Raw genomic sequence first — 72,089 nt, 5'->3', positions numbered from 1 at the left:
GCTCAAATTTTTCTCAACACCCTCTAACTTAATATTTCTTCCGCTGCAGTTCAGAAGCTATTTTCCAGAATCTTCCAGTCGCCACACAGACAGTCTTTTGGGGAAAATGGGGTTACCCTGCTGCATTACAGATTATTTGCCTTTGTATCAAGAGATATGATCCCACCCATTATAGACAGTACTGTTTGTTAAGACCCAGGATCTTCCCGTCACAATATTTTTCTGCAGATCCAACCCTCTCTTCATTATTATGTGATACAAGCGAGATACAAACAGCAGCAAATGGGACCCTGGGTCTGAGTCTTCTTTCAAACCATGTTGACATGTGTGTAACTCAATTGACTTCAATGAGGGTACTGCTGACTTGCACCAGTGTGAGCGATAGAGGCCATTCAGGCCCTGTACTTGTGATTATTGTCACGCAGGCGACTTTAGACTAAGCTGAATAACAGCAATTATAAACTAGACACAGAAATTGTTCCACTTCTCCAAAACAAAATGAGAAATTAGATAAGGAAGTGTATGTGCAAATAAGAGCTGGCAAGACAAAGTCAGGAACATTGTTCACAGGGATTTGCAGTAATTTGCTCTGACGCTGACTAGTAAAGGAAGACAAAAAGACGTAGGATGGAAGGTTAGATATTTTTTGCTTGCCTGTGTTTAAAAGCAATCAAATCAAATCAGAACCTGTTCTCCACTGTGATCTGGGAGATAAACCCGAATAGATGGACAGTGCCGATACAGTACAGGACCGACTCAGATAAGAGTGCCATTTATTGGAGGCTATGAGGGCAGTAGTCCCCCTCCCGAGTTTGGACCCCCTGGATTTCAGACTTCAGGTCTGCTTAAAGCTGCATGCTGTGACTTACCTTCACTTCTTACATGGAACAGAGTTTGAGCTGTTCCCAGCTTTGCCTTTGGGGCAGGGAGTTTTTATAAAAAGTGGGAGGCAGGGTAATTAAGAATAACAAAAGGCTGGGAATTCAAGTCATTGAAGGATCGTTAGCTCATCATTAAAACATTGCCAGATACTCCTCTTAAAAGATAGGAGGGGAAAAAAAAGTAGGAATGAATGTTGTGCTGTGGGGATTTGCATTTGGATCACTTCTGTTACCACTCAAGAAAGAGCTCTTGGAATCATTGTGGTTAGTTTTTAAACTAAGAGATGGGGGAAAGCCGATTGGTGCGGAGATGCACATAAATCAGATGGAGACTTCTCTTAGAGGAGAATCCATTGATAGAGATTCTCTAAGCTGTAGTCAGAAAGCGTATGTCTACGCTAGCCCTCTAGTTCAAACTAGGGCGGCTAATGTAGGCATTCGAAGTAGCAAATGAAGCCCAGGATTTAAATATCCCAGGCTTTATTTGCATCTTCCCGTCTGGGCGCCATTTCTAAATCCCCCTAGTCTGAACTAACTGCCCGCGGCTACACGGGGCAGTCAAATATTAACTCGAACTAGGTCTTTAGTTCGAGTTAACTGTTACACCTCGTGGAATGAGGTGTGACAGTTAACTCGAACTAAGGACTTTGGTTAGTTCGGACTAGGGGGATTTAAAAATGGTGCCCAGACGGGAAGATGTAAATAAAGCCCGGGATATTTAAATCCTGGGCTTCATTTGCAACTTCGAATGCCTACATTAGCCTCCTTAGTTCGAACTAGGGGGCGAGTATAGACATACCCAAAGACAAGAGGGGAGAGGACAAACCATGGGCCAGAGCAGACAAACAACCGCATATAAAGGAATCCAATGCATCAGGGAAGGGCAGACAAATAAGCAGTGGCAAATTTTTAAAGTGCTTCTACACAAATGCTAGGAGTCTGACTAATAAGATGGGTAAAGTAGAGTACCTCGAATTAAAGGAGGAGATTGACATAATAGGCATCACGGAAACCTGGTGGAATGAGGAAAATCTGTGGGACACAATCATACCGGGATATAAAATATATCAGAAAGATCGAGCAGGCTGTGTGGGTGGCAGAGTGGCACTGTATGTGAAAGATAATGTAGAATCAAATGAAATAAAAATATTAAATGAATCAATGTGTTCAATAGAACTGCTATGTCTTAACTACCTTGAGGAGCTGAAATGACTAAAGGGTGGGGAGATATGTTAGATGTCTAGAAAATTATGAACAGTGTGGAAAAATAGAATTAGGAAATGTTATTTATTCCTTTGCTACCATTAGACAAAAAGCTGACCCAATTAAATTTATAGGCAGCAGATTTAAAACAAACAAACAACTTTTTTTCATAGGCACTCTTTGTGGAACTCTTTACCAGGAGATGGGAGACAGGCCAAAACCTGTCAGGATTCCAATAAGTAAGTTCAAGGAGGATAGGTCCATCAATGGCTACTAGCCGGAATGGGCAGGGATACGGTCCCTGGCTTCTGTTTGCCAGAAGCTGGGAATGGGCGACAGGGGATGGATCATGATGACTGACTGTTCTGTTCATTCCTTCTAGCATTGGCCACTGTCAGAAGACAGGATACTGGGCTAGAAGGACCTTTGTCTGACCCAGTATGGCCATTCTGATTTTCTTATATAGAGCTGAAATGTAACTGCCCCCTTGCGGTAACCCACTAAACCCCACTCGCCTTCCAGAACTGAGGTAGAGCCCAGGGGTCCTGATGGGTCTCTCTCTTTCTCCACAGTAACAAAGTAAGAATATATATTAAAATGTTACGGCTAGCCAGTGTCCCTTAAGTGACTTGCCACAAGATGTCAGAATGTGTTAGTGTTAGACCTGAGTGGGTCTAATATTTATTTAATTTTCTTTCTTGTATACAATAATTAGATACAGTGCTCCTGTCCGCTAACTGCTAAGTTGTCTGCCAAAAAAGTAGAGTTTTCCAGTGTCTTAGTAGCCCCTGGGTAGAGATGATGCGTGTGGGGGAGGGAGGGTGGATGGGGTTGCTTCCCCCCTCCCCATTTGGTGCTTGGCTTGTACTGAGCATCCTCAGTCCATCCCCCCATACTTTCACTCCCCCACATCACTGCATGCACAGGTTCCCCCCCCGCCCGCCCGCCTGATGTGAAATGGTGTCCTTGGACTCATGCAATGAGCTGACCCTGTGGTTTTGCAGCTGTTAGATTCCATAATTATTGTTTCTATAGTCACAACAGCTTCAGGCCCTTCTCCAGACTACTTTCTGCTGAGGTGGACTCCAACTCTGCTGTATGTGGAAACAGAATCTGCTTAAGCACCTTCCTGAAACAGCCTTTCCTCCTATGAAGCACTCTGTGATCCTGCTATATTGGAGAGGTAGGGATGTGGCAAGAGTGCTCCATATCGTTTTGTCTCTTATTTAGAAAGGTCGGTTGCAGATAAAAAGAGACATTTGGGAATACAGCCATGTTTTACAGAAAATTCGCAGCTATATGCTAATCAACACAGGATTCTTATGAGCTACGTGGCCAATGCCTCAGAAAGCCTAGCACTCAAGCTATCAATAGACTTTCCTCCTGGCAGCATGTACGTGGCTATGGAAAGATCAGCCTATGGTGCCCAACTGTTCATTTATTTCTTAATCATCCTTGTCTGAAGGAATTATGCTTTGCCACTGACTATAATATACTGCTTCTTCACTGTCAGCGCTGCTCATGGATAACTGAATAAAAAGAAACTGGAGAGATGCCTCATTTTTCAGGACCAACACAGCACCCAGAAAATCTCTCTCTCCCTCTGACTATGTCTAAATTGCAAAGCTCCTTTTGGAAGAAGCTTTTCCAGAAGAGATCGTTCGGAAAAACTTCTTTAGAAAGAGAGCGTCCACACAGCAAAAGCACAATGAAAAAGTGATGTGCTTTTTTGAAAGATAGCGTCCACATTGATTGGATGCTATCTTGCATTTAAGTTGTGATTAGTATGGACGGAGTGGCCACCAGGGCACCTGTGTTATTTCCTGGAGGCCTCTTCTTTTGAAAGAACTCCTTCTTCTGCGTCCACACATGCCTTTTTCTGAAAAAGGTTGTTCAGAAAAAGGCTTCTTCCTCATAGAAAGCGGTTTACCACTGTGGGAAAAACCCCTCCGTTCTTTCAACTTTCTGTCAAAAGAACACAATAGCAGTGTGAACATATAGTTTTTCCAGAAAAATGGCATTTTTCTGGAAAAATGCTGCAGTGTAGATATACCTTCCATTTGGATTGGCACCCTCCACTGTAGAAGCGATGAGGAGTCCTGTGGCACCTTATAGACTAACTGAAGTGTAGGAGCATAAGCTTTCGTGGGCAAAGACCCACTTCGTCAGATGCATGTACTTCGTCAGATGCATACTACCCTCCACTGTAGTATGTGGGTACAATATTCTTAAGATTCTTGCTTTACTTCCCTGCATTTTTTATCTGGAAAGCAGTTCACCTCTTGTAAATAAAAAGAAGGATTCAGGGCAGCCCCAGGCATCTAGCAAAATAACAGCCACAGGCAATGTCAGCTAGAAAATCAGAAGAGAATCTCTTGAGCTCCACGGTTGAGATGATTTGTGTTGCAGCTAAACTCCAGAGCTTTTGTAGTCAGGAAGAGGAAATAATTGCTGCACTGGCATAGCTGAGAAGCGTATGGGATGTTTCATTAATAAATAATCCCAGTAGTCCTTGGAATCAGAGAGAACTAAATGAGGGGTAATTATGAGGAATGATCACTGTGTTTATTGTGTTAAAGTCATATCACCAGAGTTTCCAGATTTAAGTTTGCAATTTAAACCATTGCCTGAGCTATTTTTCCTGACAGAGAATATAGATTTCTCTCCTTGTTTGTGTGTGTGTGTGTGTGTGTGTGTGTGATTATTTTGATCCAGGATCTTGTTGAACATTAGAGGCTCCTATTTCTTACCTGCTCATTGTTGATTTTCTTTGTTTCTCAGGTTTGTCACACTGTCTCCAGCTACATTTTACTATTGTACCTTGCTTTATGATTAGCCTCTTTTTTAGTTACTTAGAATGTACAAATACTGTCATTCAGATAGAATATTGTATTTATGCAACATCCTAGGCACTGGCTATTGTCCCTAAAATCAGGGAAATGTGTTCTCTGTGTAATGCCCCTGCACCATGTATGCATTATTGTTAGCAGAAATTGGACCTGGAGCTCTAAATCTTAATGCATGCACCTCCATTTCCTGAACTAAAAGGCTCATCTTTCTCCGCCAAGGCTATAGTAGTCGTATCACTCTCATGTTAGTTTAGCTAATAGAGACATCCAGGGTATGTCTACACTACAGCACTAATTCAAACTAACTTAATTTGAATTAGTTAATTCGAACTAAGTTAATTCAAATTAGTGCATCTAGACCTAAAAACTAATTTGAATTAGTATTTTGCTAATTCAAAATAGCATGTCCACATTGAGTGGACCCTGAACCGAAGTTAAGGCTGGCCGGAAGCAGTGTCGGCAGGGCATCAGGTTGGGACTTAGAGTGTGGAGCTGCTGCCTCAGGCTAGCCGAGGACTGTGCTTAAAGGGACCCGACCCCCACCCTGGACAGACAGTTCTCAGGGTTCCCCGCTTGCTTGTCTAACTCAATGAGGGACAGCAAAGCAGTCCTGGTTTGGAGTGCCCTCACTCGGCACATCACAGCACTCAGCCATCAGCCCGGCTGCACTTGCCGCAGGCTGCCAGCCGGGGGGTAGGGGGTCAATTGGAGGGCTGTCAGGATCCAGGAGGCTCTGCAGGAGAGTTTCCACCCCAAGGAGCCTGCAGAGCCACCCCAGTCCTCCCCATCGGGGGCTTGTGCTCCATTCCTCTCTCACCTCCTTCCACTTACCCCTCTCTAGCCTCCCTTCCTGATGTAAAAAAGAAAGGACACGTATGTTCAAAAATAGAAACTCTCTTTATTTAACAAAACTGGGAGGGGGGAGGGATTAACCTCTGGGGAGACTGGGAAAAGGAGGTGGGAGAGGGGAAGAGAGAGCGTGGAAGAGGGGAGGTGGAAACCTGGGAGGAGGGAGCTGGAAGGGGGAAGCCAGGGGAAGAAGGAGGAGGGGAAGTATAAAACTATGGTGCGCCATATCTTCAGTACTGTGTACAGATGTTGTCTCCTCACCTCAAAAAAGATATTTTGGCCTTGGAAAGGGTTCAGGAAAGGGCAACTACAATGATTAGGGGTTTGGAACAGGTCCTATATGAAGAGAGGCTAAAGAGACTGGGACTTCTCAGCTTAGAAAAGAGGATACTGAGGGGGGATATGATAGAGGTCTATAAAAGCATGAGTGGTGTGGAGAGGGTGAATAAAGAAAAGTTCTTCATTAGTTCCCATAATAGAAGAAGTAGAGGACACCAAATGAAATGAATGGACATCAGGTTTAAAACTAATAAGCGAAAGTAGTTCTTCACACAGAACATAGTCAACCTGTGGAACTCCTTGCCACAGGAGGCTGTGAAGGCTAGAACTATAACAGAGTTTAAAGAGAAGTTAGATAAAGTCATGGAGGTTGGGTCCATGGAGTGGTATTAGTCAGGAGGTAGGAACGGTGTCCCTGGCCTCTGTTTGTGGAAGGCTGGAGATGGATGGCACGAGACAAATCGCTTGGTCATTGTCTTCAGTCCATCCCCTTTGTGTTACCTGGTGCTGGCTGCTGTCGGCAGACAGGCTACTGGGCTAGATGGACCTTTGGTCTGACCCAGTATGGCCAGATGTTCTTATGTTCTAAGCTCAGGGCTCAGGGTCAGGGTCTCACTGGACCAACTTGATTTTCATGCAAACCTGCTCCTGGGTTCGCATGTGGCCTTTGATGGCCAGGCTGGCAGCTATCCTGCCCTAGACAGCCGCATTCCTGTGCCTAGCATGGAGGTCGTGGATGTTGGAGGCCTCCCCAAACCTCGATGAGGTCCACGATCTCCGCACTAGACCAAGCGGGTGCCTGCCTCTTGCGGCCCTGGGCAGGCTCCTGGGAGCCGCCAGCCTGGTCCTAGGAAGAGGCAGAGGGCTGAGTGGCAGCGGGTGTCTGGCTCATGCCGTGCCAGGTGCAGGGTCTGCTGGCTGGGTGCTGGCAGGCTTGCAACTGGCACGAGCACCGTAGCCAGACCGTGTCCCTTTAAGGACTCCAGGGATGGGAGGGGGGCAGAAAAGTTTCCCTGGTTTGGCCCAGAGTGGCCACCAGGGCAAGCTGGGAAGGGCTAGCCTCCAACTAGTTTGAATTAAGTGGCTACACAGCCCTTATTTCAAACTACTTAATTCGAACTAGGCGTTAGTCCTCGTAGAATGAGGTTTACCTAGTTCGAATTAAGCGCTCCGCTAGTTTGAATTAAGTTCGAACTGGCGGTTTGTATGTATAGACGCTATGAAAGTTAATTCAAACTAACGGTAGACATACCCCCAGCCTCAAAAGGCTTTCCCATTCAGTTTCTTGTAAAAGCCACCACTTGTAATGCTGATGCACGGTGCTGGGTTGTCAGCAATGGGGACTGAATGTGAGAATGCTGGATGTTAATGCATGAGCCTTTATTAGCCCCGGAGATAGCAGGTCCATTACTCCCTAGTTGGCCTAGCCAGTTATAGAGGGCCACAGAGCAGAGATGCAGCTATTGCTTACATCTACAATGACAAAATGACAGATGACAAAAGGCCCAGGTTCTATGTACATAGAATGGTCATATTCTTTGTGGAGTTTAGATGTGTGGTATAGATGCAATGTGGAATGCCATGGTGAATAGAGTACAATGTGAAATAGAGAAAATGTGAGAAGAAATTTTAAAAATACTTCACAGCAGGAAAGCTAACTAGATGATATGCTACTCAGGTAATGTTGAATTGTTAACATAGTTCTGATTTTGTGGATTGTACATAGTTGTGTGAAGCACAATCATGTGAATAAGAGGACATAAAGCTTTTAAGTATAGTTCTGAGAGACTCTCATAGATTTCAACAGGCTTGAGTCAGGCCATACTGGAGGGCTGTGTCTACACTGGCCCCTATTCCGTAATAGGGATGCTAATGTAGCATTTTGGAATAGGCAAATCCGCGGGGGATTTAAATATCCCCTGCGGGATTTGCATTTTTATGGCTGCCGCTTTTTTCCGGCTTGTAGATAAGCCGGAGAAAAGCGCCAGTCTGGACGCGATCCTCCGGAAAATAAGCTCTTTTCCGGAGGATCTCTTATTCCTACTTTCAAGTAGGAATGAGATCCTCCGGAAAAGAGCTTATTTTCTGGAAGATCGCGTCCAGACTGACGCTTTTCTCCGGCTTATCTACAAGCCGGAAAAAAGCGGCAGCCATAAAAATGCAAATCCCGCAGGGGATATTTAAATCCCCCGCGGATTTGCCTATTCCAAAGTGCTACATTAGCATCCCTATTACGGAATAGGGGCCAATGTAGACGTAGCCGAGCAGTATTTATGTTTGCATTTGTTTTCAAACTGTCAATATTTATCTGTGATGGGGGTTTTCCTTGAACAATTAAATTCAGGTAGGCCCAATCTGGTCTATATTAATTATTTATTGGTAATTAATTTAATTTTCCTCACCATTAATGGATGGAAACATTTTTGGCTAATGATCAAACCAAGGAGAAGTTTAGGCAATTAAATATTTTACTGCTTCGACCCAATTTTATTTTCCTTTTTTTTTTCTGTTTTTAAACATCTTATAATCCTAAAATGATATGAATAAAATGACTGAGTTACAGGGTGCTTCAAGCAAAGTGCTAATGACAGACTTTGGAAATATTTTGCTTACCTAACAGAAGTTGTTACAGAGCACCCCCAATCCTTGATTCACATGGGAGTTTTCAGCAGAATCAGACCCAGACTTTGTAACAATAACCCCTTCATGGAGTTCTTGCCCATCAGCTCCACTATTCTCCATAGTCACATTGACTTTGTGTTTGACAACAGAGATAACACTGGGGACACTTTTCTCCATAAATAAAGTAAAATGGGTCCAACCACATAAGCTAAAAGAGGATTTCTATTAATGGTAGCAGTATTCGGGCTTTTGTCCTATTCATGCACGAGAGAGTGAGAGACAGAGACTTTTGTGTGGCTCTAACGTTCATTACAGTAGAGGGCAGAGGAATGCACACACTATAAAATATACAACACAGAATCACTATGATAGAAGAATGTGGGTGGTCATCACTGAATGCCCTGTTAGTCCAGTGTTTCATTGTTCATTTGTATTAAAAAGGTTAGCAATGACTGGATAACTAAAATCGTGAATACCAGTTTAACTCATGTAGGATCTTAGGCTAAAATAAGGGAAAGAACAAGTTCGTGTCAGAAGGGCCTGACAAAATACATTAAGGAACTGGCTGAAGAGATTTTTTTTGAGTCATTAGCTATTATCTTTGAGAGCTAATGGAGGACAAGAGAGATCCCAGAGGACTAGAAAAGGGTAAATATAGTACCTGTCTCTAAAAAGGGACATACAGACAACACATTGAATTATAGACCCATTCGTTTATCATCCATGCCAAAAGATAATGGATCAAATCAATCTGTAAATATCTAAAAATAACAAGGTGATAAATAATGGTCCATAACAAGACAGGAAATTGTTAAGAACAAATTAAGTTAAAACAAGCTAATAACTTTCTTTGACTGAGTAACAAGTCTCATGGATAAGGGAAGCAGTAGATGCACTATTTCTTGATTTTTAGTAAGGCTTTTGACATGGTTTCACTTGGTCTCAGACGCAAACCAAGGAAATATAGCTTAGACAAACCTTCTGTAAGGTGAGTGGACAAACTGATTGGAAAACTGGACTCAGAGAATATTTATCAGTGGTTCATAGTCAATCTGGGAGGCCATAACAGAGTCCTACAGGCATTTGTTTTGGATCCGTTTCTATTCAATATTTTTGTAAATGATTTGGAAAATGGCAGAAAGAGGAAATTTTCAAGTTGAGAGGAGTTGCAAACATTTTGGAAGGTAGGATTAGAATTCAAAATGATCTTGGCAAACTGGAAAAATGGTCCAAAAGAAGCAGGATGAAATTCAATAAGGATAAATACAATTTACTGTTTTGAGGAAAGAATAACCTGTTGCACAAATGCCAAATGGGAATGACTGCCTAGAAAGGAGTGCTGTAGAAAAGGATCTGAGGGCTATACTGGATTACAAATTAAAGATGAGTCAACAATGTAATACTGTTGCCCCTCCCCCCCCCCCCCCAAAAATACCATAATTTTGAGATATATCAGCAAAAGTGTTGTAAGCAAGACAAAAATGCAGGTTGAAACTCTCTAAACTGGTCCGGCAACATCTGTGGTCCAGCCTGGATGTTGCAGGACCAGATGTCCCAGTGGAGGGCCAGCAGCAGAGAGCCCTGCGGGACCAGTAGAGTAGCAGGCTGCCTGCAGCGAGCTGCCAATGGGACCACAAAGTGCGTGGCAGCAGGGTTGCCCAGCAGACTGGGTGTTACAGGTTGCACCTCTATAAGATGGAATTCTCTGGTCCAGCAATATCCACTGTCCACCTGAACCATGGATGTTCCAGAATCAGAGTCCCAGTACACTGCAGTGGGTGGGATGCGGGTGCCGGGAGCCCAGCATGCTGCAGGGGTGGGAGGAAGAGAGCTGGAAGTGATGGAAAGGGGGAGTGGGGAGCCCGGCCCACAAAAAACTACCTTAAGTGAACTTTATTTAGATTCCAAAATCAAGTACTAAAAAGATAGGCCAGATTTTCAATTTTCAGTACAATTTTAATTTGGCCCCTAGTGCATGCACATTATAATACACTCTTTAATTACAAGATATCACACTTTTTTTTTCTAAGCACAACATGGATACATAAAATGGCAGAATTAAGGTTGCACAGACATCCGTAAATCTACTTTTCCTCTTTTGAGTCTCTATCATGTAGGTTGCTTCTTGTGTTTAAAAGCAATCAAATCAGTAATTTTTACAAATAAATTATATATCCTCTATGTAAAGTCTCTAATATAACCTAGTAATCATATATATGTAGTAGCCCAATGTCTGTGACTCCGTAACACTGAAATGCTGGCTGTTCCCTCTAGGCGGTGCTGTTGCCTCCCTGGCTGTTCCCTCTGGGCGGTGCTGTTGCCTCCCTGGCTGTTCCCTCTGGGCGGCGCTGTTGCCCGAGTCACGTCCTTCACCTCCCGCCGTGGCGCTCGGCTGACTTCTGCGCCGCTCAGCTGGGCCGCCGTGGGGGAGCAAGTGGCGCAAGCGGCCGTTTGGGTGCCGTGGTCCCCATGTAGCACCCCTGTGCTGCATGGGGAGTGCAGGGCCCAAAGGACCGCTTGCACCGCTTGTTCCCCCGTGGCGGCCCAGCTGAGTGGCACAGAAGTCAGCTGAGCGCCACGGTGGGAGGGGAAGGGGGCAGGACGGTGATGTACACAGCTAGGGGGCAGGGCCTGGCTGTGTACATCACTGCCCCACCCTGCTTCACGCCCTCCTTCACCTCCCGCCATGGCACTCAGCTGACTTATGCACCGCTCAGCCGGACCACCGCGGGAGAGCCCATATGGCCGCTTGCGCCGCTTGCTTCCCCACGGCAGCCCAGCTGAGCGGTGCAGAAGTCAGCCGAGCGCTACGGCGGGAAGCGAAGGGGTGCTGGGCAGTGACATACACGGCCAGGGGGCAGGGCCCAGCCATGTACGTCACCACCCCACCCGCCTTCGCCTCCCACCGTGGCGCTTGGCTAACTTTTGCACTGCTCAGCCGGGTCGCTGTGGGGGCGCAAGCAGCCATATGGGCTCTCCCGCGGTGGTCCGGCTGAGCGGCGCATAAGTCAGCTGAGTGACATGGCGGGAGGCGAAGGGGGGCGCGAAGCGGGGTGGGGCAGTGATGTACACAGCCAGGCATCCATGGCAGGAGGCAAAGGGGGGCGGGGCGGTGATGTACATGGCTGGGGGCGGGGCCTGGATGAGCATGCATCCCCGATGTAGACAGAGGAGAGCAGAGAGAGAGTGAGAGGCAGGAAGGGGAGAAGAGAAAGAGAGAGACAGAGCGTAGAGACAGAGAGAGGCAGGAGGGGGAGAAGAGAAGGAGAGACACACAGAGATAGGCAGAAGGTGGAGGAGAGCTGAGAGAGAGAAGGGGAGGCAGTAGGAGGAGGAGAGAGAGAGAAAGAAACACGGAGCGAGAGACTGGAGGCTCAGGGAAGAAGACAGACGTGGAGGAGAGACCTGAAAATCCCGTCTTATGACGGGCTAATTGGCTGGTCTATAATAATAGATGGTGTTGGGATATTAAACATTTCTTCTTTCAAACATGCATTGGGTAAATGGTTGAGACAGTTTTGTTTTCAAAATCCAAACAGTATGTCGGAAGTCGATGATCTCAGCCTTCTTAATTAATGTATTCATTTTAATGAAGCAGGGACTCTATGATGTTAGATTCACTGAGCACAGTTTTTGAAGCCAGTAAATGAATGAATATGTTGCAATGACATTCAAAATAAAGTCAGTCAATTCAAATATTTAACCAGGTATTATGGTAATTTTAGGTTACTTTTCGCTTGTGCAAATACGGCCATCAATTTCTGTTCTCTCTGCAGTCTGCTTCTTAGATCAATTAAAATAATTATGTGGCTTATGAGAGCAGTGAAGTGAATCCAAATTTGGTGAATACATATTGAACAACAGCAGAAAAGCTTCAAGTGTAACAGGTAAACATATTTCTACTTATAATGTTGTAATCCTTAGGGAAGGCAGACTTGCATATCTATGCTTTCTTTGCTAATGTTGGATAGGGTACAAGGAAAGACACTCTGATTCAGTAATAACATACAGCAATGCTGATCTGCAGCCAAGTGTGTCCCTTCTTGTTTGCTTGATATTGTTTTCTTTTAATTTAATTCGGGGTGATTTTCATCCAATTGACCTTGCACAATTTTCTAAGTTTTTTTAAGCAAACGAGCGTTTTGTGAGGGAGTTCTAAGAAGGGGACTAGAACCACTTAACATTCTTTAAGTTTAAAACCAAAGTCACTTGATTTTAAAAAATTCCCATCAAGAAAGTAAACTCCAGGAGTAAAAAGAGAATGCAGGCAGAAGGCCAGCATCAGAGAGGCTGCTATCCAGTTTATTGTACCAATGTAGCATGTATGATTACCTGGCTTATGGACAGATGACATATGTGTGCATTTGGTGCTAGGAGCTCCTGGCCCTCAGAGACCATATACAGGCTTTGGATCCCAGAGTGGCTGAACTGGAGGAGCTAAGAGAGACAGAGAGGTATGTAGATAAGGCTTTCCAGGACATAGTAGAATGGTCTCATCTCCACTCAGTCTCTGTGCTGTTGGGAAGGTAGAGCCTCAGGAAAGGAGAACAAACAGCTGGAGCAGGGTGAAACAATTCCATAGTAGGGACCCTCCTTCGAGATAATGTGATATCCTCTCACACTGAGGCTACATCTCTGGGGAGGGAACTATTGTTATTAGGAAGAGACAGGTATTAATAATGAAGATAGCTGAGATTGTGATGACTGGGAGAAATGCATGGTAACTTGCCTGCCTACTACACAGGTCACGGATCTCTCAAGACAGTAGATAGACTTGTGTGTAGTGCTGGGGAGAAGCCACTGGTCATGGTACCTGCAGGTACGAATGACATAAGGAGAGAGCACAGTTATGCCTGTAACATTTTTAAATTCAGATCAGCCCTAAGTTCTGAGGCTCATATTCTCAAAGAAAACCAATGGGAGTTAGGCACCTAAATATCTTTGGAGATCTGGGGCTGGGCTTGATATGGCCATAAAACAGATTACATGTCTGAATTAAGATTCAATAAATTTCAGTATATTTTTGATGAATAAAATAAGCAAAATATTTTGCTGTATTGGTAGTTCAAAATCTCAAAGGCACTGATAAGGGTTACTTAATTGACTAATTTAATAACAAAATAATAGTCCAAATTCTGATCTTACTTACCTCAGTGTCTATTGAAGTTACTATAGTTAGTCTGGTATAGAATTGGTATAATCTGAGCTCAAAATCAGGCCCAGTGATTGTGCTGCAGCTGTGCTAGAAAGCATCATGAACATATTAGGGGAATAAGAGAGCACAGTATCATCTTATTTATCAGATCATATATATGTAATGTTTAGAAGCAGCTACTCTGTTTTCCAGCCTCAGCATGCTTGGAAAATATTTTCTCTATTCAGTTCCCAAGATAAGTTTTGCATTAAGCATTTAGAAACAGTTGTGAAATATCAGAATACTATCTGCAAAATTGCATTATCAAAATGCTTAATCTTTTTTTTTTTTTTAAAGCCAAGTGGGTTAAATCACGAAAAGAGCTATTTGGGTTGCAGCCATGCAGTTTCTGGCTGTTCTAGCATCAGATCTTATGAACTAAGCAGCGTGAGGACAGATTTAGTATTGGATCAGAAATCTCCGGGGCTGAGGTGAAGGAGGGGACAGATTCTACTGAAAGAGCTGCTGGTGATTCAGTAACCATAACAGAGATATGTGAAATATTCATAATCAAATACAAAAGTGTTTAAATAAACTGAGTGGAAACTTTGAAAGTTAAAATGGATCAATTTTCCACTAAAAATGATATTAGCATCAAAAGCATATGAAAATTTAAAATTTTTGCTTTGTTTTTAAGTAGAAATAGTTACTTTCTCATCTGTTATTGTCTTATTTTCAGATGCTCCTTTTTGTCCTAACTGTGCCAAAATCTGAAACATTGCAAATCCTCAATGACATCAGTAAGAATGCAAAGGATATTGGCCTGACCATCTACACTGGAAAAACAAAGTGGATGAAAAATGCATATTGTTCAGAGTACATCATGCAGCTGGAAGCACAGTCCATCAAGCTGGTGGATCAATATGTTTACCTTGGACAAGCACTGCAGAGGGACAATTAATTGGGCCTGGAGTTGAGCAGGAGGAAGAGGTCAGGTTGGATTGCCTTTGGGAGTCTACGCAGTGTTTTTGTTGATCCCAAACTTTCCACCACTGCGAAAGCCCATCTTTTTAACACCAGCATCCTTCCGGTAATGCTGTGTGACTGCGAAATCTGGAATATGAAACTGGAATAAGAATCAAAGCCACAAACCACCCAAAGAGCAATGGAAAAACATGTGGTGGGTATAAGTAGGCATATAGCTCATTACTACCAATGATTTGCGCGCAAGAAGTGGTGTCAATTATATCATCCAAGTTATATACGACCAGAAAAAGGGATGGGCTGGCCATGTAGCAAGACTGAGAAACAACAGATGGACAGTGAATATACTCCATTGGTGTCCACAAGATGTGAGAAGAACAAGAGGAAGGCCCCCAGCACATTGGGTGGATCTTTTGTAGAGGATTCATGGACGGACATGGATGAGAACTGTGCAAAACAGTATGGTGTGGAAAAGTTGTGATCTGCATTGGTGGCGAGACTATCCGCATCGATGAAATCACGTATCTTCCAAATACACCAAGTAAGTTATTTTCTCTGAATAGCAAATAAAGCTTAAGTTGGGAAATGGGAAATAAAAAGGTGAAAAATATTTATGGAAAATCTGGTGAAAGAAAAATGTAGAATTTTGCATAGCCATAGTTGTGTGCTAACGCTACAAAGCAAAACATCAAGGGAGGGAGGCATTGCTGTAACTAGAACACTTTTTAATTTTTGACAACAGTTTTTGTGAAAAATATTTAGTTAACAGCAACCACTTCAGTCAGTGGAAAATGACCCTTGCCATGTAACTGAGGTATTAATCTTTTGTCATCACAAACTTCCAGTGTGTCACACATTTATTACAGAGATCTTGCTGAAGGTGCTCTTTCATGGGACATAGAAATTTGTGACTATTAAATACTCTATAGTCAAAGGTGTGGTGTTAGCTCCTCTTCCCTGTCCAATTCCAATTTATGCGAACATTTTACTTACCAAAAATATCACTATTAGTAGCTAGTGGAGTCCTCTCTCTGGTCATGCATAGAAATTAGGGAATGAATTACTAGAGCTCTGAAGGAACTGGTCAATCAGAATATCTCACTCTTACAATGTTGTCTTTGAGTGTGTTTGAGAACCGCAAGGGCTTTTCTCCACTATGTCGGGGATCAATGCTACAGTGATTGATCCACTGGCTGTCGATTTATCATGGCTGTTTAGACACAATCAGTTGATCTTTGAGTGCTCTCCCATCAATGCTGGTACTCCACCAGGATGAGAAGAGTAGTCAATGTTGATGGAAGAACAGCCCCCGCCAACCTTACTGCACACAAGATGCTGTGGTAAGTACGTTGACTTCAGATACACAATTTGTGTAACTGAAGTGATGTAGATTAGATTGACATTGGGAGTTAGTGTAGACAAGACCTTAGAAGTATGGTGCTATCTGAACATTAAAGGATCCTCTTCTAGATCCTCAATGCTTGGTTCTTGAAATTTTCATTCTGTGCACTACCAAAGAAAAGGGCTGTGCTGGCCACCCAATTGCAGTCCATGAATGAAATCACTTTTTACAAGAAAATATGTCTTATTTGAACGTCAATTTTACTTCCACCCCACACAATCTCAGTATTTTTTCATTCACGTTGTAGACAATACATTATCTCTAGGATGCTGAATCATGAAATCTGAAAGCTAGAAAATTTTACTTGTGGTTTTTAAGAGTGGGATTGTCAAAAGCGTTCTGTGTTGGTCTCTCATTCCATTGAAATCCATGATAAAATGTCTGACTTAAACAGAAGCAAAATTAATACTATGCTGAGTGCTCTGGAAAATCCCAGTCTAAACTTCCTGAACTAGTGCATGCTTTGTTTCTGTCACTTTGGATTACTAATCTGGCAGGGTGACAGAACACAATGACATGCTATGCACAATGACATGATGGAAATTAAGGAATCTAGCTTTATGGTTTTATATTGCTGCCCATCTCTGTAGTATCTGAGTCCTTTTAACCCCATTTTTGATTTGTTTCAGCTTGGTTTGTATTAATTGTCTGCCCTTCAGAAGAGAAGATAGATAAATGAAATTGTAACTTGATTTCTAAGTACATTTAAATATCTTAAGTATTTATCTCTGTTAAACATGCTGGACACAAAGGTCAATTACTTTTTCTTTATGGAGAAACCAAATAGTAATGGGTTTCTTGTCCGAACTGTCCAATCCTGAGCTAGACAATTCACTGTGGCAAAGGTGTTTATTCATTAGGCCTACTGCATCATACAGCAACATAATCCATTTGGGATAAGATCTCTCTCTCTCTAATTTTAAGAACTCTTAACTGGTTTGTTATTGGAAGTAGGGACAAAAATTTATATCGGAATTCCTACTTTGTGTTCGGTGTGTTTAAAAAACAATAAATGTATGGAAAAATCAAAGCACAGATACTATCTAGACTTTGACCTCAGTTGCTCCATTACTACCTAAGGCAGTGGTCCCCAACACGGTGTCCGCGGGCACCCTGGTGCCCACTGGGGCATTTGTGTGTGCACGCCGACAACCTGGGCCGGCCCCGCCCCCGGCGCGCAGCGCACTGGAGGCGCCGGCTCCAGGCGCGCGACGCACACCGGTGCCTGGTGCGCGGTGCTTGGGCGGCCCCAGCCCCAGGGCACATGTGGGCGCGCAGCGCCGGTGCCGGCCTCAGGCGCGTGGCTCGGGTGGCGGCGCCGGCCCCGGGCCCATGGCATAAGGCGCTCGGGCGGCCCCGGCCCTGGGGCACATGCTGGCGCCGGGTGCAAGGGCTTCCCCGCCCGGTGTGCCCCAGGACGTGCAGCTCCACCCCCCGGGCGCCTGGCGCATGAGTGGCCCCACCTCCAGGTGCCCGAAAGCCTCTATAGGTTGGGGACCACTGACCTAAGGGCATTTCTACACAGCAGCATTATAATGGAATAACAAATGTTATTCCAAAATAATGTATTGTGTCTACACAGCAAGCCCATTATTTTGAAATAAGGGGCTTCTTACCCTGACTTCTGTAAATGTCATTGTATCAGGTGTAAGGGAAGTCAAAGGAAGAGTGCTCTGTTTTGAAATAACTGCTATGTAGACGTACCCAAATTTGAAATAAGCTATTTTGATTTAAGCTACACAATTAGCGTAGCTCAGGTCGCGTTGCTTATTTCGCGTTTAGCCCTGCTGTATAGACATGCACTAACTGAGCACATGGAAGAATAAATTAGTGAAAGGGCATCTGATTTACACATCACATTGCTGCATTTGGTCTATGCTGTTCAAAAGAAGTCCACAAATCAGTAACAGGCAACTCCAAGAAAATTACCAAGGTTGGGAGAGTCACTGACAAGTGCAGAGTATGCTTAGTCAGCTATGTGCCACTTCTATAACTACTCCTGGCATGGGGTGGTGGGTGGAGGAGGGGGGAAGGGGTTTCGAATGAGCTAGTGGTAGGAGGGATGATGGCTAAGGCATTCCTATGGCTCAGCTGTCCATAGAGTCACAGATTCTAAAATCTGAAGTGGCCATTGTAATAATCTAGTCTGACTTGTTTTATAGAATAGGCAATACAAACTCCTTATAATAATTCCTAATGCATACCCTTTAGAAAAAGACCCATCTTGATTTTAAAAGTGTCAGGGCTAGGGAAGCTACCATGAGGATCCTTAGTAAATTGTTCCAAATGGCTAATAACTCTCATCATTAAACATTTATGCTTGCCAGTCTTAATTTGTCTAGCTTCAACTTTCACAGATTCCTAGGGCTGGAAGAGAACTCAGGAGGTCATCGAGTCCAGACCCCTGCCCAAAGCAGGACCAATCCCAACTAAATCATTCTAGCCAGGGCTTTGTCAAGCCAAGACTTAAAAACCTGCAGGGATGGAGATTCCACCACTTCCCTAGATAACCCATTCCAGTACTTCACTACCCTCCAAGTGAAATCATTTTTCTTAATATCCAACCTAGACCTCTCCCACTGTAACTTGAGACCATTGCTCCTTGTTCTGTCATCCGTCACTACTGGGACCAACCTCTCTTCATCCTCTTTGGAACCTCCCTTCAGGAAGTTGAAGGCTGCTATCAAATCCCCCCTCACTCTTCTCTTCTGCAGACTAAATAAGCCCAGATCCCTCAGTCTCTCCTCCTAGGTCATGTACTCCAGCCTCCTAATCATTTTGGTTGCCCTCTGCTGGACCCTCTCCAATGTGTCCACATCCTTACTGTAGTGGAGGCTCCAGAACTGGATGCAATACTCCAAATGTGGCTTCACCAGAACCAAATAAAGGGGAATAATCACTTCTCTAGATCTGCTGGCAGTGCCCTCTTAATTCAATCTAATATTCCATTTGCTTTCTTGGCTACCAGGTCACTCTGTTGACTCATATCCAGCTTCTTGTCCACTATAATCCCTAGGTCCTTTTCTGTTGAGCTGCTACTTAGCCATTTGGTCCCCAGCCTGTAACAATGCTTGGGATTCTTTCAGCCAGTGGTATTTGGTATACCTTTTTTCTGCTATATTGAAGAGCTCATTATTAAATATTTGTTCCCCATAAAGGTAATTATAAGCTGCAGGCAAGTCATCCCCAACATTATAGTTAACTAAATAGGTTGAATTCTTGGAGTCCATCACTGTAGGGCTTGTTCTGTAAATCTTAAACCATTCTTGAGGCTCTTTTCTTCTGTGGATATATAATGTCACATAGAGCCCATTGCCACTAGAGTCAAAGTTAAGGCAGGCTTTCAGGCTTAATTCAAGCCATTTTGTGGGTGTGTTGTCAAAACTCACTGCGGGCAGCAAGTGGAAGGGAAGACATGTGCAGTTCTCATTTCTTTGTGCATTTTTGCAGAATTTTTTGTGGCAAGTGTTTCCCTATACATTTAAAAAATATTCATGTTAAAAACAACAAATCACAACAAAGGTTTTCTTAAGTTTGTAAAGGCTGATCTGCAGCAGTAGTAAATCTTGTATTGCTGTCTGAACTGTGAATTCTCCCACAGACAGAGCTGAAGCAGCTTCAGGATAATGAGCTTGGTCCTCATGTCACTCACACTGGTGTAAATCAGGATTAGCTCCGCTGACATCAGTGGGGTTACACAAGTGTAAGTCAGAGGAGAATTGAACTCTGTATGTTTTTTCTACAGAAAATAAACACAGTGATTTATTTACATAGTGGCTTTTCTACCCACATAAATTTTGCAGTGTTGTGCTGTGGAATGGGGGTGAGGGAAGGGGGAAAGTGTATTATAGTCGTCAACATTAATAAGAATGATACAATTTCTCATTCTCCACTTCACTAGAATACATAATTTTCTACTGCCTAGTGTATGAAAAGTATTTCATTTTGTTAATAATGGACAGATTTATGACACTGATCAATGGATACCAAATGGTTTTTTCAGTTTTTAAATTAAAATAGTTTAACAGTTTATTATGACTTGCATATTAAATATTAGACTTTCATAATGGTTCCTAAAATGCTTTTTAATAAAATAATACTTAAGCTTTTAAATTATGGTGTAAACTGGGTGGATTTTCGTTTTCAAATGTAGTTCCATTAGCAGGAAGAATGGTACTGGACTGACTACATTGGATACTAAAATTCTCTGTTCTCACAAAATGCCAGGGAGTCCCATACTTCTCTGCAAATGTTTTTATTTATAACCTTAGTAATGTTGGATGGCCATCTGTCAGGATGGAACCCAGGCCAGCTTGATATAAAAGCATGAGGCCTTACTGCTGGAGCTAAGGACACAGGTTCCCCAATAGCAAATTCCTAAGTGGCATTGGTTGAAATTTTTCTGTCAAAACTCTTTGGTGTTAGAAAAATGTTTTTTTCAACTAAATAAATGTTTTGCCAGTAGTGTCTGCTTCCTGTGAAAAATGTCAGTATTTGCTCAAAAACAAACACAACATTTACCTTCCTCCCCCACCCCCCTTCTGTTCTGAAATTTGATTTGTCCTTTTCATATGTGTTCATTTTTTGAATTGTATCCTTTGGTATATATGGTTGTGACAATTTTCTTCCACTGTTTGATCTGAGGAAGTGGGTCTGGCCCACGAAAGCTCATCACCTAATAAACCATCTTGTTAGTCTTTAAAGTGCTACACAGCCCTGTTTTTTGTTCCAGCTACACCAGACTAACACGGCTACATTTCTATCACTATTCTACAACCCTCCCACACATCCAGAATGCCTGAAAATTGGAAAGTTTTTCTGTCTGGGCCAAAAAATGAAATATTTCAATTAAAAATGGCTCCACACTGCCTATAAAGTGTTATAATTCAGGTGTTTGCTGTTCCCATTCTTGTTTATCAGCTGGACTGTTTGGCAAGACTATATCTCCCATGATGCACTATGGTGCACCCCCCTTCCATAATCAAGAGGGGGAGAAAGTGGTGCATCAAGGGAGAGGTTGAGAGCCCATTACATAAAGGCACTGAAACTATACATTCTATAAAGTACAAAAGTGCCATTTTGAATCAAAATATTTTGGATTTTGGCCAGAATGTTTCAGTTTTTGATATTCCATTAAAAAGTCAAAACGTTTACAAAGAAAAAAAAATTCCCTTGGATTTAACCTGATATGACCTCTGCTTTCCTGACTCAGGGTACGTCTAGACTACCGGGTTTTGTCGACGGAAGTTTTGTCAACAGTATCTGTCGACAAAACTTCCGTCGACAAAACTTCCATCGACAAAGAGCGTCCAGACACATTGAGTTCTGTCGACAAAGCAAGCTGCTTTGTCGACAGAACCCCGTAGTCTGGACACAACCCTACAGGCAATAACACCTTCTGTCGACAGAACTCTGTTGACAGAAGGTGTTATGCCTCGTAAAATGAGGTATACCAGCGTCGACAAAACTGCTGAGTTCTGTCGACGTTATGTCAACAGAACTCAGTGGTAGTGTAGATGCTGGTATAGTTTTGTCGACAAAAGTCCACTTTTGTCGACAAAACTCGGTAGTCTAGACACACCCTCAGACTCTGACTTCTGTTTACTGGACCTGGCTTTGTTATTCCTCCACCTCCTGCCTGGTGACTCCTGTCCCTGGTGGGCAGATCTCAGCTCAGTTGTGATCGCTAGCCCAGATCACCTATGCCCCCACCACTTTTGCTTCCATTGTAAGATAGATTCCTAAACCATACAGTTTCCTGCAAGTTCTTGCCCAGTGTATAGCAGGGAGTGCTTGACTGTCGCACCTACATGGAAACTCCTCTTACCTGTGCTCTGGAATGCAAGTAAGGTTAAACTCTAGACCTAGTCCGCATTTAGTGCCAATTAGTTTCAAGTCCAGTTTGACTTCAGAGGGCTATAGATAGAAAAGAGGTGAGTCTCAGAAGGCACAGACATTCATCTGAAGCTGCAAATATAGGAATACGTTGTGGACCATAGGGTACGTCTATACAGCACCCTAAACTCAAAATAAGATACACAATTTGTGCTACACAAATTGCGTATCTTATTTTGAATCTATTTCAAGATAGTTTATTTTGAAATTTGGCACGTCTACACAGCACCACATTTCAAAATAATGCACTATTTCGAGCCATCCCTTATCCCTCGTGCAACAAGGTTTACCGATATGGCGTAACAGGACACCCATTATTTTGAAAAATATTTCAAAATAACGGGCACCTTGTATAGATGAGGGGTAACTATTTCAGGATACCTCTGGTACCCGAAATAGCAGTGTAGTGTAGACATACTCTCAGTGTAGCATCTGACAATACCTTATAGGCCTTGTTCTCCTTGCAGCAGTGCACCTCATTGACAATGGACTCTTTCCTGATTTATGCAGATTCAGGACCCTTGCTTATATTCTGCAATAGCAACAGGTTATCTCAGAAAAGAAAATGAAGCAAGGATTGACGTGCCTCAATATTGAAATGTTGAATTCATGCATATATTAGTGTCAGATAAAATGAAGACCATCTGAAGTAGGATGACATTTTAAATGAACAGTAGTACAATGTGGTTTTGGCTTCAAGATAAGACTGTATCTGTTCATATTGAAAGGGTATGCCCTATCATAATTGCTGCATCTTAAAAGACTTGTGTATTGTGAAGATAGCAACCATCTATATCCACTGGGAAGCAGAGCACAATGATTATTGTCATAAAGTGATGTCAATTATTACTGGATTAGGAGATTAGAGCTTTGAAATTCCAATTTCTAAATTTATGCCCTCATGCCAAGCATGAGAATATAAAAAGTTGCAAAAACAGATACCAAATACCAAGGCTGCATCTTTTTTAGAGCAAGTTATATTATTTTCCTATCTGGCACTGTCATTACCGCTCAAACTTTTCTGCCAATTCTTTTGTGCTCACCTCAGAACATATCAGTGTCTCTGGTGGCTCCAGTCAACAACAAAAAAAAGTAGTTTCCTTTGCATTGTTCTAGCAGAACAGAATTAGGAGTAGAAGCAATTGCTGCTGAGCAGTGCTGACCTTGGGAAGTAATGCAGTATGGAACAGTTTTCCATCCCTCAAAACTAGCATTTTGGAAATATTTTGCTGAGATGTGTCAATTGTGTTTCTTTGGACAGAAATCTACTTAGTGGGCTTCTGGGCTGCCTGAATTTCTGGCTGTCCAGCTTCCCTGGGTAGATGGCTTCCCAAGCTGCTCCACTCCCAGTCAGCCCACCTGGTCTCATATTGTGACACAACTGTCATGGTTGCGGACAAACTTAGCGATGCACCCAATGGGAATAGAGATGTATCAATATGCTATTGTGATGTTGCAATTGGCAGTGGGTTCACTACAGTTACACTTGTCATTAAATAATGCTGTAGCGGAGTCACTCTCAGGTGGTTTTACTGGGACTGAAATGTGCATAAGGTCAGCTATGGAGGCCGAGCCACATAGTTTTTACATTTCACTTTCCTCCTCTGTTAGTAAGAGAAATGTCCAGGTCTTGTGTGTTTGTACGTGTGAAATGTGGGATCAAGCTCAGAACAACTTTTTATTTCCTCTATTGACTCTCTTCAATTCTGTTTTGTTTTGACACTGAAAATGCAAGGCACGGCATGGGAGGGAAGTAGGGGCACTTCAGCCATGCGAATAAAATGATACAAACTCCCCTCTCCAAAGCAGGGAGGGATGGAAATGGAAAGAGTAATTACAAAGCTGACCACTGAGAGTCAAGTGTGGGTGTGCTAGGTGGTATGTCTCACTTTGGGCAGAAATTGAATCTCTTTTCATAGGGAAAAGAGGAACAAAACACCAACAGTGCAAGTGAACAAAATGAGCTCTCCATGGCTGTGTCTAGACTGGGCAGTTTTTCCGTAAAATCAGCCACTTTTCCAGAAAAACTTGCCAGCTGTCTACACTGGCCGCTTGAATTTCCGCAAAAGCACTGACTTCCTACTGTAAGAAATCAGTGCTTTTTGCAGAAATACTATGCTGCTCCGGTTCGGGCAAAAGTCCCTTTTGCGCAAAACTTTTGTACAAAAGGGCCAGTGTAGACAGCTGAGATTTGTTTTCCACAAAAAAGCCCCGATCGCAAAAATGGCGATCGGGGCTTTTTTGCGGAAAAGCACGTCTAGATTGGCCATGGACGCTTTTCCTCAAAAAGTGCTTTTGCGGAAAAGCGTCCATGCCAATCTAGACGCTCTGTTCCGAAAATGCTTTTAAAGGAAAACTTTTCTGTTAAAAGCATTTCCGGAAAATCATGCCAGTCTAGAGGTAGCCCATTTGTATTGCTTTGACCATTTGGGTTTAGATGGCACAAACTGCACATAGCAAGAAGCAGGCAAGGCAGGATGTGCTGCCCCACAGGGAGCACTACAAGGTACTTTGCGTCAGGGAAGCTGAATGCTCCCCAGTGTGCCTAGGGAGCATGTTCACTACTCTTCCTCTTTCTGCCATGCAAAATTCTCACTCCATCTCCCATGCTGATGGTCAGTTCCAATGGCTGCTGCTGGGAGGGCTGGGCAAAGGTATGACTCCACTTCCTTTCCACCATCTTTAGGACTCTGTATGAACTCAGGAGGGACTGGAGTTCTGCTCCACCCATATGCAGCCTCCCTCTTCTCTCCCTGGGCTCATAGGCATGATAAAACTGTAATTTAACAACCAGAAATAACCCTACATTCAGAAATCAGTCAGACCTACCAACTGTTATACACAAGTGGCCTACTAATAGAGATGTAGCCGTGTTAATCTGGTCTTGCTGAAACAAAAGACAGGACTATGCAGCACTTTAAAGACTAACATGATGGTTTATTAGGTGATGAGCTTTCATGGGCCAGACCCACTTCCTCAGATCAAATTATGGAAGAAAATTGGCATGATCATATATACCAAAGGGATACAATTTTAAAAAAAAAGTGAACACATATAAAATTGCCTGTTCCTCAGTTCTGTAATTTTCTGTCACAGAGAATGACACCATACTAATTTACACCAGCTGAATGAATAGACTATGTACAAGCGCTAAATCCTATACTCGGGAGTCGTTGGTGGGAAGAAATGCTCCCCTTAGGCCATGACCTTCCCTGGTTAATTCTGAAGAATAAGAGCCTCAGAATTCCTTATCACTGCTAGAAGAGGGGGGGATAAGAAAGGGGGAGCCACATAATCACAGACCCACCATCCTTACTCTTCTGGCTGGTTTCATTGCTCCTGGATGCTTGGGATCTCAGTTTCCCCATGGAGCAGTGATATGTACTGCACCAGGGCGGGGGACCACTGCATAGATGCCCCAAATACATGTGGGGTTGCACTATTTCCATTGTTTCTGGAGCCCTCCATGGTTGGGTAAAGTGCCGGGATTACCGCTAAACATAAAACCAGACAATAACGTCATCAATTTGCATGCCTTTAGTGGGCAAGAACAGTTATGTATTTAACATTGATAACCTATATTACTCATGAGTATTAGTTAGTACTTCTGGTGGCTTCCACAGTGTGCTAGGAGCTGTATGTATTCTCTCTCTCGCTCCCTCCGCCCTTCCCCTCCCCACACTCTATGCCCGAGAGATGATACTTCATTGCTGGGCATCACATAGATTTCAAGAAGATTCAATCTGATACAAAAGACTTTAATGCTGCCTTCATATAACCTTTCATAAAACCTTGAAATATGCAATATTCATTAAAGTAGCCTAGCAATGGAGATGGATTTCCATGGAAACAGGATTTATTCACAAATACCTAAAATTCCCTTTTCCCTACCAATTCCCTACCAATATTTTGTATTGTCTGGCTGCACATGTACACATGTGTATCCACTGTGCATGTCTGATGATTGTCTTCCTGACTCATTTTTCAGCTCTGTTTCTCAAGTAGATGGAAAACCTATCTAGTGGGACACCACCTTTTTCCTACACCAACGCTCGGTCATTCTGCTCTGGAAATGTTTTACACTGATCATCAGTTATTCACATTTTGAATGTTCTATATAAGACACAGATCAATAGCTCCTAGACACCATTATATTTGCATATTTGTTTGTGCAAACCTTAGTAGTGACATCTAGAGGTGAGGTTATTGCAGTACTATTAAAAAATAATAATGTCATCCCCAAAACCACGGTGGCAAATGCAAACATTCATAACCAATTCAGTAACCAGCACCTTCTTGCTGTGGGGTAATGGGTAGAGGCAGCAGCCATCTACCTGGCAGGGTACCAAGAAGATGCCTGATGAAGTGGAGCCAAAAGGCCATTAGTGAAAAAGTAAAAGATAAATCCCTAATATCAGGTAAAGGGTAACAATGGCTTTGCTAAGCATTCAACACCAGTGCACAATCAGTGATAATATACCAATTAAAAAAGCAGGACTATGAAAATAGCAAAGACAACAATAGTTAAGGAAATTGAAGTTTACTCATGCATATTGTATGAATTGCTTAAAAGTCAATGCTCATTGGGAAAGAACTAATGAATATGTAATTTGGATGTGCGTAATATGTGGGCGATTAAGAGGTAGTCACAGTACAATAGAAGAAATCCCTTTTGACTCACCTACACCTCTGAAGAAGGTACTTGGCCATTCACTTTTTCTAAATATCTGTCATTTCTCTCTTGAATTATAATTGTAATTACAAAGCAGGTTATTAGTTCAAATAAAAGGTTGAATTAATAAACCTGTGTGTCTCAGACCCAAATGTGTGGCATTTCACCTAACGAGGCATGGGGAAGTAGCAGCTGGTAATGCTTTCTCTCTCTACCACCTGGTACATTATGTCCCCCTTACTGCCGAATACAGGCATGGGCCTATTCTTAATACACCTCTCAGAGCAATCCTTGGTACTAGCTAGACAGACTGAGCTCAGCTACAAAGCAGATACTGAAACAAGAATATCCCCCCAGATAAACATTAAGGTTCTGCCTACTGTAGGAGTCCTAATATATCCTGTAGCTTTCCCACAACCCTTAACATACTTTTTAAAATCTGTAAGTTCCATTTTTAATACACATGAAAAGAAAACTAAAAGGTGCATAGCTCACTAGCCACATCAAGTAGCACCACAACCTGCTTGTGAATTTGGTGTGTTTTGGTTTATATGCAGTAAATGAAAGAGGATCCAGCTCTGCCTCTGCTTGATTTTCAGTAATAAAGTAGGAATGATGTATCTTTCCTCTCTACAGTTGGCTTCTCCTTATCTGTCTTTTCACTAGTTTATCTTTTTCTTCCCGTCATGAATCAAGTGAGGAAGAAACTCCCCTTTTCTGAGTAATCCCTGACTTTCTCGAACACCAATGTGCTGTGAAGATCAATGTGAATTGCAATTAGTCACATGGGCCTCAACTGGGCCACCTGTAAGGGATGCAGTGTAGTTTCAGGGCTCATCTAGACTACGCGGAAGATTTGAAAGAGGATCTCACTTTTGAAACGAACCTTTCAAAAGTGAAAGTAATCAAGACGCTATTTTTCCAGCAGCCCCCCTTTTTCAAAAAGCCGCGTAAACCTCATTTTGGGCTCATCTAGACTACGCTAGAGTGTCGAAAGAGGCAAATTCTGTGGGAATCTTCTTCCGCTCTCACTTTCAAAAGCAAAAATAGCTTAGACGTGGCTTTTTCAGCGAACCCCCCCTTTTGTTGAAAAGCCATGTAAACCTCATTTTTGGAGGAAGAGTGGCTTTTCAACAAAGGGAGGGGTTCGCCGAACCCCCCCCCCCCCCACGTCTAAACTACTTTCACTTTTGAAAGCTCTCCTTTCGAAAGTGAGATTGAAAGAAGATATGCAAATTCCCACGGCATTTGCATATCCTTGTTTGACACTCTAGCATAGTCTAAATGACCCCGCACTGCCCCTGGTACAAAAAAAGAAATGTATTGTCATGTAGTGAATCAATAGTGGATCTCTGGATCCTTTCATGTAGCACTGGGTCAGTAGTCTGGTTCAGCCATACACCCAGTGTAGATTGCTTTTCCCCAGCCTGCATGGGCCATCAGAGGTTTAAAACTAAAGCCTTTTTAGTGCCTCTGCCTGCCTGTCTAGGTGGGTGGGAATAAGAGCCCTACAGAGGTTGCTTTTCCCTTGGGCTTCTACTCCTGATTTGAGTGGCTAGTATAGGGGAATGAACCCCCTTTATCGCCTATGAGTGTATTGAATGAGATACTTTTGCCCTTTATCAAATAAGGTAGGCCATATCGTGGAAGAAAATTCTGTTCAATCACATGTATTTGAAGGATCTTAAATATCTTTAAAATTGTTCCTTTGTACCTCAGTTCCTGTCTATGAAGAGGGGAATAACAGGATGTTCCTATCTTACAGGGGAGTTTGAGACTAAATAAGCACAGTAAAGATGGTGGCAATTATTATAGTAACAGAGGGTATGTAAGTAAAATATTTGTATTTTATAGTACCAGCTTTTTGAACTCAGGACTATTTCTGAGTGGATAGGCCATTTTTTTTCTCTAAACAAAATTAGATTTTTTTTTTAGCAAAACTGTATAGGCTTTAAAAAATGTGACCAATTTTGTGCAATCAAAACTAAATGCAAACCTCTCTGATTTCAGGGTTTTAAAATCTTGTTGCAAATTCTACACAAAAGTGAAAGTGGGTTCTGGAAGTCAGAATGGTGAGGTAAAAACGAAAATGCTTTGTTCCAGTGGGGCCTGTGACTGTAGAAGAATCTCCCAAGAGGTAGGGTAAAAGTGCCACTGCTAGAGTAGTTTAAAATTAGAATGAATGAGGCACTCAAGAATGTATTGAGGAAGAATCCTGAAATAGCTGGCCAGCAATAAATGAGAGCAGATTTTGACCCTACTCCCTTATTCTATTGACTAGTCAAGGAGAAAAAATTATGTGAGTACAGCAAGCTGGATTTGACTTGTATTTAGTCTTTCCTAACTGTAAATTTCTGCTTCTATCACCCACTCCTCATTGCAAAAGAACTTACCCTCTGCTTATCGGTAAAATAGACACCTTTTCAGCATTAGTACACAGCTGTCACATTAAATACCCAAACAGAATATGTTAAAGCAAAATGAATTTGTTATTCAAATGAAGTACTGATCCTTTCTTCCATGTTACAAAGCACATGCTTCAGAGTAAGAAAAACACTCACTTTATTTACAATTACCATCTAATAGTTTCATAACTATAAATACAACTAAACAATGAAAGGGATAAGCAGCCCTCATGGAAGCTCTCGAAAGAACATCGTGTACATAATCTGTGCTGTGCAGGCAAAGGACAAAATGTATTTTGTCTCACTCATTTACCATTAGGAGTTACATGTTTTAGTTATGAGGTGCAGTATGATCTGTAATATACCCTCTAGCAACTGTGAGGAGAAAAAGAACAGCAGTTCAGAATCTTATTCACCGGGGGGAAAGAACTTAATTGAGAATGTGTGGGGAGAGAATCTATTGCCTTTTAAAACAGCAGTAGGAGTTAGGGAAAAACCTAATTACTATAAACTCCAGAATCTGCAGTTAAGATTCCAATATCAGTTACAGTTCTATTCCTATATCTCTGTGTATAAAGAAGGGTCTAAAAGACATTTTTTTAAAGAAAGGAAGCTTAAAATGTGGCAGAAAAAACTGGCATTAACCCACATTCAAAAGGCTCAAAGCTCAGTGCTGTGGTGCCATATTTATGGTGCTCTTTCTCTAGAGAGGATTTCACTAAGCAGCATTCCTTGGCTCTGTAGGGCCATGTCTACACGAGGAGATTATTTCAAATTTACTAAGTTCGACTTCTGGGCACCCAGTTTTAAAAATTTGAAGTTCTGTGACCTCACTACAGGGAAGAATCAAATGTAATCCAAGGCAGGCTCCGTTAATGTGAATGCACTATCTTGGATTCAGAGCCCTGGGGAGCTGCAGAAGGCTTCCTAGAGGCCAATTAGTTCAAATTAGTGGCACCAGAGCATTCACACTAACATTATTTTCAACTTACATGTTTGGGAACAGCTTTATTTCTCATGAAAAGCAAAACTACAGAGTTTGAATTCCATGGCCCCTTATTCTGGAATAAAGGGCTTGGTAATGTGGATGCATTGCTTACAAAATGAATCTTAGGGGGCTAATTTCAGACTAAGGTTCTAGTGTAGACCAGGCCTGGGGTTCTTTTTGAGGAACACTGCCATGCACTTCAGCTAGTAATGTGGTGCATGTAAGTCTAATTGTGTAGGGTTTGAGCCAAAACTCATTTAAATGGATGGGACTCTTTCCATTGACTTTATTGGGTTTTGGCTCAGACTCTAACTCAGCCATAAATCTAACACATAAATCTTCTACTCCTAATTCTGTTCTGCTAGACCAATGCCATGGAAATACATTTTTACTTGTTGCATATTCTATCAATATAATCAATACTCCTGGTTTTAATGATCTATTTAAAATAGACCGTATTTATAGTGGGCGGGAGAAGGGAGCAAACCTTTTATGCATTAAAGTAACCAATTAATGCTATGAAATGTAAGTGGACAGTTGAACTAAACTTTAAATAGCATAATTCTCCTCTACTTGTGATAGCATAGAGTGAGACCTTATCCTGTGTAATGATCTATCTCGTTACAGTTTAAGTTTTAGGTTTTTCCCTTTGCTTTTATTTTCTCAACTCTGTGACTAAAGAAACGACTGCCTGGTGTATCCAGTACTTAGGCTTCAGGAAACCATAGAGATCACTAACTTTTTCCTTCTTTGCAATCAGGGAAGATACTGACTGCAGCTCAGACTGATCTACATTGTATACAAGGGAGTTAAGTACAGACAGTCCCCGAGTTACGCGGATCCGACTTATGTCGGATCCGCAGTTATGAACGGGGCCCTTCCTCTCCCTGGTCTCCAGCAGACCAGGGAGAGGAAGCAAAGCGGCGGAACACGCGGGCAGCGGACAGCCCAGACGCGTCTCGGCTGTCAGCTGGCCGCGTGTTCCGCTGCTTTGCTCTGCTCTGCTCTGCTCCCCGTCCCCCTGGTCTGCAGACCAGGGGGACGGGGAGCAGAGCAGAGCAAAGCCGCGGAGCATGCGGCCAGCTGACAGCCCAGACCAGGGGGAGGGGGAGCAGAGCAGAGGGGAGGGGGAGGGGGAGCAGAGCAGAGCAAAGCCGCGGAGCCCGAGGGCAGCAGGATAGCCACGGCGCGTCTGGGCTGTCCCGCTGCCCACGTGTTCCGCCGCTTTGCTCCCCGTCCCCCTGGTCTGCAGACCAGAGGGACGGGGAGCAAAGCAGAGCAAAGCCACGGAGCCCGAGTGCAGCAGGATAACCACAGCGCGTCTGGGCTGTCCCGCTGCCCCTGTGCTCCGCGGCTTTGCTCCGGACGCCTGTGGTACAGCAGCTGGGGCGATGCCGGTTGGTCCCATAGCGCCGCTCTAGGCGCCACTGGACCAACCCAGCAGCACCCCAGCTGCTCTGCCCCAGGTGTCCCCAAGTCAGCAGCTGCTGAAAATGACCAGTGGCTGACTACAGGAAGCCCCTGCCCCGGGCTTCCTGGAATCAGCCGCTGATCAGTTTCAGCAGCAGCTGACTTGGGGATGCCTGAGGTTCTTAAGTTGAATCTGTATGTAAGTCAGAACTGGCGTCCAGATTCAGCCACTGTTGAAACTGATCAGTTTCAGCAGCGGCTGAATCTGGATGCCAGTTCCGACTTACATACAGATTCAACTTAAGAACAAACCTACAGTCCCTATCTTGTACGTAACCCGGGGACTGCCTGTAACTGCTTTTTATTAAATCCTGTTAGAAATAAGTAAAGTGTGCCCATCTTCTAACCCTTCTTCTTGGACCATTGATCAGTTCTATAACTATTTTCCCTCCCCCCAGTTTATGGCTCAAAGACCTTCCCTGGATTGTTAAAGGCATACAAAGCGATATCAAGGACGTTGATAGCTTCAAAATTATTTAAATGATTAATTTTTAAGCAACTTTTCCAAAAGTTATAGAAAAATTGTACATATGTGGGCTTACAAGCATATGTAAACATTGCAAGACTCAATAGATCTCTCTTTTCACTTCTTAAGTTATCCTTTGCATACCTATTCCAGGGACTTTTTTTTACAGATTTCAAATCACTTTGAAATTCACAAGATTAGAAGTATATTACTCCTCTCTTTACAGCTTGCTAGTAACTTTAGCATCATCAAATGTCATAGGCAGTGGGTACTGTAGGCACAGGAAGGCTCTGCCTTCCCAAACTGCCTGATATGTCCCCACCATGCTCCACTTCCAGGCCCCCGCCTGTCAGTTGTTCCCTGCCAGAGGCTGGGGAAGGCAGGCGTGGAGCCATGCCACGCACACCACCCATCCGCCCAGTGCTGGGGCTGCTCCGGCCACACCACCTGCCCAGTGCTGTGGCTGGCACTGGAGGGGGGTTTCAGCAGTGCTGGGCATGCAGGCTGGAGGTCAGGCCAGGTGAGGCTGGGGAGATGCTGCCTAGCCCACCCAGTGCTCCAGACCTGGGGGCAGAGCTGAGGTCTCACTGCTTGGTGCTCCAGGTCTGGGGTGGCTGGGGGCCCTAGTCTGGGGCAGGAACCTATGGCCACAGTAGGGGCTGGGCTCTGGAAGGTGTGGAAGGGACTGAGTCTTAGGTGGAACAAATGGACTTATATGTAACAAATAGAGCTAAAAGTGGGTAACAGAACTCCATGTATATTTGCTCTGAAATCTTCCCTCCTTTCTGCTGATTCTTCCATAGTGGGATGGCCATTTGCAAGTATATTTAAAAATATAAATATTAAAAGTTTATATAGGTAGAAAGGTATTTCTGAGCTATTATCTCTCATTCTGACTTCAAATGGTACTGGATCAAGTCTTCAGTAGAAATCTTTTTATAGGTTTCATTGGGATTTGGATCAGGCCCTAATCAGCAAAGATTCATTCTCTATTAAGTGACCACTAAAAGTGACGTCAGGTATGCCTATGCTGCACTTTTCAACTGAGCCAAAAACCAAGTCAGTTTCTATTGTGGATAATCAAAGTATAGTAGTATAAATGAAATATCTAGCGTAATAGGCATTTCAGCTGCATTGCATATAGTGTTTGAAAAATAAGGTTATATGCATAACGTTCACTGTATCCCATTTCTACCACTGTCCATAGCTGTTTGAATGATAACTCTTGTAAATGTGTGTGTTTTGCTGCTGCTAATTTTTTTGTCAGACTACCATCACCCTATGACTATACTTGTGTAGTGGGGTAGAGTGGCCCCCCACTGAGCCGGAGGCGGAGGAATCCCTCCGGGAGCCATTTTGGGCCCAGCCTAGCCCCGCCCCCTCACCTGACCGGAAGTCAAAGGGCAGGGCTAGGGCTATAAGAAGGCTGCCAGGGAACTCAGTCAGGGCCCAGCCTCTGAAGGAGACTGAGGCCTGTCCCGAGGTCCCGCCTGGGGAGACTAGGACCGGGGCTAGGCCGCCCTTCAGCTGCCTCCCCGGAGGCCAGCCAAGGCGTCCCTGCCAGGGCTATGGAGGCTGGGCCGAGCCAGCCAGCAGAACCTCCCAGGACCCAGAGAACGGGCCCGAGCCGGGGGACTGGCTGGAACCCCGATGGGTACTGGAACGCCGGGGCCGGACGAGCCCACGGGATGCTGTAGAGCTCCAACCCCTTGACCCCTGGATTGGGCCGCCCGGACCCTGATGGGACAACACCGGCCTTGGCTCCCCGAAGAACTTGCTGTAGCTACAGGTACCTGTGAAGGGGGAGACGAGAGTGGCCCAGGGGGTAGTCCGGGCGGAGAGCCGCCCGCGGCCAGCAAGTTACGGGCCGGAGCCCTGCTGAGCCAGTCGCAGCTGCACTGCTGCCATCAGGGCCCCTGGGCCGGGGCGCAGTGAGGTGGGTGGGCCTGCGGCCCCCCCTTGCCGCTCCTAACCGGGTGGCAGTCTCCCCCTCTCCGCTGCTGCTGCCGGTGCCCTCCCGGGCGCGCTCCTGAAGGAGGAGCTTCTACCAACTGGTGTTTGGGTGCGGCCACGCCTGGCGTCAGGGCCTGGCCGCCATTTGCCGCCCACCCGGAGTTAGGGCCTGGGTTTGGCTGGCTGTATTTGTGGGCCGCCCTGCCAGAAGACCAAACCTAATAGACTGACAAGTGGTGGGCTTATTCCTCTGCGGCCTGGACCTGAAGGAAGGCCGGGACGAGACTTGCCCGCCTGGACTAGTTTAAGGCGCGGTAACGCAGGGAGGCAGGCACATCTCTCCCTGTGCTGGAGGTGGAGGAACCGCCTCCTGAAGGCCTACCGGCCTATCACAAACTGCCCCCGGAAGGGGGGGAAAGCTCAGGCTGTTGTGGACATTGCCGGAGGGCAGTGTCCTGAAAGGGATCTGGCCACCTGCCAGCAGTGCTAATTCCCCAACTCGACGGCAGGTGGCGCTGTGGCGAGCGGGAAACCGCTACAACTTGTTTAGGACATTTTTTTAGAAAGTTCTGCTAATTTATCAAATTTACTTACCTCCAGAAAATCTTTAATTGGCTTAATTTCTAGCAGTGCCTTTTTAGCATTGTCAGTGGCTTCAACTGATTTCCGTTAACATGGTAACGCTTCAGAATGCTAACTTGATTCGTCTTCTTGGTTTCTTATTATTCCCTTGAAGTTGCTGCTTCTCTTGATCATTTTCTGTGTTTCTGGAATCCATAATTGTATTACGAAGTCCACTTTTTCCTAATCTCACTGTTCTCTCAGTGCAGTCGTCTTATTTCCCCTTCATTTACCCACTTCTAATATCAGGCCTTACAAGATAAAAAGAGCTATTAAAACATCACACATCCACAGACAATGCAAGAAAACTTTTTTAAACTTGTTAAAGGTAAAAGCAGGACAGGGCCAGGCTTTGAATTTCCATAGGGCAAATTCAACAAAAGACCCCCTCAGTTTTAATCATTAACATAAGGGTAGTTTTGATCAAATCCACTTTAAGTAGACCGGCTGAATTATTCACTTTAAGTACAGGTGTGAATTCCAGCAACTTCTGTTTGACAGAATTAGCAAGTGACATAGGATACTGAAGTACTAAAATTAAGCTAGAATAGCATTTTTCAGCAACTGTTATAAAAGAGCAATGATATGGAAACAACTTTCTCAATTCCCTAAAGGTTTAACTTCAAAGTTTCTTTTCTCCCTTTCTGCAGAAGCAGCATCTGGAACGGGAAGTTTAATATTCTGGACTCTGAATATTTGGTGGCTGTGTTATAATTCCTAATAGAATGCTAACTGTTCAGTGAACCTTTTCTCCCAAACTCGAAAAGAATAAATTATGACTGTCAGAGTGATGTGGGACCAAGTATTTTTGACTCACGCCAGGATGATAGAAAAGCTGTTATCCATGCCTGATTCATTTCACAGCTCAGTGAGGCCACAGGTGCTGTCCTAAATATTGCTATTCCAGTCATATCACAGGGGACTAGATTAGATGCCTGTCTTGCTTATTAAGGAAACTATGAGATACCTTCACGGTGTACTTGAAAATGAGCAGCAGCACATGGTTTGGGATCACACAAGGAAGAAAGAAGCTGATCAGATAACTTGGATATATGTTCTTTGTCAACCTGAAAACAATGACTTTTATTACAAATTAAGACTAAACAATGACTTTTATTACAAATTAAGACTAAAATTCACCGTTTCATCAAGGGCTCCTGTTAGGTTCTGTGTACTATGGGTTCCATATGGTTCCTCTACAGAAGGGGGAGAGCACAGGCCCTACTGGAAATTAAGCCAATTAAAGCTATCCTGAAGGTAAGTCAAATCTGCATAGCTTTTTAAAAAATGGTCTCACTCTCTCCATGCTAAAAAAAGTGGGCTCTACTCTGCCAATGGAAAGGAATGGAAAAATGGGATCCATATTTATATAGATCCAGTGAATGAAAAACAGTCTAGTGAGAATTGCTAAGCAGAAGCCATAATCTCAGATATAAGCAGCAAAGTATCAGGCTCTGAGGGGGGTGAATTATAACCCATATATTTATTTATTACAGCAAGGGAAGTTTAGATTGGACATTAGGAAACATTTCCTAGCTGTCAGGATGGTTAAACAAACAGTGGAATAAATTGCCTAGGGAGGTTGTGAATCTGCATCATTGGAGATATTTAAGAGCAAATTAGACATCTATCAGGGCTGATCTAGATGGTGCTTGGTCCTGCCATGAGGGCAGGGAACTAGTCTTGATGATCTTTCGAGATCCCTTCCAGTTCTAATATTCTGTGATTCAATGATAGCTCTCCAATGAAGAAAACTTTCATATAGCTCATGTATGATGGATAGGAGTGTTGGCCAGCACAGATGATTAAAGGTTTAAACTCAGATAGATAGTAAGGGTGTTGGCAGGGGGCGAGAAGAACTAATGGTATACAGTGCTGAAATTTGAATTGTATAAGACGCCCTGCCTGCTTTCTTTGTGGGAATTAGTTAAGACAGGAGTTGTTGGAAAACAGCATAATTTAAACCCAGGCAGGACTACCATGTCTCCAAAGAATTTGGGGAATGGAAGTGGACTGAACCAGGAATGGGATTGTAAGTAAATAAAGGGAAAGTGTGTATTTAGTCACGATCAGGGCATTTTTCTTTGTTTGCATTTAGTTAAACGTCTCTGTGTGAATCTGTCTTCCCTCCCCCATTCACTGTCTAAGAGCATACCCAGAGATGTTCTCTGTGTTTTAAATTGTTTTACTCAGTTGCTCTGTAACACCTAGCAACCAAGTATGTTTTATCAAGTATATATTTTTGTTTTGTTAATAAAATCAACTTTTTAAAGGCAATGATTTGATTCTTGTTCCCTGGAAACAGTGTGTCTGCCTACCCTGAGAAGTCAGCTATCAGAGATACTGTTTGTCTTTTATTTATTTTTTCAAGCTCTCTTGTGGTAGAGGAGCTTGGGGTACCCCAGGGGAAGGAAGTCTAAGTGCTTTCTTCCTGGTTTAAAAAAGAACGGAGTTTTCTTTTGTTCCACTTGGTGATGGCAACTCCCTCCCAAAGTCAGTGAATCTGTGACTCTGGAGAGGTTTTGTAAGCAGATCTTATACAGTCAAGTTTAAGGTCTCTTGCAGGCCCCATTTTCTGCACTCGGAATGCCAGAGTGAGGAACAGCACTGACAGCATGTACTTGGACTTGGTCAATTCAGAGAAAGTAAAGGGTATATGAAACCACTTTATGAAGATAGACAGATATATAGCAACTCACTCAATTTTAGTCCTCAAAGGTGTTTAGGTGACTGACTCCCAGTAAAATTAATGGAAATTATGTTCCTAAATACTTATGAGGATTTCCCCCTCATTGGCAGAGCTGCGATTGAATTTTGGGAGTTCTTGAGTCCCTGGTCTGTCCTCAAAACACTGGACTGCACCTCTACTGTATGAGTTGGAAGGCCTACACTTTTCAACTAGGAGCAATGGGAGAGTCATAGAATCATAGAATACTAGGACTGGAAGGGACCTCGAGAGGTCATTGAGTCCAGTCCCCTGCCCTCATGGCAGGACCAAGTACTGACTAGACCATCCCTGATAGACATTTATCTAACCTACTCTTAAATATCTCCAGAGATGGAGATTCCACAACCTCCCTGGACAACTTATTCCAGTGTTTGTCCACCCTGACAGTTAGGAACTTTTTCCTAATATCCAACCTAAACCTCCCTTGCTGCAGTTTAAGCCCATTTCTTCTTGTTCTATCCTCAGAGGCCAAGATGAACAAGTTTTCTCCCTCCTCCTCGTGACAACCCCCTCAATAGCATGAAAACTGCTATCATGTCCCCCCTCAATCTTCTCTTTTCTAAACTAAACAAACCCAATTCTTTCAGCCTTCCTTCATAGGTCATGTTCTCTAGATCTTTAACCATTCTTGTTGCTCTTCTGTGGACCCTCTCCAATTTCTCCACATCTTTCCTGAAATGCGGTGCCCAGAACTGGACATAATACTTCAACTGAGGCCTAATCGGTGCAGAGTAGAGCGGAAGAATGACTTCTCGTGTCTTGCTCACAAAACACCTCTTAATGCATCCCAGAATCATGTTTGCTTTTTTTGCAACAGTATTACACCGTTGACTCATATTTAGCTTGTGGTCCACTATAACCCCTAGATTCCTTTCTGCCATACTCCATCCTAGACAGTCGCTTCCCATTTTGTATGCGTGAAACTGCTTGTTCCTTCCTAAGTGGAGCACTTTGCATTTGTCTTTATTAAACTTCGTCCTGTTTACCTCAGACCATTTCTCCAATTTGTCCAGATCATTTTGAATTATGCCCCTATCCTCCAAAGTAGTTGCAACCCCTCCCAGCTTGGTAACATCTGCAAACTTAATAAGTGTACTTTCTATGCCAATATCTAAATCATTGACAAAGATATTGAACAGAGCCAGTCCCAAAACAGACCCCTGCGGAACACCACTTGTTATACCTTTCCTGCAGTATTGAGAACCATTAATAACTACTCTCTGAGTACGGTTATCAAGCCAGTTATGCATCCACCTTATAGTAGCCCCATCTAAGTTGTATTTGCTTAGTTTATTGATAAGAATATCATGCGAGACTGTATCAAATGCCTTACTAAAATCTAGGTATACTACATCCACCACTTCTCTCTTATCCACAAGACTTGTTATCCTATCAAAGAACACTATCAGATTGGTTTGATATGATTTGTTCTTTACAAATCCATACTGGCTGTTCCCTGTCACCTTACTACCTTCCAAGTAGTACCATCTGCTCAGGACACTCCCCACACAAGCACAGGAACAAATCAACACATCCTTAGAACCCCGACCAGGGTTGTTCTATCTATTACCCAAGATCCACAAACCTGGAAATCCCAGACGCCCCATCATCTTGGGCATTAGCACTCTCGCTGAAGGACTGTTTGGATATGTGGACTCTCTACTTAGACTCTACGCCACCAGCACTCCCAGTTACCTCCGTGACACTACTGATTTCCTGAGAAACCTACAATGCATTGGTGATCTTCCAGAAAACACCATCCTAGCCACCATGGATGTAGAGGCTCTCTACACAAACATCCCACATGCAGATGGAGTACAGGTTATCAGGAACAGTATCACTGATGACGCCACAGCACAACTGTGGCTGAGTTCTGCGACTTTATCCTTACACACAACTATTACAGATTTGGTGACAATATATATCTCCAGACCAGTGGCACTGCTATGGGTTCCCGCATGGCCCCACAGCATGCCAACATTTTTATGGCTGACCTGGAACAACGCTTCCTCAGCTCTCGTTCACTTATGCCCCTTCTCTACCTACGCTACATCGATGACATCTTCATCATCTGGACCCATGGGAAGGAGACTCTGGAAGAATTTCACCATGATTTCAACAGCTTTCACCCCACCATCAACTTCAGCATGGACCAGTCTACACGGGAGGTCCATTTCCTAGACACCACGGTGCAAATAAGTGACGGTCATATAAACACCGTCCTATACCGAAAGCCTATCAACCACTATGCTTACCTGCATGCCTCCAGCTTCCATCCCACAAGATCCATTGTTTACAGCCAAGCACTGAGGTACAACCACATATGCTCAACCCCCTCAGACGGAGACCTACACCTACAAGATTTTCAACAAGCATTCTGTAAACTATGATACCCACACGAGGAAGTGAGGAGACAGATTAACAGAGCCAGACGTGTACTCAGAAGCCTCCTGCTACAGGACAAACCCAAGAAAGACACCAACACAATACTGGCCATCACCTACAGTCCTCAACTAAAACCTCTCCAATACATCATTAGTGATCTACAACCCATCCTGGACAATGATCCCTCACTTTCACAGGCCTTGGGAGGCAGGCCAGTCCTCGCCCACAGACAGCCCCCCAACCTGAAGCATATTCTCACCAGCAACTACACACCGCACCATAATAACTCTAACTCAGGAACCAATCCATGCAACAAACCTCGGTGCCAACTCTGCCCACATATATACACGAGCAACACCATCACAGGACCTAACCAGATCAGCTATACCATCACTGGTTCATTCTCCTGCACATCTACTAATGTAATATATGCCAACATGTGCCAACAATGCACCTCTGCTATATACATTGGCCAAACTGGATAGTCCCTACGTAAAAAAATAAATGGACACAAATCAGATATTAGGAATGGCAACATACAAAAACCTGTAGGGGGAACACTTCAATCTCCCTGGACACACAATTGCAGATCTAAAGGTAGCCATCCTGCAGCAAAAAAACTTAAAGACCAGACTTTAAAGAGAAACTGCTGAGCTACAGTTCATCTTCAAGTTTGACACAATCAGCTCAGGATTAAACAAAGACTGTGAATGGCTTGCTAACTACAAAAGCAGCTTCTCCTCTCTTGGTATTCACACCTCCAGATCAGCTATTAGAAGTGGGCCTCATCCTTTGATGGGATCCACCTCGTCATCTCTAGCCTGATTCTGGCCTGCATATTTATAACTGCCTCTGGAAATTTCCACTACATGCATCTGACGAAGTGGGTCTTTGCCCACGAAAGCTTATGCTCCAACATTTCAATTAGTCTATAAGGTGCCACAGGACTCCTCCCCTACCTTCCAAGTGTTTGCAGATGATTTCCTTAATTACTTGCTCCATTATCTTCCCTGGCAATAAAGTTAAACTAACTGGTCTGTAGTTTCCTGGGTTGTTCTTGTTTCCCTTTTTTATAGATGGGCACTATATTTGCCCTTTTCCAGTCTTCTGGAAGCTCTCCTGTCTCCCATGATTTTCCAAAGAGAATGATTGATTACAGTACCTTACTTGGTTTTTATCCCCTGGCTTGTCCAATCACACAAGTACACGTATAGGAGGGCTAACAAAAGAGGACATCCAATGGGATCAGGTAATTTTTCATCTTTATCCTCAAGCTCACATCTAGTTCATACTTTCCAGCAGGAAATGGTTAGAAGAGGTAGGCAAAGCTATCCTACAGCTCAGCAAGCTTTTTATCATGTAGGGAAGAAATTCCAAATGGACTAGATATTACTTTCTTGAGGATTTTTTGCGACTCTTCTGTGCATACTATCTTTTGATCAACTGTAAATTCAAAGGGGCCATTCATTATAATTTCCATCATTACTAAGTTGCTATTTGGTGACATACTGCATGCCCCTTGTCACAGAAATGTTCTTGTCATTATGCATTTTATTGCACATATTGTTTTTACTCTTTGGGGTTTTATGAAAAATATTTATCTAACTGGCCATATTTTGATAATGTGAATTCAATGGGCAGAAATAATGAAAGCTTTCTGAGCAAATGCCATATTTCCCCTCTAGAAACTAGCTTCATTAAAATGTGTAATATAAAGTTCTCATTTTACAGTGGGATGTCTAATAATGCACTGACTAATGTTATAATCCCAAACTATAAGTTATACGAAGTCTGGACTACTGTGTTATCACCATGATCAATGGAGATTGGAGACTACAGCATCATTTATGTTTGTTTAGTTTCTAAGCATCATTAAATGCTTAAAGCCAAAATGACAAATTCCAGTAGGTATGGCTGGAAAACAGGAATTCCATTTTAGTGAACATGTTGAGGTTTGGCAAGGAGGGCTGTAGCCTTTGGTCTATGTGGAATCACTCTCTTTCAGTTCCTCCAGTTGGAACTATTCCACATTGTATAAATGATTAAATGCAATTGGGAGAGAGAGAGAGACAGGGTTGGCCAACAGAGCACTCCCCTGGGATATGGAAGAGCTGGGTTTGAGTGTGTTTTGAACCAGGCAGCGATGGAGAGTATCAGGCCCCCCGCATTTCTACAGACATAAGTCCAAACACAATACATATTTTTGCCGGCTAAGTCAATGATTTTACAGTAGGTATTGTATCTGCAGTAAACAGAGTAAGTTGAAACAAACAAAAACTTTTGGATAGGGTGGGCAATGGACACAGTTTGGATGCTGATCAGTGGCAGCACTTCAGGCAATACTGGCATAGAATATTGAGAATAGATGCAGCCTCCTCTAGCCAGAACATTTTGATGGTAAAACTCCCATCATTCACACTTGTTTTATATCAATGTAACACCAATAGCTTGCAAGAAGTTACATCTCAATTACAGCTACAATGACCAAAACTAAAATAAGGCAATCTGTGGCCCTAGGCACAATCCACATGAGGCTTCTATAGTGTCCCATGGTAGGTCTCACCCCTTGCTTGGAAGGGGGCAGCTGCTTTTAGAGTGAAGATGAAAAGAGCTGTCCATGTCTTTGAGCACTGTGTTTTCAGGCTCTCTGCACACTCAGGCCTGGTTAGACCTGGCAGGTTGGCTTAAGGTACGCCATCCAGCTATGCAAAATGAGCAGCTGAATTCAGCTTAACTTGAGCCAAGCCACCCTGGTGTCCACACTGTGAGAGGCCAATGGGAACACATGCTCCCATCAGCTTCCCTTACTCCCCACAGAATGAGGAGTTCCGGAGGCTGGTGGGGGATACCCTCAGCATTCAATTTGCGGGTCTACATTAGACCCACTAAATCAAATGCTGTAAGACTGACCTCCGGAGGGTCGATCATCACATAGGTATCAATGTGCCCTCATAGAGGCACCTGTTACTCTTCGGCCACATTCTCACAGTTCTCTTTGCAACATAAGGCCTAAAAACACTTAAAGAAAAATGAAATCTGTGATTCTGATTACACCACGAGACTCCAGAACCAGGGACCTTAGGATGTATGGATAGTGCCTATGCACTAAACTGGCCCTGATAAAGTCTGAACTCAGTTGAATAACAGTAGCAAAAGCTGTAGCAGCTGTAGCTGTATGTTGGTATTAACCATGAATCCACTCTGCAGATTTGTTGGTGCACTCAGGAAGATATACACAGAATGGCTGTGTCTACATTGGCCCCTATTCCATAATAGGGATGCAAATGTAGCACTTTGGAATAGGCAAATCTGCGGGCGATTTAAATATCCCCCGCGGCATTTGCATTAACATGGCTGCCGCTTTTTTCCGGCTTGTAGATAAGCCGGAGAAAGGCGCCAGTCTGGACGCGATCCTCCGGAAAATAAGCTCTTTTCCGGAGGATCTCTTATTCCTACTTTTAAGAGATCCTCCGGAAAAGAGCTTATTTTCCGGAGGATCGCGTCCAGACTGGTGCTTTTCTCCGGCTTATCTACAAGCTGGAAAAAAGCGGCAGCCATGTTAATGCAAATGCCGCGGGTGATATTTAAATCCCCCGCGGATTTGCCTATTCCAAAGTGCTACATTTGCATCCCTATTACGGAATAGGGGCCAATGTAGACACAGCCAATGAGGGTATGTGTACACTACAAAGTTAATTCGAACTAACAGACGTTAGTTCGAATTAACTTTGATAGGTGCTACACATGCAAACCGCTAGTTCGAACTTAATTTGAACTAGCGGAGCGCTTAATTCGAACGAGGTAAACCTCATTCTACGAGGACTAACGCCTAGTTCGAATTAAGTAGCCCTCCCCAGCTTGCCCTGGTGGCCACTCTGGGCACCACCAGGGAAACTTGTCTGCCCCCCTACCAGCCCCAGAGCCCTTAAAGGGGCACGGTCTGGCTATGGTTCCCATGCCAGATGCAAGCCTGCCAGCACCCAGCCATCAGACCCTGCACCTGGCACGGCACGAGCCAGCCACCCGCTGCCACCCAGCCCTTCGCCGCTTCCCGGGACCAGGCTGGCGGCTACCAGGAGCCTGCCTGGGGCTGCAAGAGGCGGGTGCCCACCTGGTCTAGCGTGGACATCGTGGACCTCATCCATGACCTCCACACTAGGCACAGGAAAGTGGCTGTCTAGGGCAGGAGAGCTGCCAACCTGGCCGCCCAGGAGCAGGTTTGCATGAAAATCAAGGTGGTCGAGTGAGACCCCGACCCTGAGCCCTGAGCTTAGAACATAAAAACATAAGAACGGCCATAAGGTCCATATAGCCCAGTAGCCTGTCTGCCGACAGCTGCCCACACTAGGTACGCTGGAAGGGATGGACTGAAGACAATGACCAAGCCATTTGTCTCGTGCCATCCATCCTCAGCCTTCCACAAACAGAGGCCAGGGACACCATTTCTACCACCTGGCTAATAGCACTCCATGGACCCAACCTCCATGACTTTACCTAACTTCTCTTTAAACTCTGTTATAGTTCTAGCCTTCACAGCCTCCAGCGGCAAGGAGTTCCACAGGTTGACTGTTTGCTTTGTGAAGAAGAACTTTCTGTTATTAGTTGAAGCCTGCTACCCATTCATTTCATTTGGTGTCCTCTAGTCCTTCTATTATGGTAACTAATGAAAAACTTTTCTTTATGCATCCTCTCCACATCACTCATGATTTTATAGACCTCTATCATATCCCCCCTCAGTCTCGTCTTTTCTAAGCTGAAAAGTCAAAGTCTCTTTAGCCTTTCTTCATATGGAACTTGTTCCAAACCCCTGATCATTTTAGTTGCCCTTTTCTGATCCCTTTCCGAGGCCAAAACATCTTTTCTGGGGTAAGGAGACCACATCTGTACACAGTACTGAAGATATGGCGTACCATAGTTTTATACTTCCCCTCCTCCTTCTTCCCCTGGCTTCCCCCTTCCAGCTCCTTCCTCCCAGGTTTCCCCTTCCCCTCTTCCACCCTCTCCCTTCCCCTCTCCTACCTCCTTTTCCCAGTCTCCCCAGAGGTTAATCCCCCCCCCAGTTTTGTTAAATAAAGAGAGTTTCTATTTTTGAACACGTGTCCTTTATTTTTTACATCACGAAGGGGGGTTAGGGAGGGGTAAGTGGAAGGAGGTGAGGGAGGAATGGGGTACGAACCCCCAATGGGGAGGACTGGGGTGGAAGCTCTCCTGCAGCCCCCCGATTGACCCCCCCATATGGCAGCCTGTGGCAAGTGCAGCCAGGCTGATGGCCGAGTGCTATGATGTGCCGAGTGTGGGCATTCAGGGCACTCCAAGCCAGGACTGCTTTGTTGTCCCTCATCGATGTAGACAAGCAAGCAGTGAACCCCTGAGAACTGTCTGTTCGGGGTGGGGGTCGGGTCCCTTTAAACACAGCCATCAGCTAACCTGAGGCAGCAGCTCCATGCTCTAAGTCCTAACCTGATGTCCTGCCGGCACTGCTTCCGGCCAGCATTAACTTCGGTTCAGGGTCCACTCAATGTGGACATGCTAGTTCGAATTAGCAAAATGCTAATTTGAACTAGTTGTTAGGTCTAGATGCACTAGTTCGAATTAACTAATTCGAATTAAGTTAGTTCAAATTAGTGCTGTAGTGTAGACATACCCTGAGAGAGTGGGAGTTAATGTCTTAAAACACTTTTAAAGGCAAGAGCTACCATACAGAGAGAGAGAAAATTAATTGCTGTGGGATAGCTTGGTAGGGAGAGAGATGAAAACTAGGAAGAAAACAGGCTTCTTTATATTATAGAAGCCCTTCTAAAAGTGAACAAATCAGAGTGCCAGTGCTAGAAGCTTGAGCAGGCATGGATTTTAAAACCAATGATATGAAGCACAAAGAGCTGCCAATGAAGGTGTCCACCATGTAAAGACAAACAGAAAAATGCAAAGTAAGTCCCCATGGGAACTGAAAATAGGAGCTATTTAAATCAAAGTACCATTGTTCAGATACCATGCAATCCTCTACATGAGCTAGAAAAGAGAAAAAATTAATAACGCATATGCCTAGGATGTCAGGAAAAGTTAAAAACAAGTATCATACAACATTAATAACAAGACCAACCACTACTCATAGTAACTGTGAAATGGCAAGCAAAAGAATCAGGGAAATAGAGAAATGAGGGTACGGTTGTTAATGTGTTGCGACAGACTGCTGGCTATGACAGAGCTCTGCCACTACAGCCTGGCTGAAAAGATCACTTAGAACCAGCTGAGCAAGCTCAGGCCTGAAGGACTATTAGAAGCAGCTGTGGGTCTCATTAGCCAGAGGGCTATATAAGGCAGCCAGAGAAGAAGTGACAGAAGGGAGGTCAGTGGCTGAGGGCTGTGTTTGCTTCCACTTCTGCAGGCAGGAGGAGAAGCTGGCAGAGTTTGCTGTAATCCACAAATCTGTAAATAGAAGCTTGTGGGAAGCTGACAATAAAAGGCACGGGTGACTGCACCAGAGAGGGTCTTTGGCTGATTTGTGGATCAGAAGCTGTCCCAGAGTAAGGGGTCTGAGCCAGGACCTTGCCACAGTATGTAACATAACAGTGAAGCCTGAACTGAAGCAAGGCATTCCTGATGGGGAATCATGTCTTTAATTATGCATTGCCTCTTGTGACACAGACATACGTTTTGGTAAAAATGAGTGATTTAAAGTGCACCATTAGTCTGGCATCAAACTTTGATTTGATATCAGAGACTTGATCTGGAATAAATCCTTCTGGCATTTGAGGCACTCACAGTTTAATATGGCAGAAAGCTAAAGGGAAAAAGTTGCCACTTCTCTTCACAGCGGTCAAGAGACACTTAGTTCTTTTGACAATTGGCACTGGAAGAGCAAAGCAGTTCAGAGGTGATTTTACAACAGATGGTCTGCTCTAGCTAATATCTTTCATAGTGATGTATGCAGAGTGCAAATGGGCTTGAAAAAATTCTGCAGCCGTACATCTTTGCATGTTGGAGTAGTTCAGAATCCAAATGTGGATCCAAATGCTGTAACTCTGGATCCAGCCTACCACCCCTTATATGTATAATTGTGAGCCAAAGTTCTCCATTCCCCTTCCCGGTTGTGTAGCTTATTATCTCCTCTGATAATTATGTATAAATAATTGTTGAGGTTAAATCCAAAATTGTACATTTCCCACCCCCTATTCCTCTTTTGATATGTAGGATACGAAGCCTCCTGGATCTCTTCTAACTTTCCATTTACCAGCTTCAGGGGGTAGCTGAGTTAGTCTGTACACGATAAACTTAAAAACCAACAAATAGTCTGGTAGCACTTTAAAGACTAATAAAACCATTGTTAAAGACTAACTATCTACATGTTTTGTTAGTCTTTAAAGTACTACCAAACTGTTTGTTGTTTAAGTTTTTCTATTTACCAGTTTGAGTTAATATAGCCTCTTCTTTAAATGATGACAGAAGAAACTGATCTCGGATAATTGGTTTCAGATTTAATGATATAAAGGATTTTACAAAAGTCTATGCTTTGTTGTATTATGCCAGTGGTGTTTCCAAAGAAACAGGATTGTACTGCCTAGAAATCATGTCTGCAAGATCTATGCTATCTTCAGAACTTTTCCAGGGACTTCATGTCTCGTTTTGGGAACTGTGATTTCTCCAAATCATTAACAAACTGGTATTTCCTACATAAACATGGCAAGCAGTTCATTTCCTTGGTAGTAGTAACATAGGATTATAAGAACAGCCATACTGGGTCAGTTCAGTGGTTCATCTACCCCAGTATTCTGTCTCTGATAATGGCCAGTGCCATATGCTTCAGAGAAAATGAACAGAACAGGATAATTTCTAGTGGTACATTCCCTAACGTCAAGTCCCATCTTTTGACACTGGAATTTTAGGTACATATGGTGCATGGGTTACATCACTGATCATTCTGGTGAATAGCTATAGATGGCCCTATCCTTCATTAACATAGCCAGTTCTTTTTAGAATCCAGGTTTTACTTTTGGCCTTCATGATATCCCTTGGCAAAGATGTCCACAGATCCCTAACTGGGATTCCAATTTTTAAAGGATGTTTGTGTGTGTCTAACCATCTCTTTTATTCTACTGTTTAGCCATCATCACATTTTTTAAATCTTCCTTTTGTTTATGTTGGGATATATGGTATTTTTAAATAGTTTCCTTGCAGTTTCCAGGCATTTCACCCTTGTGACTGTTCCTTTTAATTCCTATTTACTTAACTATCTCTTTTTTTTGTATTTTCATTTTGAAGTTAAATGCTAGTATGGCCAATTTCGTTGGTATCCCGTCCAAAGATGTTAAATTTAATTACATGGTGGTCATATTACTGACCAGTTTTTAGACCAGATTCTCTGGGCCACTTAGGGTTAAATCAAGAATTGATTCTCATCTTGGAAGATCCAGGACAAGGCGGTCATTTATTGTGTCTAGAAATGTTATTTCTGCATCCTTTCCTGAGGTGACACATAACCAGTCAATACAAGGATAGTTGAAATCCCCAATTATTACTGTTTTCTGCCTTTGTAACCTCTCTAATCTCCCTGAGCATTTCACAGTCACTATCACCATTGTGGTCAGGTGGTCAGTAGTATAATCCTCCTGCTATACTTTAATTGCTCAAGCATAGAACTTCTACACATAGAGATTCTATGGTACAGTTGGAATAATTTTAGAATTGTACTTGCTCTTTCACATAGTACCACTCCACCATTGTGCCTACTCTGCCATTACTATATATTTTGTACTATCATATTACTATGTCATCGATTATCCTCATTCCATCAAGTTTCCATGATGACTATTGTATCCACATTTAATGCCAGGTGTTCTAGTCTAGTTTACCCTTCTCAGACTTCTGACACTTGTACATTTTGTCAATATTCAGATACTTGCTTTCACATGTTCTATTTCAATGGGACCTTTGAGTTTGACTGTTCCTCGCTAGCTGTTATCTGTATTTTACCAATGTCTTTCCTATCCTCTTTATGAGAATATAGGGTCCCTCCTTTAATTCCTAAAGCATATCTCTGTCTGAACCATAAACTTGTCCACATCTGGTGGCTATCCCCCCAGCCCTTAATTTAAAACTCCTCTGCAACCTTTTTAATTTTACATACCAGCTGTGTGGCCATTTTAGTTTAGGTGGAGTCTGTTGGGCTTCCTCTACTCCCACAGGTTCCTAATAAATCTAAAAGCCTCCTCCCTACACCATTTCTCATCCATGCACTGAGTCCTTAAAGTTCTGCCTATATTTCCAGCCCTGCATGTGGAATTGGGAACATTAAAGAGAATGCTTCCATGGGACACTCAAATATGTTCATTTACCTGAGTAAAGAGAAATATTCATACACACAAAAAAAAAAAAAAAATTAAAATGTGAACTAGACAAGCAGTTGGTGCTATTTAACAAATAGGCCAGTGTCAATATGGTAGCTCAAAGGTTCCAGGAAACTAATGAACTGCTGTAATGTCATCTCTGTCATTGCTCATTAGCACCTCAGAGTTGCCTCAGAGTCTCATTCTCTCAGCAATCAATGCCTCTGCCCACGGCTGGAATAATCTATAGCCAGGCCTACCAGCCTAGTTCTTTGAGTCACATGATGAGATTATATTTGCTTTTAAAAAAAAAATTCTAACCAGTGCTTTTTTTGTAAAAGTTGTTGAGGATAAAAAAAAAAAAAAAAAAAAAAAAAAAAACCATGATGGGGCCAACATTGCCCTTTTAAGAGACGTGGCTCCCTTAAGACATGTGGCCCAGCAGACTGAACATTTGCATACAGAGGTGCTGGTACGCTCCATTCTTTCCAGGTAAGCTTTGACTGGAGGTGAAGCACTGTTTCTAACCCTCATGAATGCAGGAAGAGACTGAAACTATGATCAAGTATAACCAAAGCCTGAGTCTTCAGAGAGCCTGAAACAATAGCTTCAAGAGGTATGAACTGTCCTGTTAATCTTCACTGAAACCCATTGCATCCAAAGGACAAGTGGGTTGACAGCTCAGCAGCAGGGCTACAGCACTGGAGTGGAACTCTGGATGGTGCTCTGTGCATTGTGCCTCGAGACCCAAATTGTCTTAGTTCAGCCCTGCCTCTATCTCGAGATTTAGTCACCACCAGCCAATGCCAAGTACTAAGACAAGTCAAGGAGCCAAGATATTAAAGACAGACTAAAACATCTTCTCAGCTGAGTAGTCAAACCAAAACCCTCCAGGAAACATCAAACAGCTGCCTCTCAATGGCCCAACTACATGGATGCTCAGGGTCATCTGACTGTTTTCTGTACACAATGAATGTACTGGAAGGACAGAGCTTCTGCTATTTTACTTCTTCTGATTCCCATGCTTCAATGAATGGGCTCATTTATGATTAGGTAACATTTGTAATTTTACTTTCTATCACGGAGAAGAGTTTGACTGGCTGATTGACACCGGGTAGGTCTTCAAATAAAAAACCTAGACTATATGGACTAGCTTGGATCCAATTAGTGTTGGCAATAGCAGCAGTGAAGACAGTGTATCGCGGGCATCAGAATGGGCTATTGAGTCAAATATGTACCCCAAGCTTGTAGTTCGACACTGTAACCCACAGGGCTCTGAGCTTCTTTGTGCTTCCAAAACCTCCAACATGCATAATTTATATTAAAAAAATTTCCCTTGTTAACCAAAAGCCCATTTATCCCAGGTGCTTTTAGGTCACCTATTCCATATGATCAACTGCTTTTTCAGTGTATATAAAGATAGGAAAAGAGCCAGTTAAAAATTAAGACTCTAGAACTCAGATGTTTAAAAAAGCCAGAAATATAGAGCATTATAAACTGGGACTTTGTGGGAGGCAGCACTACTAGGGTACGTCTAGACTACATGGCTCAGTCGACGGAGCCATGGAGATTTGTTGTTTTGGCAAAGGCAAATGAAGCCGCGATTTAAATGATCGCGGCTTCATTTACATTTACATGGCTGCCACGCTGAGCCGACAAACAGCTGATCAGCTGTTTGTCGGCTCTCGCGCTAGTCTGGACGTTCCCCCTGTCTACATCAAAGCCCTTTGTTGGCAGCCCCGGTAAACCTCATTCCACGAGGAATAACGGGGCTGCCGACAAAGGGCTTTGATGTCGACAGGGGGAACGTCCAGACTAGCGCGCGAGCCGACAAACATCTGATCAGCTGTTTGTTGGCTCAGCGCGGCAGCCATGTAAATGTAAATGAAGCCGCGATCATTTAAATCACAGCTTCATTTGCCTTTGCCTATGTGTCTAATCTACATGCCTCTGCCGATAGAGGCATGTAGTCTAGACACAGCCCTAGAGAACAAGAGTAGGAGTCATGAAACTTGTATTTTATCCTGGGCAACGACCTGCTGTTCGATCACGGACAGGCCATTTTACTTCTTTGTGCTCCACTTCCTTTACTACTTGTCCTATCTATTTAGGTTGTAAGCTCTTTGGAGCCTGGACTCTTTGTGTTCTCCATTTGATCAGCACCTGACACAATGTGCTCTGGACCCGCTATGTGCTATTGCAATAAATATTAAATACTGCTCGGAGCAGGGACGGTCTCTGACTTTGTATTTGTACAATGCCAAGCATAATAGGGTCCCAGTCTCCAGTGAGATCAATAGGCATTACTTCCACACACATAAATAGTAATTAGTAGACTCCTCCCAAATGGGAATGTTCTCTTGATAATGTACTGCATCACTGTGTGAACTGTGTTTTAGATATACCTTATTGATATCAATTTGGATATTCTGTGCATATGTATTTGCTAGAATATTAGTGTATCAAATACAGCTGATCCTTATAGCAGAAAATTATTGGCCTTAGGGTTGAAAATATGACTGAAAGTGTGCTAGAATGGATGACAGCAAAGGAATATTACTTTTTTCCCCCCAACATCAGTCACAGTTGTTTTCCCTTTGAAATAAGAATAGCTCCAGGAGTAATCTGATGAAACTGAGAAAAGGAAAGTTTAGCTATCAGAAGTTATTTTTCGCTGTTGCGTTCTATTGGACTGAAGAATAATCTCCTAAAAGAAAAGACATCACTAGAGATATCTAACCCTAGAGTAAACAAATCACGAGAATGTACTCGGAGGAATAATTCTTTAGTGGCGGGGAAATGGAAAAGATGAACTTCCAACCCCAATTTTGGTGATTTTGGACTTTGTATATCCAAAAAGAAAAAAGAGTTTTGCCTAAAATGTATTGCGTAACATATGCCAATAAGATTGAAAGTATAAAGGAAAATATATTTATCAGTTATTTATAATAACTGCTTTATAATTAGTGCAAAAGTAACATCATATTTCAATGCAGCTATTTAACAATGTATTAGTAGGGCTGTTTGTGTTACCCAGCAAAAATTAGTTACATTACTATCTGCTCATAAATAACCCATTAACATCAATTATCAACCCCCATAAACAACTAAAATAAAGCCAACAAATGGTCTGGTAGCACTTTATAGACTAACAAAACATGTAGGTGGTATCGTGAGCTTTCGTAGGCACAGCCCACTTCTTCAGATGACCGGAGTTATGAGTTTGGAATGTGTACACACAAAATAAAGAGGAGGGGGGAGGGAAGAAAAGGAGGGGAGTATGAGACAGAGCATCAGTAAGTATTTGGAGAATGGGTACTTAAACCGAAGCAGATAAAAATCAAAGTCAATACATAGATTCCCATGTCAGGAAGGATACTACACAGAGAGCTGTTAGCAGCTTCAATGGTCGTTAAGTTGGTTCGGACATTACCAGTTTTCATCACCATTGAGTCCATTAGCATGTGAATTGAATTTGCGGATGAACTGTAATTCAATGTTTTCCTGTGGATTTGGCTTGTAGACAGAGGCGTAGTGAAGGGGGGGCAGGGATGAGCAGTTGCCTCCAGGTATCATGCTGGGTGGGGGGGGGGGGTGCCTGGCTGGGGTGGGACCATAGCACATGCTGATTTGGCCCACATGACTCTTTAAACAGAGACCCGGGATCTTCTGGCTAAGTGCTGCCGGCTCTCTACAGACGAGCTGAAGCAGCCAAGCTGGGTGGGAGGAGCAGTGTTTTTAAAGGTACGTTCCTCCATTGCCTGGCTTAGGCGGGGTGGGGGGGTGCTCCTGGCACTGGGGGTACCTGGCTCGGGGGTGGGGTGGTGCATGGCAGGGGCTGGCTTTGGGGCAGGAGTGAGGTGAGGTGAGTATATTGGGATGGGGAGCACTGTGGGGGGATTGGCTCTGGGCAGGGGTGAGTGCATTGGGATAGGGAGTAGTAGAGGCGGGGGCTGGCTCTGGGGCAGGGATGGTTGTGTTGTACTTAAAAGTACTGCATGGGATCTTTTTTGGGGGGAAAGGCAAAATGCCACATTTATTGGTAATACACACATATAGCAGTCAACACTTATATGTATATAATACAGCACACACACACACACACCATGCATGAATACACAACACAATACTCCCATGTTGACTGCAAGATTAGATGTATAGTGTCTTCCCTCTCATGCAGAGAGTCATCATATGCATATGCAGTTACTCGTCTATGGCACCTTCTTCTGGGTGTTTTAATGCTCCCCCATTCACCTTCGAAGAAGAACCTTCCAAAAGCAGGCGCTTGCTGCTTACTCCCAAAGCATCCATAGATCCAGTCTTCTTACACTGAGCCCACTTAACAGGTCCCATTGTTATTGTTCTTGAATCTGGCTTCCACCTTTGTCCAATTATTGCAAGTGCCCAGAGGTGCTTGTCTTTCATACCTTATCCATTCACACTTCATTCACTCAACAGGACAATCAATTTAGCAAAGGGGGTACAAAGTCTACATGATACAAGGTTTCTGTGTAAAAAGGCTTAATACAAAGTTTCTACGTTCTGTAAAAGTATACAAAGTTTCTATAAAAGGACTTAATACAACAAACTAAAGACATATTACAATGCTAAAAGGACTTGATACAAAGCTAAAATGAAAAAAAATTCAATGACAAAATGATTAATACAGAGATTGAGATTTACCTACAGTTGCGTTGGTATAGAGGGGGGCTGAGATGCCTGCTCTGGGGAAAGGGTGATTGCATTGGAATGGGGGGTGCCGGACCCTGGGGCAGGGGTGAGTGCATTGGGATTGGGATACTGGGGCAGGAGGAACCTGACTGAAGGGCAGGGATGAGTGCATTGGGGTTACTTATATTTTTTTAAAATAGAAGATACTTTATAACAAAAGGAAAACTTACAAAACAATAGCCTGGTAGCACTTTAAAGACTAACAAGTGTATATCAGGCATATCAAACTTGAAGCCCTCTGAGGGCCACACAAATGAAAACTGATAGCTTTCAGGGACACCAAAAAAAGTACTTCTATAGGAAAGTGGTATTACTTATTATTATAGATTATGATTTAGATATATTTTATAATTTTCAGGTCTTGTTTTAATATAATACAATAATTTATGTAAAATTATTTGCTCATATAAAATATTTTTAATTTAAATATAAATTTAAGGTACTTTAATTTTTTTTATATGATACATACTTGTTTTTACTTCAACAAAACAAGTTGTAGACCATGGTTAATCAAATAGAACAGGCTTTTGTGAAAATTTCAGATACTTTGTAAGTCTGAGATTTTGCATAAACATATTCCTGCAATTGTAAAAAAATTGACATATTTATTGATATAAAAGTACAGGCAGTCCCCGGGTTACGTACAAGATAGGGACTATAGGTTTGTTCTTAAGTTGAATTTGTATATAAGTCGGAACTGGCTCCAGATTCAGCCGCTGCTGCTGAAACTGACCAGGGGCTGACTACAGGAAGCTGAAGGCAGAATTGCTCTGCCCCCAGCTTCCTGGAATCAGCCACTGATCAGTTTCAACAGCAGCTGAATCTCGAGCCTGGGACAGAACAGCTGGACTGCCAGGTAGGTCCCTGCAGGACCAACCCGGCAGCACCCCAGCTGCTCTACCCCAGGGTCCACAACAAAAGCCTGGTCTGCTGGGTGGGGGGGTGTGCACTAGCTGCGCCCCCTCCCCAGCAGACCAGGGACACGGGGAGCAAAGCCGCAGTGGCAGCGGCATGAAAGCTCATGATACCATCTACATGTTTTGTTCGTGTATAAAGTGCTACCAGACCATTTGTTTTTTTTTTCTGTAACAGACTAAATCAGCTACCCCCTGAAGCTTCTAAAATAAAACCAACAGCTTTCAAGTTCTTAGTCAAAACCACAAATGGATTTTTATCCAAACTCTGGCTTGCATAGCTTTTAAAACATAGCCTTGTGCAACAATAATGTTGTTCTCTGATGTAAATTTAACTATAAACTTAGGAAAAATTATACCTTGTGAAAGAAATGAACATGTAGATTGAGAGTTTTTACAATATGTACATATTAAGATGGACTCATGATACTAGTTCTTAATTTGACTTGGGAAGTTCCACAAGGCAAAACCCTAATTAGTGTCTTGAGTCAGCAGCTGATTTTTTTTTAATTTTTGCAGAGATGCAAAATGTTTTGGCATGCACTGATCCCCAAGCTCGTACCAGTTAATTTGTTCCTATATGTGAGACTAATTCAGTGCTCTAAATCTGTCCATAGAGTGTGATTTTCCTCAGAGGGACTTCTCAAAGGACAGGACCAAACCCTCCATTGATTGCTTAATAATTTACAGAAGGTGTTGGCAATACAGAATTGAAATGTAAAATTAATATGTGAAGGTTATAATATGCTACATTAAGTGATATATCTCTGATTCGAAAATTGTGGGATAGTCTCAACTTCTCTTCACTAGCTTCAATACAAGCCAAACCAAAAACAATAATATTTAGCATTTGAATAGCACTTTCATTCATCAGTTTCATAGGACCAGATTTTCTCAACCTGTATTAAAGCCCCTCCTGCTCACAAACAGCCCTAGGAGAATCTGCTGCTGGCTAGTCAGGCTAGGGATTCATAGAATCATAGAATCATAGGACTGGAAGGGACCTCTAGAGGTCATTGAGTCCAGCCCCCCGCCCTCAAGGCAGGACCAAGCTCCGTCTACACCATCCCTGACAGATGTCTATCTAACCTGTTCTTAAATATCTCCAGAGAGGGAGATTCCACCACCTCCCTTGGCAATTTATTCCAATATTTGACCACCTTGACAGTTAGGAATTTTTTCCTAATGTCCAATCTAAACCTCCCCTGCTGTACTTTAAGCCCATTACTCCTTGTCCTGTCCTCAGTAACCAAGAGGAACAAATTTTCTCCTTCCTCCTTGTGACACCCTTTTAGATATTTGAAAACCGCTATCATGTCCCCCCTTAATCTTCTTTTTTCCAAACTAAACAAGCCCAGTTCATGAAGCCTGGCTTCATAGGTCATGTTCTCTAGACCTTTAATCATTCTTGTCACTCTTCTCTGTACCCTTTCCAATTTCTCCACATCTTTCTTGAAATGTGGCACCCAGAACTGAACATAGTACTCCAGCTGAGGCCTAACTAGTGCAGAGTAGAGTGGCAGAATGACTTCACGAGTTTTGCTTACAACACACCTGTTGATACAACCTAGAATCATATTTGCTTTTTTTGCAACAGCATCACACTGTTGACTCATATTCAACTTGTGGTCCACTATGACCCCTAGATCCCTTTCCGCCATGCTCCTTCCTAGACAGTCGCTTCCCGTCTTGTATGTATGGAACTGATTGTTCCTTCCTAAGTGGAGCACTTTGCATTTCTCTTTATTAAACCTCATCCTGTTTACCTCTGACCATTTCTCTAACTTGCTAAGGTCATTTTGAATTATGTCCCTATCCTCCAAAGAAGTTGCAACCCAACCCAGTTTGGTATCATCTGCAAACTTAATAAGCGTACTCTCTATCCCAATATCTACATCATTGATGAAGATATTGAACAGTACGGGTCCCAAAACAGACCCTTGCGGAACTCCACTTGTTATCCCTTTCCAGCAGGATTTAGCACTGTTAACAACAACTCTCTGACTACGGTTATCCAGCCAATTATGCACCCACCTTATTGTGGCCCTATATTATATTTATAATAAGTTATATTTGCCTAGTTTATCAATAAGAATATCATGCGAGACTGTATCAAATGCCTTACAGACATTTTTCTGGGATACCAGAGATATCCTGGAAAAGCTCTGCCGCGCCCATGAAGGCTGTGTCTACATTGGCACCCCTTTCCGGAAAAGGGATGCTAATGAGACCAGTCGGAATTACAAATGCCACGGGGGATTTAAATATCCCCCGCGGCATTTGCATGAACATGGCTGCCGCATGGTCTACACGGGACCAAATTTCAGAAATAACTCCTTTTTCAGAACATTCCTGTATTCCTCTCGCTTAGAGGAATACAGGGATGCTGAAAGAACGTGCCTGCTTTTTCAGAAACTGTTCTGAAAAAAAGCGGAAGCGTTCCCTGGGCGCGGCAGAGCTTTTCCAGGATATCTCTGGTATCCCAGAAAAATTCTGCAGTCTAGACATATCCTCAGATAGGATGATTAGATGTCCCGATTTTTAAAGGGACAATCCCAGAACTGGACCTTTTTCTTATATGGATGCCTATTACCTCCACCCCATCCCAATTGTTCACACTTGCTTTTTGTCACCCTAAGTTCAGCCATCAAAGCCATCCAGGAAATCTGGATCTAAAAATTAGCATTGATTCGGGATGCATAATCAGATATGCAGAAGTCTACAACAGTACAAAATAGAGATATTTGAAAAGCAAATAAAAATTTTAGTTTTGTTTAATTGCTTTAAAAATTGAGATTCAAAATTGCAAGGAAAAAAATCTCATTGAAACTATTTTCTTACTTTTCTAACCAGTTCCATGGAGATCTCTGTTTTTACAGAGTGGTAGCACTTGTTCTGGCACTTGTTAGACCATAAAATTACAAAATCTGTCAAAAGGCTGCTTGAGATAATTTTGATCAGTTTCTGAATTGCACTAATTATAACTTTATTCTTCCTTTGTCCAATCTTACAGACTCTTGGAACTTGGGCAGTGTAACCATGAAGTGACAAGAAGCCAAAATAGAACACAACCAGTGTCTTTAAAAACCCCTCTAAAACATTGATAAAACAGTCTTTCTGGAAAAGATGTGGCATAAATACATTTAGCCAATGGTGCAATAAAGCATACATGGGAGAACTCTACACTAATCCAGAGAGGATTAAAGGCTCCCTTTCCTTTGCAAACAAGCCTATTTTCAAGCAAAATAGGACTACCAGAGTAGCTTTTAAGTCAACATATTTGAAAAGTCATGGTTCTGCCCATGTTCACTATAAAAACATTGCTGAATTCCAAGTAACAGAAACATCATTTTATCTGAACAATTTATTTGGCAACATTTTCTCTCACCACACTCCCACAGTCTTTATTACCATGCTCCCTCATGCCAGAAGAATTAATGCTGGGAGATTTTTAATGTTTCCAGCAGCAATCTTCAAGTCAGGCTGCTCTTGTTGAAAGATCCTAAACCTCATCATCATGATCCCCTGAGAAGCCTGGATTCCCATCTCTCCCGGGGATGGCACCATCTGCATCTAGCCTTGACAGTTCATTACATATTGACCTTAAAGAGGTCACTGGCTGCTGAAATTTGTTAGCCTGGCCCCTGTGGATTTTTTTCAGTATTTTTTTTAAAAGAATGCTGGTTGCTGGAGACAGCCTGATGTTAGCTCAGCTCCCTGGGGAGATTAGAGAACAGAGTGCAGGTGAGAAGGGATAATATTTAAAGAAAGTTCAAGAACCATTTACTACATGACTTTTCCTGTTATCCAATGAGCTAGTTTTGCTCATCTGTGTAAATGTCTTGCACAAATAAGAACTACGGTTTGCTGTTCTGCTCGGGCACTGGTATTCTCTGACAAGTTCAGAATAAAATAATTGAAAACCCCTAACATAGTTATGTCTAATTTATGCCTCTCCTACACTGTATCTTTCTCAAAATATTAGTTTTATTTTCATTAAATTGGGATGATCCTTTTCACCACTTGTGGCTCCATTTCACTCATGAGTAATCCTGTCAGCACAATTTTATGTGTGTGAAACTTGCACTCCTGTATAAACCGATAAAGAGAAAGGGAAGCCAAGAACCGCCCCTGCTAAAAAATTCCACATATTGAGGCTGTGACAATGCATACACAATATGCATTTGATGCATCATATTGTGGAGACACGAGAGTTAATTACTAAGAGATGCTATGAGAAAAGATAATGGCATGAGTCCAACTGAGATATATCAGGTCAAATTTTGATTCTGGCGAAAGAAATATGCTCAGAAAATGATCATTCTTTTTTGCAACAACTTCTGAAGTTTGTTTTCATTCTGCACTGGAATGAAACCAAAAGCTTTATAGCATTTTGCAAAAATGAAATACACTATGTGATAGGGTGACTACTCATCACCTCGATGGAACTTTCTTGTAATCACTCTTCAGTGTTCAAACACTCCTCTCTTTTCCTTGAGAATGACTACAGACATTCAGCCTTCTGCTTCTATTTTCCTGTCTTTATAATCCCGGTCCAACTCATGCCTCTGCAGCTGGGCTTTCTCACTTCAAGGTATTACATAGCCACTTGATTCCCCTCTGCTGCAGCTTGCTGAGTTAATTAGTCCCTTTCTCACTGTGCATTAACCCTTTCTGGGCAAGTGTGGGGTAAACACCACATCACAGAGTCAAACATCTGGTTTGGGATTGAACATTTGATTTTTTTTTAATTTGTCTTTTTTTCTCTTTCTCTAGAAACTGTCAGTTCACCCAGGACCTTAGAAACTGCCTCATCAAAAATTCATCAACAGTAAGGACATTTCTGCAAAATATTTGAGTTTTGACAAAACCGCAGATTTTGACCAAAAAAAAGTTGAATTGAGAATGTTCTGACTAGTGCTAATGCTAACTTTACTCCTGCTCAGAAGGACAGGCAGAGTTGGGGAGCCCCCTCCCCCCCCAGGACTCCAGCAAAGGTTGCTGAGCTGAGCGGGCATAAATAGGAAAGCAATCTGCATCAGGAAGAAAGCTGGGGCAGCTTCCTTTCCCCATAGAAGAGAGGGAAAGCAGAGGCTGAATTGTGATCGTGAGGGTACATCAATTTCGACATACCTTCACTAGCTCTGATGGAGCTAGCACACTAAAAATAACCCTGATGACATGAACATCTAGCCAGGCAAGTATGTGCCATGTTCTCAAATGGGGTTGTACTCAGAAGGGGCTAACTATCCCCCTGCTCATTCCAACCCAACCACATTAATTGAGCTGGTGTGCAACATACACATGGTTGCCAGGGTGGCACAAGCAGCAGATGCAGGGCAGATAACTGTTTGCACCGCCACGACTATATTTTTATTTTTACCATGCTGACTAGCTCAGTGACAACATTGGTATGTTCCTCCAGTTGGGTTTGATTCCCACTCAAAGTAGACAAATGTAACACTTACCATTTAATTCTGGGTTAGGGCCTGATCCTGTGCCAGTGGAATCAATGAAATTTCTGCCCTTGACTTCAGTGGGTGTGGAATTAGATAGCTAGAGTGTAAGGTGTCTTATGAACCTGAGGTTACAATTTCATTCCTGCTTGCCTCCTTGGGCAGTGCAGTGAGGGGCTCCACTCCTGCTCTTGGTGTACTGCGGGATGCCACAGCATCCAAGAGCCATTGACCGATTCAGCAAATGGACTACCCTTTAGAGAGCATATTCCTAAGGTTCAGCATCTTAGCTGCATACACAGTGTAGTTAAAAACTCAACAACAAGCACTTCAGATAATTAGAAATTATACAGTGGCAGAGGGGTTGATGTGATCAGCAGATGGCATTTTGCTTATTATTTCTTTCAAACTGCAGTGTTGGGGTCAAAGCTTTGATCTCATGTTGACTCTCCTTTGGCTCAGAAGTGAAGTCTGAATGGCAATCACTGCAGCCCTGCCAAGAGCCTTTATGTTAATACCCAGTCTGGAGAAGACAAGGGAATAAAGAAACAAACTTTCCTGACAAAACTCCTGCTGCTAGCAGAGCTAGCCACCTAGCTCCAAGCTAAGGAATACTGGAAATACAACAACAATTATCCTGCAGTGGATTCCTGAAATGTCTCAGCAACTATCAGTAAGTCCCATATTTGTAATCATGCCCCTTGTTATACATAAGATGCTCAGTTCTGTCCTTGAAAAGACTGATAATCCAAGCTCCTTGCTAGATGGCGAAATCTGTGTTTGTTTTACTTTACGACACACAGTTAACAAAATTAAAGAAAGCAATGTAAAAAGCCTCAGTACTTTCTTTAAACTGGTACTTTATGTTTTGTAAAGATCACCAACAGGGCTTCATCCAATGAGGCCGTGAGCACTTATAACTCCTGTTGCCATCAGTGAGATCTAAGGTTGACTGTTTCATGATTTTCTCTTTTTGTTCTACTTAGTTGTGTTAAACCTTCTTTGCTGATAACATAAGGTAGGCCATATTGGGTCAGACTAATGGTTCATCTAACCCAGTAGCCTGTCGTCTGACAGTGCCCAATGCCAGATGCCACAGAGTTAATAAACAAAACAAGACAATTACTGAGTGATCCATCCACTGTCATCTAGTCTCAGTATCTAAAAAATGGAGTTTTACAGACACATGGTGTTGCATCCCTTATCATCTTGGCTAATAGCCTTTGATGGATCTAATCTTCATGAAAATCATCTAACTCCTTTTTTTAATCCAATTATTCTTTTGGCCTTTACAACATCCCCAGCAATGAATTCCACAGGAATCCATTCGCTTTTGTTTGTTTTAAACTTGCTGCTTATTAATTTCATCGGCTGAACGCTGGTTCTTGTGTTATGTGAAGGGTTAAAGAAAATCAAGAAAGGTCTTAGGCTATAATACGCTGTCCAGCAGCCTGTGTGACACAGGTGGGCACTGGACAGATATGCAAGGGAGGGAGAAATATTCCTCCCTCCTACTGTGTCTGCAAGTGCTCTGCAGAGCTTACTCTTTTTGCCATTCTGCCACCTCCTCCCCCCAAGAGAAGGGCTGGGGAGAAGGATTCACAAGACTCAAGGGAGCCAACAGCCTCTACGTGCCTCTGGGCAAGGTGTGGGGAGGCAGTCTGTTCTCCTGGAAGGTGGCAGCCCAGAGCTCTGGGCCCCTTTGAATCACTGGACCCAGGGGCAATTACTCTCCCTGTCAATGGGTCTGACAACAGTGCATCTTCCAAGGCTACCTTCATGGCTCACCTTGCTCTCCTGTATCCCTCCCTGTGGAGCTCTGCACAGTACTGAGAATAGGCATCTTCTATGATAACTATTAATATCAGCTGCCCCCTCTCTGACCAATGGAAGTACATCAACTATATTACCTTGAGGTCTCCAGTAGAAGCAGGAGCTACTGTATATCTTGACCCTTAAGGATAAGGTGGGGAACTCAGAGGGAGGAAGGTTGGAAAGAGAAAGGTACTTCTAACTTTAAAAATGTGATCAATGTAAAACCTGCACTATAAGCTATTTGGTTGAACTGAGGAATACTTTTTGAAGCAGGTTCATTCACCCTCCTTGCAGACAAGACTACTGGGTACTATAGCAAATCTGACTTCAAATTCCAAATATGGGTGGTATTGAAGAGTGGTATTGGTTTTAGTACTAAAGCAGGAAAAGAGAAATCAGATGTTACCATCTGTAACCATGTGAAAGCCTATCACAGACAGAGTAACATTTACCTAGTCTGTGCTGTTGTATGGTGTAGTAGTTAGGGCATTAAGATAGGATTCTGGTAGACTAGGTTCTAGCCTGAGATTTGCAAATGACTTTCTCTGTGCCTCTTTTTACTCTCTCACCTTTTATTTGTTTTGTACAATCAGACTGTAAATCCCTTTGGGGCACTTTGTATTTAAGAAGTGTCTTTATTGACCTTGGCTAATCTTGGTTGGGGATCTAGGGGCAAGTACAATACAAATAATAATTATAAGAACCCAAATGCAGTTCCTAGGAAGGTAAATCCACCATTGATTCCATAAAGACAGTGGGTAAGGGCCAGAAAAATCATGGGACATTGTTTCTCTGGTCACACTCAAATGATAGTGAATTTGCTGCTGCATGAAAATAATGACAAACAAGATTGTTTGACTGGATGTTGGGGCATACCTTGACTGACTTTAGTTTTTTCTATGCCTAAAGTCTAAAGAGAGGAAAAAAATAAACCAACAAACCTCTGAAACATCAAATTGCAGTGAGTTCTGGACTATTCTTCCTAAGCAGCTGAAAGTGACTAGAAGGTATCTTGTTGTCAGTGGGCAATGTGTTGGAGATAAATTGGTATTTAATTTTTAACAATTTCAGAATTGATGAGCTATTAATAGTCATTGGAACCCATCATTAAATTTAAAGGTTGGTGCCAGATGAATGTTTTCCATTTACTATACTCCTTTGCCTTCGTATTTGTCAGTATGAAAAATGGCCACTTGTAGTACAGTACTGTGCCAGATGAATCTGTCAGCCAGGCAACTCAATGCCATGAGAAAGCTCCTTTTTATTTTGCCTTTTAGGAATTTAGTTCAGCAACTGGAATACCAAAGCAAAACCCCTTTGATAGGTGAAAATAGCCTAGGTGAGCAATGAGCAGCTTAAAGGTATTTAAATGTTTATCCTATCCTAATATATTTTCCCTAACATTTTGTGATGAGTCAAGAATGTACGGAAGAGCTGCTCGTACTGCATAAGAATGTGGGTACATTTGCAGGGGTCACAATGGTCACTTTAAATCTGCAAAGACTGGACTCTAGAGAGGGGGTACTAGGAGCAGCTAAATGCAGCCGACTGATTTCTGTGGTGTTAGATTTATGGAAAGCATAAATAAAATATTTTAATATTTAAATGCAAGTTCTCCTTGCTTTAAATGTAAAGAACATTACAAAGGATGAAACTATGTTATTGTACATGTTGAACAGATAATCACAGCACATCTACTAAGTGGACCCAAGTCTTTTTTGAAGATAGGGCAGGCAAATAAAAGTGCATTGTGACCTCTAATATCCTGGATGCAAAATTATGAACAGTGGCAAACTGTGGTGGGAAAACCTCAAAAGTTGCTTGGTATTAGAGAAAGTTCAACTAAATCTGAAAAGAAGTTCAAATGCATCCAACCTTTCTGGCTATATTTTGTAACCATAATTTCTAAACCCCAAATAACAACATCCAATACTTGTTCACCAGCCCTATCCAAAACTGTGATCCCCTTTGTAAGGTAAGCAGGGGAGCCAACAAGTCCTTTTTATTTCCTCTATAAGATGCTCTTCACAGCACATATCTGGCTGTGAGAGAATGCCCTACTCCTTTCTTCATTTGCTTTCAACTCTCATATTTTTTATTTTGTTAGAATATCTTTGGTTGTCAAGTGAAGACTTCAGGTTTCAAAGCTAGGCTTGTAAAATTCATTTGAAAGCAGCGTGGATCGAAGCCTCCTCATTTTTAATTCTGATTCCATGGTTCCTCCTGGCAGCATACCTTCGGACAAAGATGCAACCTCTTTGCTTTAGTTTCATGGTCTGCAAAGCTGAGATAATACTTTATTAATACAAGCAGTTCAATTATATTCATGGAAAGTAATGCAATTAGGTAATGAAATAAAAAAAATATGGAAACAGCCCTGCATTTGCGCTTTAACAGAAATTACCATTAATTCAGGGCTTCATTACTGGGACTCTTTCAAAGACATCAGGCAAGATGTCATGACTGGGGAAATAATACACGCAGTCCTAGAGTTGAAAGTGTTGCTTAAAGTTGCTTCCCAGGGAAAACAATGGAAAAAATGCAAGGCAATAACTGGACAAAAACTGAAGGAAATTCAGGATTAGAATATCTTTTTTTGCCTTGTATATACTTGAGATTAACCTTGATACAGCCACCAGAGGCCAAGAACCAGTGTAATTGCATTAATGCAGATCTCAAATGTAGCAAGGGAAGGCATGATTTGTACTAGTTGAACCTAATCTAATTTCAGAGGTTTTGTCTAGCTGCTGGTCAGCACTGATGAACTAATTCCAAGTATAAACATAACCTCTGAGAATTACAAAACCAGTGGAGCCATATGTATGGCCAAGTCTTGATTTAGTTCTAAGTGGAACATAGGATCTGGTCCAAGAGGAAAGTCTAGCTGAACTGCTCAGTAAGGCTGTGTCTAGACTACATGCCTCTGTCGTCAGAGGCATGTAGATTAGACACATAGGCAAAGTCAAATGAAGCCGCGATTTAAATGATCGCGGCTTCATTTAAATTTACATGGCTGCCGTGCTGAGCCGACAAACAGCTGATCAGCTGTTTGTCCGCTCAGCGCGCTAGTCTGGACGCTCCCCTGCCGACATCAAAGCCCTTTGTCGGCAGCCCCGTTATTCCTCGTGGGATGAGGTTTACTGGGGCTGCCGACAAAGGGCTTTGATGTCGTCAGGGGAGCGTCCAGACTAGCGCGCTGAGCCAACAAACAGCTGATCAGCTGTTTGTCGGCTCAGCGCGGCAGCCATGTAAATTTAAATGAAGCCGCGATCATTTAAATCGCGGCTTCATTTGACTTTGCCAAAACAACAAATCTACATGGCTCCGTCGACGGAGCCATGTAGGTTAGATGTACCCTTACGGTGACCATCATGTACTCAAATATTCTTGTAGAGGGGAAATATAAATAATGAAAACTATGAAATCCCAGTGGGCTGAGAGGGAAGGAGTTGTCCAGGCACATCCCAAAGCCCTGCCCCATTCCACCATCTCCCCACCCTCTCCCCCTTTTGGGACCCTGTTTCCTAGCATCACGGATTACCAGGGGGCCTTGGTGTGGGACGGCAGCATCAGTCCCCCACTCCCAGCAACCAGGGCCAGCTGGTATTCAACCAAGAGTACTGAAGAAACTCAAATATAACATTGCAGAACTGCTAACTGTTTGATATATTACCTGTTGCTGAAACAAGCCACCATAACTGCTGACTCGGTGGGTGTCCTGAGGCTGGAGTACCCAGGGGGAAAATTAGTGGGTGCTCAGCACCCACTGGAAGCCCCCCATCAGCTTACCCTCTTTCCCTAGCTCCTGCTAGCTACTGATGGACCCCACTGATCAGCACCTCCCCACGCCTTCTGCCCACCACGTTCAGCTCTCTTACAACATTTGGGAGGCTGGAGGGAAGGAGGCAGGAGCGAGGACATGGCATGCTGGTGGGAGCAGGGGGAACTGGGAGGAAAGAGTCCAGGTGATGGTAAAGAAGAGGCAGGGTAGGGGTGGAGCCTTGGGAGAAGAGGTGCAGTGGGAGGGGCACAGAGCAGAGCAGGAATCAAGCATCGCATGGCACTTCAAAATTAGTGTCTCTGCAAGCCACTATATTGGATGAGAAGCAGGTTACTACGTGACACTGATCCGCAGATACGTCGGATCCGCAGATACGAACGGGGCTGCCACAGAGTACACGGACTGCGGGACCTCGCGGTCCTGCCGCCCGTGTACTCTGGGGCTTTCTCTGTGTCTCCCTGGTCTGCAGACCAGGAAGACACAGAGCAAAGCCGCGGAGGGGCTCGGGCAGCGGGGCAGCCCCACTGCCCGAGCCCCCCCCACCCCTCCACTTGCCCCGCGGCTTTGCAAAACCACGGGGAAGCCGGCGGCGGAGCAGTCCAGGCGCGCCTGGGCTGCCTCGCTGCCCGAGGCCCCCCCCCCCCCCCCACGGCTTTGCAAAGCCGCGGGGGGCGAGGGGTTGGGCAGCGGGGCACCCCAGGCGCGCCTGGACTGCTCCGCTGCTGGCTTCCTCGCGGCTTTGCAAAGCCGAGGGGGGGGGCCTCGGGCAGCAGGGCACCCAAGGCGCACCTGGACTGCTCCGCTGCCGGCTTCCCCGCGGCTTTGCAAAGCTGCGGGGGGGCTCGGGCAGCGGGGCACCCCAGGCGCGCCTGGGCTGCTCCGCTGCCGGCTTCCCCGAGGCTCTGGTCCTGATTCAGCCGCTGCTGGTCAGTTTCATCAGCGGCTGAATCAGGACGCCTGGGGCAGAGCAGCTGGGGTGCTGCTGGGTTGCTCCAGTAGTGCCGAGGAGCGGCGCTACTGGAGCAACCCAGCAGCATCCCAGCTGCTCTGCCCCAGGCGTCCTGATTTAGCTGTTGCTGAAACTGACCAGTGCTGACTACAGGAAGCCCAAGGCAGAGTTGCTCTGCCCCGGGTTTCCTGGAATCAGCTGCTGATCAGTTTCAGCAGCAGCTGACTTGGGGACGCTTGGGGTTCTTAAGTTGAATTTGTATGTAAGTTGGAACTGGCGTCCAGATTCAGCCGCTGCTGAAACTGACCTCCAGTTCTGACTTACATACAGAATCAACTAAGTCAGAACTGGCGGTCAGTTTCAGCAGCGGCTGAATCTGGACGCCAGTTCCGACTTACATACAAAGTCAACTTAAGAACAAACCTACAGTCCCTATCTTGTACGTAACCCAGGGACTGCCTGTATATTCGAAGCAAAAGGAAGACCAAGGATAGGGTAGGCCCATTGCTCAGTGAGGAGGGAGAAATAGTAACAGGAAAATTGGAAATGGCAGAGATACTTAATGACGTCTTTGTTTTGGTCTTCACCGAGAAGTCTGATGAAGAAATTCCTAACATAGTGAATGCTAGTGGAAAGGGGATAGGTTTAGAAGATAAAATAAAAAAGAACAAGTTAAAAATCACTTAGAAAAATTAGATGTCTGCAAGTCACTGGGCTAGATGAAATGCATCCTAGAATACTCAAAGAGCTGATAGAGGAGGTATATGAGCCTTTAGCTATCATCTTTGGAAAACCATGGAAGAAAGAAGAGATTCCAGAAGATTGGAAAAGGGCAAATAATAGTGCCCATCTATAAAAAGGGAAATATGAACAATCCAGGAAACTACAGACCAGTCAGTTTAACTTCTGTGCCAGGAAGGATAATGGAGCAAGTAATTAAGGAAATCATCTCCAAATACTTGGAAGATAATAAGGTGATAGGGAACAGCCAGCTTGGATTTGTAAAGAACAAATCCAGTCAAACCAATCTGATAGTTTTCTTTGATAGGATAATAAGTCTTGTAGATAAGGGAAAAGCGGTGGATGTCGTATACCTAGACTTCAGTAAGGCATTTGATATGGTCTTACATGATATTCTTATCAGTAAACTAGGCAAATACAACTAAGATGGGGCTACTATAAGGTGGATCCATAACTGGCTGGAAAATCATTCCCAGAGAGTAGTTATTAACGGTTCACAATCCTGATGGAAAGGTATAACAAGTGGGTTTCCACAGGGTCTGTTTTGGGACCGGTTCTGATCAATATCTTCATCAACGATTTAGATATCGGCATAAGAATGGCCATACTGGGTCAGAACAAAGGTCCATCTAGCCCAGTATCCTGTCTGCCAACAGTGGCCAGCACCAGGTGCCCCAGAAAGGGTGGACCAAAGACAATGATCAAGCGATTTGTCTCCTGCCATCCTTCTCCAGCCTCTGACAAACAGAGGCCAGGGACACCATTTCTATCCTCTGGCTAATAGCCTTTTATGGACCTAACCTCCATGAAATTATCTAGCTTCTCTTTAAACTCTGTTATAGTCCTAGTCTTCACAGCCTCCTCTGGCAAGGAGTTCCACAGGTAGACTGTTTGCTTTGTGAAGAAGAACTTTCTTTTATTAGTTTTAAACCTGCTACCCATTAATTTCATTTGGTGTCCTCTAGTTCCTCTATTATGGGAACTAATAAATAACTTTTCTTTATCCTTCTTCTCCACACCACTCATGATTTTATATACCTCTATCATATCCCCTCTCAGTGTCCTCTTTTCTAAACTGAAAAGTCCCAGTCGCTTTAACCTCTCTTCATATGGGACCTGTTCCAAACCCATAATCATTTTAGTTGCCTTTTCTGAGCCCTTTTCAAGGCCAAAATATATTTTTTGAGGTGAGGAGACCACATCTGTACACAGTATTCATAAAGAGTACACTTATTAAGTTTGTAGATGATACCAAGCTGGGAGGGGTTGCAACTACTTTGGAGGATAGGGTCATAATTCAAAATGACCTGGACAAATTGGAGAAATGATCTGAGGTAAACAGGATGAAATTTAATATGGACAAATGCAAAGTGCTCCACTTAGGAAGGAATAATCAGTTTCAAACATACAGAATGGGAAGCAACTGTCTAGGAAGGAGTATGGCAGAAAGGAATCTAGGGGTTATAGTGGACCACAAGCTAAATTTGAGTCAACAGTGTGATGCTGTTGCAAAAAAACAAACATGATTCTAGGATGCATTAATAGGTATGCTGTGAGCAAGACACGAGAAGTCATTCTTCTGCTCTACACTGCGCTGATAAGGCCTCAGTTGGAGTATTGTGTCCAGTTCTGAGCTCCACATTTCAAGAAAGATGTGGAGATATTGGAGAAGGTCCAGAGAAGAGTAACAAGAATGATTAAAGGTCTAGAGAATATAACCTATGAAGGAAGACTGAAAGAATTGGGCTTGTTTAGTTTGGAAAAGAGACGATTGAGAGGGGACATGATAGCCGTTTTCAGGTATCTAAAAGAGTGTGTCAAGGAGGAGGGAGAAAACTTCTTCCTGGCCTCTGAGGATAGAACAAGAAGCAATGGGCTTAAACTGTAGCAAGGGAAGTTTAGGTAGGACATTAGGAAAAAGTTCCTAACTGTCAGGGTGGTTAAACACTAGAATAAATTACCTAGGGAGGTTGTGGAATCTCCATCTCTGGAGATATTTAAGAATAGGTTACATAAAGGTCTATCAGGGATGGTCTGTCAGTACTTGGTCCTGCCATGAGGGCTGGGGACTGGACTCGATGACCTCTCGAGGTCCCTTCCAGTCCTAGTATGCTGTGATTCTATGATTCCTTTACTTTACTTTGACCTGCTCTAGCTTGAATACTTGGATGTTTTTGAAGATATTTGAAGACGTCATTTATCTTCCCAGTATAATTGGAGCAGCTGTCATTTGGATTAGCAACACCATTGGATTTCTTCTGAGCTATTGCAGCAGAAGATCATTGAAGGGTAACAAACATTCAAAAAATCCAAATATTCATATATTCCAGTAGTTAAATATGAGGAATGTTTGTAGTTCTCTAAGTAATTTCCTAATTTAAACAGCTTGTCCTTTTCCAGCATTTGAGAATGTAATAGCTTTACAATGATTATCAGCAACACACAGTCTCACAAGGGACACAGCCCCCGAGAATCTGTTGTGTGGTGGCATATAAGCTGTCTATTTACGGAGGAATGTGCTCTCCTTAGCTATTGCCCCACAAAACTCTGTTACCTGTATAGACTGGGAAATTATTTCTCTTTCAATTATTTTTCAGCTAAAACTCTCAATTATCACTATCATAAAACTGAAAGGGACTTCAAGAGGTCATTTAGTCTAGTCCCCGTGGCAGGATCAAGTGCCATCTAGACCATCCCTTTGTCTAATTTGCTCTCTTAAAAATCTCCAAAACTGGAGATTTCACAATCTCCCTACTCAATTTATTCCAGTGCTAAACACCCTGACAGCTAGGAAATTTTTCCTAATGTCCAACGTAAACCTCCCTTGCTACAGTTTAAACCCATTTTATCTTGTCCAATCATCAGAGGTTAAGGAAGATAATTTTTCTCCCTCCTCTTTGTAACAACCTTTGAAGTACTTTAAAGTATCGTGTCTTCTCTCAGTCTACTCTTTTCCCAGATTAAACAAACCCAAGATTTTTTTTCAATCTTCCCTCATAGGTAGGTTTTTTTTAGACCCTTAAACATTTTTATTGGACACAATACTCCAGTTGAGGCCTGGAGTAAAGCAGAAGAATTACTTCTCATTTCTTTCTTACACGATCTCTGCTAATACATCTCAGAATGATGTTTGCTTTTTATGTAACAGTGTTACACTTTTGACTCATGTTTAGCTTGTGGTCTAGTTTGACCCCCAAATCCTTTCCCATGGTACTCCTTCTTTAGCTGTCATTTCCCATTTTGCACATGTGCAACTGATTGTTCCTTCCTAAGTGGAGTACTTTGGATTTATCCTTATTGAATTTCATCTTATTTGCCTCAAACCATTTCTCCAGTTTGTCCAGATAATTTTGAATTATGACCCTATCCTCCCAAAGCACTTGCAAGCCCTCCTATTTTGGTATCATCTGCAAACTTTTGAATTATCTCTCTATGCCATTATGTAAATTACTGATGAAAATATTGAACAGAATCAGACCCTGAACTGATCCCAGTGGAACCCTACTCATTATGCCATTCCAGCATAACCATAAACCATTCATAACCACTCTCTAGGGGTATGTCTACACAGCAGGGCAAAACTTGAATTAAGGTAAGTACCTTGAGCTACCTTAATTGTGTAGCTGAAGTCAAAATAGCTTAATTCAGCTTTTGGCACTGTCTGCACAGCAGGAAGTCGAGAGAAGAATACTCTTCCTTAGACTTCCCTTACTCATGAAATTAGAGTTACAGAAGTCAGAGTAAGAAGTTCTTCAGCTCAACATTATTTTGAAATAATGGCTTGCACTATAGACACACTCTTTGTTATTTCAGAATAGCACTGCTGTATAGACATAGCCTAGGACTGGTTATCCCACCTTAAAGTATCTCTAAGTTGTATCTCCCTAGTTTATTAATGAGAAGATATGCAAGACTGTATCAAAATGCCTTACTAAAATCTAGATATACCACATCTACTGCTTCCTCCATATCCACAAGTCTTAGTACCCTATCAAAGAAAGCTATGAGTCTGGTCTGATAAAATTTATTCTTGACAAGTCCATGCTGATTATTTCTTATCACCTTATTATCTTCTAAAAGTTTGCAATTGGATTCCTTAATTATTTGCTACATTATTTTTCATAATACAGAAGTTAAGCTGGTCTGTCATTTCCTGGATTGTCTGTATTTCCCTTTTTATAGATGGGCACCATATTTGCCCTTTTTTAGTCTTCTAGAATCTCTGTCTGCTTCTTGAGAGATTCTGCCATCAGGCACCTTTCACACTGGATGGTCCCCCAGCCTGGTTTTATGTGAGTGGGAAATGCAAGCCACAGTCTCTGAAAAATCACATCAGTATTGGGTTGAGGCATCCATGGTGTAGTACTATGTCTGGATACAGGCTCTGTAGAAAATGGCCTTAAGATATCCCCTCACCATCAAGTTGCCTGTTGACCAATTTAACAACACATCCTGAGTAATGGATTGCAATTTAAAAAGTGAAGCATAGGGAGCACAGACTGAACAAATCTACCTGTCAGCTCAATTTAATTATCACAGATTAATGAAGTAAATCCAGCAACTAACAAGTGTAAGGAAACAAAACTTCGATTT

General features: G+C 43.1%; 1 long non-coding RNA gene across 1 annotated transcript; it reads left to right on the top strand.

Moving 5' to 3' along the window:
- Positions 1-12,456: 12,456 nt before the first annotated feature.
- On the top strand, positions 12,457-61,005 carry LOC142830512 (uncharacterized). The gene is made up of 3 exons (XR_012905811.1): positions 12,457-12,570; positions 14,557-15,342; positions 59,531-61,005. It is a non-coding gene; the product is annotated as an uncharacterized LOC142830512 (long non-coding RNA).
- Positions 61,006-72,089: the final 11,084 nt, after the last annotated feature.

This window comes from Pelodiscus sinensis, chromosome 8 (assembly GCF_049634645.1).
Source record: "Pelodiscus sinensis isolate JC-2024 chromosome 8, ASM4963464v1, whole genome shotgun sequence".
NCBI classification, from domain to species: Eukaryota; Metazoa; Chordata; order Testudines; family Trionychidae; genus Pelodiscus; species Pelodiscus sinensis.
This window is presented reverse-complemented; position numbering and strand designations above follow the sequence as displayed.